We start from the raw sequence: 61,120 nt of genomic DNA, 5'->3' as shown, positions 1-61,120 counted from the left end.
TACAATTAGTAATATATTAAAAAACGATAAACTAAAGTCTAAAAAAAAACTTCAACACAATTACAAAAATGTATTTTGAATAACACAAACATTAAGAATGTAAATCATGAAATATTTTATTGTCGCAGGCCGAGTACCATATTTCTACCTCCTTAGAATGCTAGTTTTCATCACTACTTAAATCATCAACATCCTAAAACAAATAACAATCAACCAAAGAGAAAATTTTGTTTAATGAAAAATAATATTTGTGAAATTTAAATATTAATATTAAGGTTATGTAATATGATAACTTTCTTGTATACCATGTTAATGATATCCACCACTTCTATATAATCATCACAACCTTCATTAATAGCGGGACAAGTATGTGTTCTTTCAAAAGTATCTTTATCATAAATAAATAAAAATTACATTAGAGAATAATGTGAAATATAAAATTAAAATAGAAGAAGGGAAATAATATAACTACTAATAAGTACAAAATTACCTTTGACATCTTCAACCATCTAATTTTGCAAGCACATTAAAGCCTCCACGGTTTGAGAATGAAGCCTAGAACGATGAGCAATAACAATTCTTCCACCCGTGCTAATTGCACTTTCCGAAGCAACCGAAGAGACTGGATTTGCAAGAATGTTAGTGGCAATTTTTTGCAAAGTAGTATACTTTTTATCTCTTTTCCGCCAATTAAGAACATTAAATTCATTATCATCAGACAAAGTAAAACTCTCCAAGTATTGATCAACCTCACTTTTCATTGGCGCCGTTCTAATTTTTTTTGTCTCTTTGATCTTGCAAAATTATCCTCGTCACTATACTTATCAAACTCTCTCTCTAATGGTGACTTTTCATTCACTTGATTGCTTTTACTTTGATACTCAAGGATAAAGTTATCAAGAGTCTTCCTCACCTTTGTCAATTCACCATTAACACCATCTCCACATAATTTCCTAAAATAATGAGTGACACAATCCATTTTGTTTCTTGGATCTAAAATTGCAACGATAAACAAAATACCATTAATATATGACCAATATTTGTCAAACTTTTCTATCATACTCTCTTAGCCATTGTTCTAATAACCTCAATATTGCCACTTTGCAGCCAACTATTCAAAGAAAGTCTAATCTCACACAGTTCGAAAAAATAAATTCTCAGTTGGATGATTTATAACATAAAAATTTTTTGTGGCCTTGTAGAAAATTTTCAACTTTTGACAAACAAGAGTAGCCATACTCCAATCATGATCACCAGGAACACCAAATTTCAAACTTTTATTTAGACGTTTTAACTTATTAAAAACATTTTAAAAGGCAAACTAGATTCAAGCATCAAGTAAGTAGAGTTCCACTTAATTTTGCAATCAAAAGATGATAAGCCTCCTACAATTTTACAATTCTTTTAGGGGAGACATCCAAAATGCAATACACTCTCGAACTTTAACAATTGCAGGATCAATAACTTCTAAATCATCTTTCATAATCAAATTTAAAATATGAGCACTACACCTCATATGCAAAAAAATCTCCACCTAACAACAAATAATTACTTTTCAATTTATCCATCAAGACATTGATCGTTGCATCATTTGTGGTACAATTATCAACAACCACATAAGAAATTTTATTTTCCAAGGAATATTGTGACAAACAATTAATTAGAATCTTGGCAATAACCTTTTTTGTGTGAGAACATGGCACAAAACAAAACTTACGCAAAATCAACACATAAAAATAGAAGCAAGTTCAAAATAGAATCATCACATAAAAATTGTAAGAATCATCATATCTTTTATTAAATATTATAACTAAATTAACCAAACAAATAATTATCACAACGTTCTATTATGTAAAATCCATTGTTGATCAATTAAATGTGATGTCACGGCCATATACCTTTTTTTTCTTATTGGAGGCGGTCCACATATCGGTCGTTATTACTCTACCCTCATTATGTTCCAACAAGACCTTAAGAGAACTCCTTTCAGTGTTGTACAATTTCAGAATATCGCTCCTCAATGCGTTTCTTGAAATCATCTTGAAGTTGTTATTCAAACTCTTGACGAAGCTCCTAAAACCAATATGATCCACAATTGACAAAGGATACTCATGTATTACTGCCATTCTAATCAATCATCTCCTTGAAACTTTTTGATCAAAAATCAATTTTTTTCCTTTTCCTCAAGTGTCAGAGTTGCAGACCCATCCTATTGGGTTTTAACTTTCAATTGTGATTGACCAGTTGCAAGATTCAAATGCCTTTTTGAGCTTTTTTTTTTTACATGTTTAAGCAGGTGTGAAGTTCCACTACTTCCATTGTAAGAGTGTTTTTGTACAACTCTTACGTTTTGCTCTTTGTATACCATTCTCTATGATCAACTTAAAATATTACCAAGCTTCGGATATTAATTTCTTACTTGTTTTAACATCACTACTTGACACCTTTTTTAGGATCATTCCTAACTTCAACAAAGCTTTCAAAATCTCCTCCTTTCCCATTTGATTCTGCACTTGAAATGATTTTTTAATAAGATGACTAGAACCAACATCACTATCTTTTCATTAACATTCGATTGTTCATCCATAACTCTGGAAATTCAGCAAACCAATAATGATATATGGTGTAAAAAATTAGAAAAATTATAATAATAAAAACTTATAACTAACGTGGGATTCTCCATACTACACGGTAAGTTACTTTCATCCTTTTCAGTAAAAACTTCACCTCCATCAAGGGCACAAATACAAGTAATTCCGTAAAAAAAGTTTGAAGGATACCACTTCTTTTTAGTGATTTTACAGCGTTTGCTTCAATGTCAATAATAAAACTAAAGCGGAAGTTGATCGGTGCGGATATCCTTGGAGTTCAGGGACAATATACACAGGCCATGGGGAAGGAAGAAGTAGGTGGCCAAAAATACGAGGACTCCGAGATCGGCTTCTTCACCAACTGCTGGACGACGAGGGTTAGCCCAGTATATCTGGCTTGCACACCAGAGATAATACAAGCTTGCTATGATCATAATAAGTTTCATTGATTGATACGATTGTTGTCCGGTAGACTTCGTCGACTGCACTCTGCGAATGGGATAGCGGTATAATATTAGCTCCTCCGGGACCACACTCAAAGCCGAAATTATGATGATCAAAACAAACATATCAAATTTGAGAAATAAGCACCTGTTGATGTAAATGAAGCCACCAATTAAACAAGTGCACAAGAATCCAACCACCATGACGGCATCCGGGTTAACAGGTGCACGGTTCATCCACCAGCCGGTGCTCAATATCCAAGTATACATGGATGATTTACCGTTTTCCTGTATATTTATATTTGCATAAGCTCTAAAGATAAGCTACGTGTTTGGCACGAATATGCTCAATTTTCTTTTACGTTTTTCCATGTATTTAGAGTATTCTTTGAGTATCATAATCTAAATTCTCGTGTTTGGAAATGTGTTGGACACGGTAATTCAACAAAAACAAAGAATAAAAGCAACATAGAAAATAAGACATTCAATGGCAGTGAAGCCAAATACATGAAACATAAGCCTTTCCAAGCACTAGATTGTTAACTATGCGGAAACTTCCTAGTTGAAAACGATCTTGTTTCTGTTGGTCATAAGAGAAAATCATACCCTACTAACTAGTATTTTCTTCTCGTATTTCATTTTTCCAAATTGCACTTCATATAAGTAACTCAATATCAAAGAGTTGAGAATGTTTTAACAAGGCATGTTCATGTCACTCAGTCTAGTCGTATAAAAAGGCCCTATCACGGTAAACCAGCACTGAATTCAACTCTTTTTTACCATACCGCGTGATATAGGTGCAATGGCAAAGGATAGAAACAAATAAACTACACTATTTCATCTCAAAGACGCTATCGAAAAAACGAATGATATCATGCTCACAAAAAGCATTAGTTGCTAAGTAAATGATCTTTAGAGATCTTGATAATGGACATACCCCCTCTTGTCCATTTTCAGGGATCCGCATTTAACCAAAACTCATGAATAAGCAACAAAAATCTTTTAATTTCTCAAGAGATCTTAATGATATATCAGACATGCTAGCTCATGGCAATCCACACATACATTTTCTTGGCACACGGTACAACGTTGTGCCGTACCGAGACAATTTTTACACCCTTCTATCCAATGAGCCCTTGAATCATAATTAAGCCATCTGTATAGCACTTTGACTAATAAGTCCTTTTCTGTCACAACACGAAACAGAATCGTCCATCCTCAAACATCGAATTCCCTCTGCAATTGCAAACCGTTTTGCTACTACTTACAATAGAATAAATAAACCACATGACACGAAGAAAAGGGATCTCCAAAATTCACCTCAAATAAATGGTCAAGGAAAAAGTGTGATAAAGAACCAGCTGATATCAACAATAAGCATTGCATCCTCGAGAGTGGCACCTAAAAAAATAAAATACACACATAACAATTGTTTGATGCAACTGAATCATAAACAAAAGCAGACAACTAATTTGATTCATCACCATTGTCATCAATCTAACAGACTTGGAATTAGAACTCAATTGGCTTTAATTGTGTATAATCTACATGTTAAAGCTCAAAACAGCTTAACTATGCCCAAAAACAACAGTATTATCCAAATCAATAAACAAGAAAAACAAAGCCTACCAAACCTTTAGCTCATCTAACAGATCAATTACCAAAAACCAAGATCAGAAGAATACCATCTTTCTATTTTCCCACAATAGGAGTGTTTGATAAGAATCCTTATACAAATTAAAACAAACAAAACTCACCCCCAAAACAGAATCAAGAAGATTTCTTCGCACCAAAACACTTGATACCCAAGAGTAGAGAAGGCATAGAGGAAACCCCAGAATCAAGACATAATAAAAAGGGTGATGGACTGCATCAGCTAAAGAAGAGAGAAGTAAAGAGTCGAGGAAGAGAACGGAGCTGAGCCAGTCGGAGAAGGAGCCGACGTCGGGGCCGAAGAAGGCGTTGAGAGTATAGATGAGGGTGTGGTGAGGGGAGAAACGTCCACCGGTGAGGTGGGTAAGAGCTATGCCGGAGCTCATAGCATACATAAGGTGGGGACCTGGGCCAGGCATTCCCTTTGGTGGTGGAGATCGCCCAGCAACTGCGCTACTCGAGGGTGAATTTGATGGTCTTTGACCCTATCGGGTTAACTTTTATTCGCAAGGGAAAAAGAAGAAGCCTTACACGTCAAGTGAAGCAATTTATAATGCAGTAAAAGGTTTGCTTACGAGAGTCGAGTTTTAAGTTATTCAAGTTAATGAATTATAGATTAAGGTAAATATTGGATTGATTATTTTTATTATATATATATTATTAAATAAAATTTGAAAATATTATGTTTTGGTCATTTATATTATCAATTTATTAATTGTTTATCACTTATATTTTTTATTATTACATTTTGATCATTGGATTTTTTTTTGAAAAATGAATTTTCAATTTATGTCAGTTTGTTGATGCCTATGTTAGTCACACGGGATTAATTTTAAATTTGACCCTTATACATTATATAGAATATTACTTTGGCCTTAAACTTTAGATTAAAATATCATTTTGACCACTAATTTTTAAATAAAACATCAATTTGACCCTAATTCAATCAAAATCTCGAATCGTCGGCAACCGCTCACCATTGTTGTCGTCAGTCATTGAGGGTTGACATCCGTCGTTGTAGCCGCCTATTATTGTATCCTAAAATTTACAATTCACACCTTTTGACTTTCTGAACTAGAATCTAATGTTTGTTTCACTAAAAAATATATCATGAAATCAATAAATTTAGCTTATATCTTTTGACTTCCTTTGACATAAATCATAATAAAAATGTTGAAATATTCCTTAAGCTTTCCAAAAAATTGATTTACAACTTATTTTTGAAAAAATGATTATTAAAATTATTTTGGAGTCTTCGTCGAACTTTGAGTTATGTAGATTAAATATCTAAAAAATATAATTTTTAAAGGTCTACAAATAACTATAAATTCATTTTTTAAGGAGTCAAAAGTTTATCATGCATTCTGTTGAAAACCTTCTGAATTGAAGTAATCAATCATACTTTCTTCAATATTTTTGACTCAAATCGACCCCTTAATATTTTTTGAGGTCAAATAAAATTTTGGATATATTTAACAAATTTCGATCAAATTGAATCTTAAATAATGAAATGTTTTATCAGATTGGCCCTAAACTGAATAAGTTGATACAAAAAAATCAAGGGATGTTTTTCACCAGAATTTTCAATTTCAGGGTCAAGTTGGCTAAAAAAGTTTAGGGGTCAAATTGTTTATATTTGTTAAATGTAAGGGTCAATTCGGCCCAACAAAATGGATATGCTTGTCATTAAAACGGAATCAGTTGTCTTTCATGTGTTACCCTTAGAAATGGTGACAGAATGACCGTAATGCCTCAATTTTTCAGCTGTCAGATTCTGATTGATCATCTTTAAATCCAAAAATATCACTTAACGGAACAGATGTACACTCCCTAAAACCCTAACTTTTTGCTCCTATTCTCTCATGTCTTTGTGGATACTAGCTGAGATTGTAATTTTTGGGTTTTAGAGGCAAGAGAACACAGAGAGGAGGTCAAAAGATAGAGCAGAGGCTAATTTTTTAGGGCTAAATTTTTTTAGAAGGTTTCTTTTGGGATTAAGAAAACAGAAGTGGTGGCTGATAAAGGGAAGAAGATGAAAGCTGTAGAGAAAGGAGAGGAAGAGAACTCTGAACAAATCGATGGAGAAGTCGTCGTACCCATTGAGAAGCTTCAAGAGATTCAAGACGAGCTTGAAAAGGTCCATTTCTTTTATTCGCATTTAACTTTCATTTTATATATCCATGAACTCTGATTTTTTTCTTGTTTGGGATTTGTATGAAAAATTCATGAAATTTTGCTATCTAAATTGAATTTTCTCTCTGTTTTTACTAATTGTTTCAAGTGTCTAAATATTGTATTTGATGTAATTTCAATTGTGGATCTATGAAATAAATGTTCACAATACTATTCATGTGTTTTTTTAGTTTATCTACCTGTCTGTTTTATGCCATATTGATGTTGGATGTACCTGAATTATTGTAGGAAGATTGACTCATTTTAATTGTTGCCTTCTGTGTGTTTAATTGTTCATCTTGCTTTATTATATCGTGCTTATGAGTTTATTGATGAAGTTTTAAATGATTACACATTGGTGTTTCTATATTTATTTCTTCTGTTCCTTTTGTGGTATAATGTAGATCAATGAGGAGGCGAGTGAGAAAGTCTTGGAAGTGGAGCAGAAGTACAATGTGGTGCGCAAGCCTGTCTATGATAAGCGGAGTGAAATCATTAAGTCAATTCCTGATTTCTGGTTAACAGCTGTAAGTGATTCTCATTTTACTATTTCCTATAAATTTATGGGACTTTTTCTTACAGAATAAGGTTAAGCTAATACACATTCTTGACATGCAGTTCTTGAGTCATCCTGTTCTTGGTGAACTTTTGACTGTAGAGGACCAGAAGGTTTAATGTCATTGCTTTTCAAAGCAGAAATCAGTTCTACACTTTTATTTTGCAAAGTTGATTTGTTGTTCGGTTTTTCTCCTGGATGTTTGTCTGATTCTTTATCTTCTTTCAATTGTTTTTATTTGTTAGATATTTAAGTATATTAACTCGCTTGAAGTGGAGGATTTCAAAGATCTGAAATCTGGATACTGTATAACATTTGTAAGTTCATTTATGTTCTTCCTTTTTACCTTTTTGGTAGGCAATTAAAATTGTTTGCACTTTCTTTTACTTGCACACGATTGTTAGTACAGAAACAACATTAGTTCATGCTTTAATCGACTTTGATTATAATTTTTCAGAACTTCAACCCCAATCCATATTTTGAAGATACAAAGCTTACGAAGACATTTACATTCCTTGATGAGGGAACCAGAATTACTGCCACGCAGATCAAGTGGAAAGAGGGAATGGTGAGGGCTTCTCTGCATATGATCTCCATCCATATTGTTTTTATCTGTATTACTTGGTCATGATATAAAATTACTTTCCTTGATAATCTCTGCTACCTGTAATGATTAAGTAATTTTGTTACAAAAAATAAATTACTTTCCTTTTAGATCGAAATTACATGGCCGTTAGGTTTTATGATCTTTGTTTAACATTTGTTTAGTTTATTTTTCATCAAAGATTAAGTAGCTTGTTCTATTTCTGTGATAGATACGTTAGGAGAAGTATATTTAATAGGTAATATTTTGAAGTTAAATTATGAGTTTATCAATTGAACCCATAACAGGTGATATTGATAACAAAATGTGATTATTGTTTGCAACTAGTGACATTTATGTGAGGCGTATTTGCTAGAGCTTGCTTTATGAATTTGCTTTTACCTGCTGTTGGACTTTATATTTGTCTCATGGGGTTTTAGTACTCGATAGTTCATAACTGGTTCTGCATATAATGTTATGCTACTTAGTTATTGAATTTAATTTTATGTTTGAAACTACTGGGTTTTTTCTTTATAAACTAGAGTGAAAGGGCTTATCTATAATGTAGTGAATGGGGTAAGAAGCAGGTTTCTTTTGGTATGAAGATTTTGTTGATTATACAAAGTAATGCAGAAGTCACCAATTTACTTTATGTAAATATCTATAGCATGCCACGATGTACCATATTAATTGTGGAGAAGCTGGTTGAATGAGGTTAGTGTGGGAGGATTCTTGAAACATGTATTCTTTGTTTTGGCCTTATTGTACTCTAAGGTGTGTTGTAGACTCATATTTTGAGCAAATCATCTCCTGCTCACCAACCCAGTGGGATAGATTCGCGGGTTTTTCCTCTTGTGCTTCCCAATTAGATTACTTTGGGATTGGTTTAGCTCTAAATCTATTCAGCATTGTGTAGAGAATTTAGCTGTTGTGAAATGAAAGGTCTTTGACCAAGTTTAGATCCTGGTTTCAGGATGAAGATATTTATAGTCTGGAATACCCATCAACGAAGTACTTGAGTTAGCAGTATAAATGAAAATTTTGGAATTAGGTTGAAATTGTGGTGATTTGATAGTATTCTCTTTATTCTAGGGAATATTTCCATATAGGTCCTAGTTACTCATTCTTAATTTTTCTTGATGTATCTGTGCTGGACATTGACACATCCAGATGTGCTTTGGATAACATGATCTTACAAAGATCATCCAAATACATTGAAAAGCTCGAAAAAAAAATGAGCATACCTATATATGATAGTTGCACTTGAGTTCGAGTACTATAGATATACTAATTTTTAATGTAGAGTAACAAAAAAGAAAAAAAATATAACATTAAATATGATTTTAAAGAAAAATAATAATTGAATGACTAAAACATAAATAAAATAATAAGTGAGTGAATAAATAAATAATTTATCTTTTTTAATTAGATATAAATTTATAGTTTTATGCCTTGAGCAAGAGGACTTGGGTGAATGCCCTTTTACCCATACTCAGGGACGAGCCTGATTTTATCTAGAGGTGGGGTGTGGTGGGATGATTCGATTTTTTTTCCATCCTCACTCCGACGTAAAATTTATAAACTTTATTTAATCTTGATTAATCTCAATCGTTAATCATATTCTATTTATCTCAAATTTATTATAAATTTTGATATTAAAATCTATTTTCAACATGATCTATCACAAGTAAATTTCATTTCTATTTTTATTCAATAACATAAGGAATTAATTGGAAAAAAATATATAGAAATATGAACTTTATAATAATTATCTTTAGATATATATATAAAAGTATTTATTTTATTTTTTAATATTTTATTATAAAAGAAGTACTTGCCTTTTCTCTCGACCTAGTTTTATTTCAATATTTTTGTGTCGCCTTCTTCTTTCTCTTTGATCTTTATTTAGTTGACGATGACATCAATTTTAATGTCGGTTGCTGACTGTCGGGAATATTAGTTCTTTTATTTTTTATATTATATCTTTATTTTTTTCTTGAGTTTTTTTTAATTTTAAATAAGCATATATGTCCTTATGACATGATTTTTTTCTTCTCTTGTGGCACGCGATTCCTCTTCTCTTGTGGCATGATCCTCATATTTTTCGGTACGTTTTTGCATACCTTTACGGTCGTTTCGGTTCTCGTATAAAAACCATTACGACATTTATTTTCTGATTGGTTAGTCGGTGGTCATCTATAGTTAGATCCCCTCTCTTGGTAAAAGGTTGTTTGCCGATGTAATCAAAATTATGTAGCGAAGCAGTTTGCCATATTATTTGGTTCGCTCTCCACTCCTTTATCACTTCGTCAAGTGTCTTATTCGACAAGGCAATGAGTTTGTATGAATATTATTGGATTTTGATATTGGTCGTCATTCTCAATGAAATGTTTTAATTTTCTTTGTATATTTTTTAGTTTATTATTTACTTTTGTTCGAGTATTTTAGTGACTATTGTCTTCATATTTATCTCTTTATTCTGGTACATTATAATTTTGATTCATTCCATTAATAGTAAGACCCCGTTGCCATTGTTAAAAAAAGTACTTTACTTAAAAAATGGAAGAAAGATGTAAACAACTTGATTAAGGAGATTTTTAATTGAGTCAAATGAAGTTTATAAGGGAATTTTCTTTTTTTTTTAAATATATTAATAATAGGTACGTTTTCTATACGCTACAAACTAAAAATTATATAATTGTTTTTATTTGAATTTTTAAAGTTTTTAATTATAAATTTTTAATCTTAAAATATTAAAATTGTACACCAAAAGTCAAATTGATGCATAATTTAAGTACCTAAAAATATATTAATATAAATATAATTGTTACTACAATTATTCATAAATATATAAAATATAATTATATTATTTTTTGAGTTAAATTAAATATTTTTTTATTTTAAATCTAAACTCGACTCCAGGTCTAATGTAATTAAAAAAAAACCCAGACTAAAAACTGTCAGATTTGTATCTCGTACCACATTAGTCAAAATTAAAAAGATTTGACTAAAATAAAATCTAATAGTAGACAGATTTAGTACGATGAAAGAATTATTATTATAATAAAATAAATTTATGTAAAATAAGATTTATTTAAGTCTATAACTTTTCCCAATAACAAGAGTAATTAAAAAAAAAAGAAAAGGAAGGCACCCACGTGAATAAGCGGGGAATCGGCGCCAAATGCTCTTATTTCAAAAATGGGTTAAATGTCTGTTTTTGTCCTCCTAGTTTCCAGAACTATCCAATTTTACTTGATAAGTATTTGGGTAGGCAAGGTTATGATATTTTTAGGCTTAATACCAAAATAAGTGCCCAAACTGTAACCATTTTGTCAAATAGGTGTCTAAACTAATTTTCATCTCATCCAGGTGTCTAACATTACAAACATTACCCATTTAGGAGCATGGGCTGGTAATGGTGTTAATTTCCCTTTAAGTGACGTATCATAACTTGGTAATTTTAAAAATTTTATTTAAAATTAAAATTATATATTTAAAAAAATAGAAAACACAAATTTTGAAATAAACTCAAAACTTTGAAAACCTTAATTTCAAACTCTAAACTCACATCGGCCGTCGCCTCTTGCCATCGATGAGCCTCCACCCGACCTCCCCTCCCCCGTCGACCAAAATGCCCATGAAATCGTGACCGATCAAAGTTCGATCGACGACGAATCAACGTTTTAAACCTCTCAAACTCTAGGATTAAAATCACAATCCCACACGATTTTGACAGCCAATCGAAGGAAAGTACGACAACATATGAGTAGGAGGATAGTAGGGATTACGTCGGTGGTGGTAGTCGTGGCCGAAAAGGCGACAGCGATGGCGACAGATTAAGGTTTGGATTTGAGATTTTTGGGCTATTTTATAATATAAGGAAAGTTAAAGTTTTTTTATAAATATCATAATATTTTTAATAATTTCAAAAAAAAAAAAATTTCAAAATCACCATATTATGACACGTGTCACTAAACGGAAGAAATTAACGCCGTTGACGGCATGAGCACCTAAACGAGTAACGTTTATAACGTTGGACACCTGGATGTGACGAAAATTAGTTTAAGCACCTACTTAAAAAAATGTATAATTTGAACCCTTATTTTGGTAGTAAGCATTTTGTTATCCTAAAGTCCTTTCTATTTTAAACCGAATCTCCTTCACAAAATCTATACGAGCCTGCTTCTCCAAGTTTAATTAAAACATTATTTTATAAGATTAGATCAAATCAAACACATTAAATTCGAATATTTTATCTATTCTTAATATTATTAATTAAGTCCTTTCGTTGGTTCATCACAGATGAGGTGTTAAAATTTTAGTTCAAATTTTTTTGACGAAATTTTAGGTCAAATTTAATATGGAACATATTATTCAAAATTAATGAATCAAAATTTAAATATATAAATTTACTTTATCTTAGATTTTATGGATTAAAAAAAGCTCATGATCTAAATTTATATAACATTTAATATTTGAGTTGACGATGACATTAACATATGTACTTGATATAATATTTTAGGGTGAACTACATGTTTAACATTTTAACTTTTACTTTTTATTCTGTTTTGGTCATCTGCTATTTTTTATTTTAAATTCATATCTAACGTTACATTTTAATTTCATTTTGACCATATGTCTTTAAAAAAAATTGAAATATATGCTGATGTGACATTTTTAAAATTCTTTAAATGATAACGTGATATTATCTTATAGTGACACATCAATATCATAATTAATTTTTTAGTTGATAGGTGATCAAAATAAACCAAAACGTAACGTTAGGTATGATTTCGAATTAAAAATAGTAGGATGACCAAAACATAATAAAAGTGATAGCTAGGGTAAAATTTAATTAGGCGCTCTGCTTTAGCATTAATTTAAAATCTTAAGTAAATTACGAATTAAATACTTAAACTATCAGTTTTGATTCATTTTAGCACTTAAACTTTCAATTTTTTCAAAATTATACCTAAAATTTAGTTTTTATTTCCTTTTAGTACCCAAGCTTTAAAAACTTTACTTTTTGTTTCATTTTAGTACCATTTCAAAATTTAATGTTAAGTTTTGAAAAAAATTAAAAGTTTAGATACTAAAACGGACCAGAACTTGTAGTTTAGATTCTAAAAGAGTTAATTTTTTTAAAGGTGGGGTGCTAAAATGAAATGAAAACTAACCGTTAGGTATGGTTTTGAAAATATTAAAAGTTTAGATACTAAAACAGACCAAATCTGATTGTTTAGGTACTAAATGTGTAGTTTACCCTAAACTTTTATAATAATTTGGAGACTTACTGTGTACTTTACCGGGAAAAAGAAAAAGTCAAACGCAAACACGCCCACCTGTTTCTGGACTTGAGTTGGAGCAGATCATTATTGTTGGCAAACTCGCAGTGCCATCCACTCCTCTCGGAGCAACCCTTGCCATGGACCGTACCATCTTTGAATCCAACCCTCTCGTACAAAAAGTCCAACAACTCGTTAATGCAAATCCATCTGGTAATACTCCTTTAAACTCCCAACAATCACTCTCAGATCGCTATTTCCCAGTTTTCACTTTGCTTATAAATTTATAGGTAATAGGTGTTTTCTCTTTTCTAAAGCAATTAAGGGTTTTTCTTATATCTTATATTAGTTCTGCAGTATGGATTTTGCTTATATGTTATACTAGCTTTGCTGTATGGGTTTTGCTTATATGTCGTACTTGTTTTGCTGTATGGGTTTCGCTTATTGTATAGGTAATATTATTTTCTTCATATTCCATGAAATTCAAAGTTTTTGATTTCATTTGGGACAATGACAAGTTGACAACTCAGACACCATGTCATGATTATATTTCCACTTAATCTTTAGCTGGTTGGGAAGAGTCCTGGAAGCAGGGAGTCACCCCTTGGGATTTAGGCAGACCCATGCCTGTTGTTTTACATCTGCATAACACGGGTTCGCTCCCCATGGGCAGGGCTCTCGTCCCTGGATGTGGCACTGTAAGTTTTGATTCTCTGCAATATGCCTTGATTGCTTAGAAAAACAGCTTCATGCACTATGCAAATTGGTAATGGCAATATCTATCATCACGTGGACTTAGGGATAAAAGTACTGCTCGAAACATGCAGGGATATGATGTGGTGGCAATGGCATGTCCTGGACGGTATGTCGTTGGGCCGAACATATCAGAGGAGGCCATAAAGAAAGCAAAGCAGGTTACACTCCTCCCACTTCAACAAGATCCTTGGAATAGTATCAGTAGCTCCGATTTTAGGTGTTTTTGCTTGTTTTAGTCTTTCTGAGGAATTTCTCATTCTAATGTTATGTTTGGTTTTCGATATAGATGTCTTCCTCATCACTGAATGCAGATCATTCTACTTTCTTGAAGGAAGATTTTTTCTCCTGGCGTCCAACAGATTTGTTTGATCTTGTTTTCGATTACACGTAAGTTGTCTCGAAGGGGCAGTTCTCCCATTAGGAAAATTAGTTTTTCATTATAATCTTATGAATTTGCAGGTTTTTTTGTGACATTCAGCCAGATATGAGATCAGCGTGGGCACAGCAAATCCAAAACCTTTTAAAACCAGATGGAGAGCTTATTACATTGATGTTTCCTGTAAGCCTTTTTGTGGTTTTATGATTTCTTCCTTCCAGTTCTTCACCAATTATACTTAGCCATGGTTGCAAAAAAAAAAAAAAAAAACTATTCGACTCAATTTATAGTAACTGAAGTGTGAGTTTTTACTCCACTCTTTATATTGATGCTGAAAGTAAAAATATAATTCCTTAACGCAGATTGATGATCATGCCGGTGGACCTCCTTATAAAGTATCAGTTGAAGAGTAATTTTCTGCCACCTTTTTTTTCCTGCTTTTGTCTAGATTATGTTAAACTTAGGAATATTTTCTAATCCTGTTTACATGCAACTGCTAGTAAAAATTTGATCAAATAGAGAGGATATATATATCTTCTGACATAAGAATGATCCATCTGTCTGATGGAACTTTGTAATCATGCAGCTATGAAAAGGTGTTGCATCCGATGAGCTTTGAGGCAATATCTGTTGTTGACAATGAATTGGCCATCGGAACTAGAAAGGTATGTCATCTACTTAGCTTGTTTTTGCTTTTGAGTTGATAAACTTGTCAGTCTGAAGTTTCAAAAGCTATATTGTACCTCGTATGAAGCTGTAATCGGACTTTCAATAACGTGAACTAAATAAGACAATGTCACAAAAGGAGCAAACCAGTTAGATGATTCAACATTATATATAAGATAACATCTTTAGGGAGGAGAGGATGAGGACTTTTTTTTTTATCAATCCATTATAAAGTATACCCTTAAGGCTACTGCTCATTAGTCTTCTTGCAGACCGGTTGATTTTTTTTTCTTATTGTTTTTTCAAATAGACACAGACGCAAGGAAACACATTCATGTATTTTCACTCTTGTTTGTTGAAAGAAATTTAGTTCCCTTTTTCATGTCTTTTGAAGGACAAAAATAAACTCTATGAGGGTTTTGTATTAGGCTAAACAATATCCTAGATTAGTTGGAGTCCAGAAGGCAAGTGATATTTTTGCTTGGACTTGACTCGAGCCTATTAGGATGTTCAATATCATTTCTCTATTAACTTGGAAAGGGAAATGGTTTATATTAGATTTTCTGATCGACCATCCTGTATCTAGTAAACAAAAGTGAAGAGGAAAAAAATGGAGCAAAAGGAAACGGAACTTTGTTAAGATGTGCTGACTGGCTAGGTACTCTCATTTTCCTAGGTGATGTTGCACCTGTGTCGTGCCCATAAGTTAGTATTGTCATGTTTGGATTGTTAAAAGTAAGAGAATTTTCACTGGCTTTTCTGGACTTTTGTCTTCCATGCTTCCCTTGGATGTACTATGACAGCCATTAATCCAGAGCTAGTGATTTAATTAACTGTATTTGTGAACCATATATAAAAGGATCACTAGATACTAGTTCCTTCAACAGGGAAAAGAGAAGCTTGGGAGATGGAAAAGAGCTGTAGGCAACCCCTCCCTATGAACCGTGATAACGGTTGTCGGCTAATCGAGGAGCCGAGGTGGTTGAGCTCAAGATCAAGGCAGTTAATTTCATTCACAAACTTTATCTGAATTGTGAGACTTATTGATGTTAATACAAAATTTTAATTGTACTTAAGCACATGTCATCTTGTACTTTTTAAGTTTCATCTTCAAGTTGTTTGTGATCATATCCAAGTTTATGATTAGATTTTATAATTCTTATCGAAAGAGTAAATGAAGCCAGGTTTCATAGATTAATCTAAATTGGTAAATCATTTTGATATTAACAAATTCTTTTTTACAGATGACAATATATTATAACCAACTTTAGCGCGAACAATGTTTTTGGCTTGGCTTGCTAAGTGGAATAGTGTAACATGAATATAAAACTTGCTTTACTATATTGATACAAAATGTTAGACTAGCAAGAAGCAAGATATAGAAAAAGAGGATGCAAATGTTAAGATGCGTCTGTTTTTAGATTGATGACAAAAAAAATGAAGATTTGATAGAGATGTTGTGGCTCAAGAGACAAAGCAAGAAACATTCTTGTCCTGTCCTCGTTTAGCTCCTTCATGAATGCCTCACTCTTCGCTGGATCCTCCCTTTACGCTGTCTCCTTACACTTAGCACTCTCTCCTCTCCATTTTTCATTTTTGTTGATCCAAATTAATTAATCACCTTTTTCCCAATACACTTATTTCATTAACTGACGACCTATATTGTTTTTATTTGTAACAATGGATGAACATAGCATCCATGATGACGACAAGGACAGAGGGGTCATGGCCGGCCTCAACTCCGTCTCGCCCCAACGCAAGATCCATTCCTACAGCCAGCAGCTACGTGCCAACTCCGCGCACAAACGTCACCACCAAGTCCGTAAACACAGCTACGGTGACATCCCCAAGCCGATCTACCAGTTGTACAATGACGAGTCTTCGGACGACGAGTTCTTCACCCGCTTCACTTCCAACAACGCTCCCAATGCCCCCACCGGTGAAGAATATATCATCACCAGTCACTCCCAAAGAGAAAGGCTCAACAAGAACATCTCCTCGGAAGGTGCTTCTCCCCTCGATGAATCCCACAATTTTCAGCCCCTACCAGAGTTCATTGGCTCCGGAGGTGGTACCGGCATTTTCAAGGTCCCTATGCCTGCCACCATCCACCCCAGGCGCCCACCTTGCTTGGAGCTCAGGCCCCATCCTCTCAGGGAGACTCATGTAGGCAAGTTCTTGAGGAACATAGCCTGCACCGATACACAACTTTGGGCAGGTCTGGAGAGTGGGGTTCGGTTTTGGAGGTTCGAGGATGCTTATCAACCAGGCCTGGGTTCCAAAGTGAGGAGAGGCGATGAGGATGCTGCGCCTTTTCAAGAGTGTGCCAACACTCCCCCTACCAACTGTTTGCTCGTGGACTGTGGGAATAAGTTGATTTGGAGTGGACACAAGGATGGAAAAATCAGGTCCTGGAAGATGGATCATCCGACTGATGATGCCACTCCTTTCAAGGAAGGATTGCCGTGGCAGGCACATCGCGGTTCTGTTCTTTCCATCATCATGAGCTCCTATGGTAAACTATATCATATTAAGTAACAAATTAAGCTTCCTCCTCTATGTTACAAACATAACTTTTAAGCATAATGCTTTGGTGCAGGTGACTTGTGGTCAGGTGGCGAAGGCGGTGTTATTAAGATTTGGCCATGGGAATCCATTGAAAAATCCCTCTCTTAGACCAGAGGAGAAACACATGGCTGCTTTATTAGTAGAGAGGGCATTCATTGATCTCAGGAGCCAAGTTGCAGTTAATGGTAACTGTAACCTTTCTTCCTCCGATGTCAAGTGCTTGGTTTCCGACTGTGTACGAGCCAAAGTTTGGTGTGTTCAGCCTCTTTCCTTCTCTCTATGGTACGTTTGGCCTATGATTTGTATTTATATCTCCATGTTTTCTACTCTATTGATGAGTTATTTGATCTTCAGGGACGCTCGCACGAAGGAACTTCTCAAAGTGTTTAATATTGACGGTCAGATAGAGAATCGCGTTGACATGCTGCCGCAAGATTACCAAACCTTCTTAGAAGATGAGATGAAGGTGAAATTTGTTTCCAGTACAAAAAAGGAGAAATCTGGGGGCTTTTTGCAACGCTCCCGCAACGCTATAATGGTAGCCGTGGATGCCGTACGTAGGGTAGCAACGAGAGGAGGCGGGGAGTTTGCAGAAGACAATAAGAGGACCGAAGCACTAGTGCTAGCTCCGGATGGGAGCATATGGAGTGGATGTACAAATGGCCTACTCGCGCAGTGGGATGGAAATGGAACGCGGTTGCAAGACATTAGTCACCACCCTTGTGCAGTGCAATGCTTTTGTGTTTTCGGAACATGGATTTATAAAGGCTATGTTAGTGGGATGGTCCAGGTGATGGATCTCGAAGGGAACCTGGTTGCAGGATGGATGGCTCACAATGGTCCCGTCATAAAATTAGCAACTGGCAATGATTACATCTTCAGCTTGGCTACTCACGGCGGTATTCGTGGATGGAGCATCTCGTCTCCAGGGCCAATCGACGGCATATTACGACAAGAACTAGCAGAAAAAGAACATATCTACTCGAGACAAGACAATATAAGGATGCTTATCGGAACTTGGAATGTTGGTCAAGGAAGAGCCTCTCATGAGTCACTTATGTCATGGTTGGGCTCTGTTGTATCAGATGTTGGCATTGTAGTTGTTGGCCTACAAGAAGTGGATATGGGTGCAGGTTTCCTTGCAATGTCTGCAGCTAAAGAAACCGTAAGATCTACAACATCATATAATATGGTAATGTGTCGTCTAAAATGTGATCTCTTCGTTAACCTCTTGTATCTAAGCGCAGGTAGGACTTGAAGGGAGTTCTATTGGTCATTGGTGGCTTGACACAATTGGAAAGGCCTTAGATGAAAACACAACATTTGATCGTATGGGTTCTAGGCAGCTTGCAGGATTACTCATTTCTCTTTGGTAAGTATCCATTACCTCAAAATAGTATTTTTTTTTGTCAAATTTAATTTCAAGAACATAGTTTTATCTGCTATATATAGGGTAAGGAAGAGTATTAGAACGCATGTGGGGGACATTGATGCTGCGGCAGTTCCGTGTGGCTTCGATCAAGCTATCGGCAATAAGGTTTTCGACTTTCATAACTTTGATTGTCATGGTTTACTACATAGGCAATAATGCCTCTGCACCTGCGGGGTATATAGAAGATTTAAGAGTGGGTAATGATGGTGCGGGGAGGTGTAGGTTTGAGGATCAGAGTGTATGATAGGTTGATTTGCTTTGTGAACTGTCACCTAGCTGCACATTTGGAGGCAGTAAACCGGCGAAATGCCGACTTTGATCATATCTTTCGGAATATGGTCTTCACCCGGTCGTCGTCAAATGTGCTCTATTACGCAGCGGGTATGGTGTGATTACTGTTTTTCTGTTGCTCTCTTGCGTTCTCCACATATTTATTTTGGAAGCTTTATTCTTCTGGCTTCCCACTCATGCTCTGTGTTGCAGCTGGAGCCTCCATTTCTGTTCAAACCGGTCAAGTTAATAATGAATAACCTCGCTCTACTCGATTTCGTTCAATATCTTTATTATAAACTTCTTAGTTTACCTTGTCTAATTACTTAGTTGTTTGGAGATCGCAAGTGCCACTGCATTTCCACAGCCTGCAGGTGTTAACACTGAAGAAACAAAGCTTGATTTAGCTGAAGCAGATATGGTTGTCTTTTGCGGTGATTTTAACTACCGCCTCTTTGGTATATCTTATGATGAAGCCAGGGACTTTGTTTCTCAAAGATGCTTCGATTGGCTTCGAGAAAAGGATCATCTCAGGGAGGAGATGAGAGCCGGTACCCGTGCGCAAAAAATGAGCAGAAAGCCCCTTGCAAAACGGCGTCGTTTTGACTAACCTATATATTGGTTTCCCCTCAAGCCAAAATTGCTAACTCCTCCCATTTAATCACTCTGATATTTCTATCTTCAAAAGGAGAGAACAAATTTCTCTCCAATCGCCTCTCTACGTCTCTCACCGGTCCATCGCCCGCCGTCGCTCTCACTGCCGCTTCGGCCGTCGGAAGCGGCAGCCAGAAAATCTCAAAGCCATTAAAATACTCTGCTTTACACCCTAAACCTAGTTCCGAACCCAAAACATCACAAAAGAGCCCTAGCAAGAGTAGATCTACGCTCAAAGTCTCGTGCTTTTACCTCCGACGGCGTGTCTTTTCGGCTCCCCGGAGGTCTCGGTCTCTTGTGCTTTTATTGTGTCCGACTGTGTTTTGTTTGCGTTTATGTCTTCGTATTTTCTGTGTAGTAGCTTTGTAACTGTTGGCTGTGTTCTTGGTGTTGATTTTCGTTTTGGTTTCTAATATGATGGTTGTGTGTTCTCGTTTACTGTTTTTTTTTGTGACGGTTGGCTTTCGATGGTTCTCAGTGGTTTCGGTGTGTTGATGGGTTTTCTGTTGATAATCGTTGTAGATGTTGGTTCACTGTTGATGGATGTTATGGTATATGATCCCCATGTGTTGGTTCCGATGATCTATTTATACAGCCCCGATGGGGTCTGTTTTCGATGATATGGGGGTGTTTCCGTATGTTTCGGGCCTCATGTCGTTATGTTCGTGGTTGGCCGGTCATCCCGGGATGGGTCAGTCCTAGGGATCTCGGCCGGCCGTTCTTGCGCGTTGATGATGTATGGCTGCCACGTGCGCCCCTTGACTCTTCATGCGGCGCGATATTGGACTTGTGTAACCCTAATCTTCATATTCGGGCTGGGTCAGGCCCGAATCCTACTAGACCATTTGGACCCTGAAAAAAAAAAGTTAAATTGAATTAACTTAAATGAATAAAATGAAATAAAAAATAATAAAAACATGATAAAAACTATATAATATATATTTCAAAAATATTTTTTAAAACTATATATTATATTTAAAAAAGTTTTCAAAACTATATATTATATAGTTTTCAAAACTATATATTATATAGTTTTCAAAATGTTTTTAAAAATATTATATAAGTTTCCAAAAAATGTTTTTAAAACTATATATTATATAATTTTTCAAAAATATTTTTAAAACTATATACTATATAATTTTTCAAAAATGTTTTAAAACTATATACTATATAATTTTTCAAAAATGTTTTAAAAAACTATATACTATATAAGTTTTCGAAATGTTTTAAAAACTATATAATATATAAATGTTTTCAAAACTATATATTATATATATTTTTAAATATTTTCAAAAACTATATAATATATAAATTTTCGAAAATCGTTTTATGAAAATTATATATTATAGTTTGTCAAAAACATTTCCACAAACTATAAAATAAGTAAATATATATATATATATATATATATATATATATATATATATAAATAACTCCGGGCAAAAATGAGTGTCTACAGCTGCCCCTCTTTGTCCTTTCTTGTGGAACAAAAAATAGGACAAAGATAAAAAGACACAAATTTTCGTTCGGTAGGGTTGAAGAGTAACTCCCTGTTGAACTGGGTTGCAGATGGCTCCTCCGTCACGAAGTCGAGTCCATCTTAAAATGATATGGATTTGAAGCTGTAGTCCGGAATTTGAATCGGAATATGGTTTCTCGTTGTAGTCCGCATCGGTCTTTTCCTCGATTTAAAGACCTTATTTTGAAAATTCGACTGTAAAATAGTTTCTTGACTCTACCATGTGGTTGATAAGCCCTCGAGCTGAATGGAATTGAACTCTAAAGGTTTTCGTTGGCAGATAGCTTTTCTCGACTTAAGCTACGGTGCCGAAAAATGGTTTCTTGTCACTAAGGTACGGTTAACCTAGGTCTTCTCTCGACTTTGAAAACCTCGATTACAGCCAGACAGTAGTGTGATTGAGGTGTCATCGAGCTGAATGAAATCGAACTCAAAAATTTTATTGATAGATAGCCCTTCTTTCCTTGAGCTATTATGTAAATGATGTGCCTAAGAGCTGAGCGTAGTCGAACTCGAAGGTCTTTGTTGGCAGATAACCCTTATAGCCTTGAGTTATGCTGCAAATGATGTGCCTTGGAGCTGAGCGTAGTCGAACTCGAAGGTCTTTTGGAGACAGATAACCCTTCTAGCCTTGAGTTATGTTGTAAATGATGTGCCCTCGAAGCTGAGTGTAATCAAACTCGAGGGTCTTTGGCAGATAGCCCTTCTCGACTTAAGCTATACTGCAAATGATGTGCCTCAGAGCTGAGCGTAGTCGAACTCAAAGGTCTTTTGGTTGGCAAATAACCCTTCTCGACTTATGTTATGCTGCAAATGATATGCCTTAGAGCTGAGCGTAGTAGAACTCGAAGGTCTTTTGGAGACAGATAACTCTTCTAGCCTTGGGTTATACTGTAAATGATGTACCCTCAAGCTGAGTGTAATCGAACTCGAGGGTCTTTGGCAACTAGCCCTTCTCGACTTAAGCTATACTGCAAATGATGTACCTTGGAGCTGAGCGTAGTCAAACTCAAAGGTCTTTTGTTGGCAAATAGCCCTTCTTGCCTTGAGCTATTTTGCAAATGATGTGCCTTAGAGCTGAGCGTAGTTGAACTCGAAGGTCTTTGTTGGCAGATAACCCTTCTCGACTTAAGCTATACTGTAAATGATGTGCCTTGGAGCTGAGCGTAGTCGAACTCAAAGGTCTTTTGTTGGCAAATAGCCCTTCTTGCCTTGAGCTATGTTACAAATGATGTGCCTTGGAGCTGAGCGTAGTCGAACTCGAAGCTCTTTGTTGGCAGATAACCCTTCTCGCCTTGAGTTATGCTGCAAATGTTATCTTAAAACAAAAAAATGGCCTCCCTTCACAGGTCTAGGCCAATCATAGTTATTCAAGCGGTTCCTTTGAGCGGGTCTGAACCAAGTAATATGATTTTTGGATGACTTCCTTTCACAAGAAAGTCTGCTGATAAATTTCGTCAGCCGGATATCTTCCGTCGTGGAATTGAAATCTGGCTTGAAGACATTAACTGGAAACATGTTGTTCATTGTTGAGTTCACCTGAATCGGATTCGATCTGAATTGGTTCTCGAACCAATCTGAAATTGATTCTGAGATCTGTAGACGTGTCAAGTCGATTGAGGTGTAGCTTCTCACTGCTGAGTTAAGCAACCACCATCATTCTTTAAAGGCGCTTACGAATCGAGTATCCTTCATCCTGAAGTCAAAACTTGACTCTAAAAACTGTAAAAATCATGTATGCTAAAATGATGAATGTGATGCACCTAAAAATGTCTAAGATGCATGCAATATGAATGAATTATGTGTTATCTCTTGGACGGAGTCTCGTGCTTTGTCTGCCAATCTGGTCCTTGGAATCGATCGTGCCCCATTATCTTTTCGAGCTTTGGCTTTACAGACCTTTCAAATCTGAGACTGTTTTGTTTGAAAATGTTTTTCTCCTTTTTCTTATTTTAGGAGGGAAAAGGACAAAAAAATGTAGTAAAATATTGCTCCTTAATTCATGCTCGCAACTAAATCAGATTATAAACACGAGTTCAAAGTATATCAAAGGAATCAATAGCTCTTTTAATGCTTTCAGAGTTACAGCTCTTTGACAAATGTTCAAATGGATGAATTGACTTTAGGTTGGCCTCCTTTCTAAGGTTTTGGTAACCCAAAATGTCATTTTTTTTAAATATCACAACATGCTTTGGCATTTTAGTCTAATGCAGACAAAATGACGCAACTAGCATTATCGATTACTAGACCTTCTATTTCAATTCTCTGAAATCCTCCATTTGTTCAAGTTTTGTAAGCTCCTCTAACAAAGGTAGTGCATAAATATTGGTCTAAAAATGAAACTCTTGAGTGCTCGTGTGAAATTGACTATAACATGTGTTTCTTAACTCCCTTAGTCCATCATTACCGAAAATTTCTCGCTTAGATAAATTTGATTTAATTTGCCGTTATCTGGCTAGCTGAATCCATAAAGGTGGGGCGTTTAACCAATTGCTTTAGAGGGACAATTTAACATTATAATCAGTTTTATCAAGTTCACTGAAGGGTTCATCTCATCACAAAGCCTTCGGCCGAACAATAGCAGTGGAACAAACACCAAATTGCCAAGTGTTCGAGCAATGTCATGGTTTGAACCTAATCTATTCATAAGGCCAGGGCTTTCAAGTTTCCTCTATAACCAATTGCCTTAGTGGAATAGCTCAGCTTTACAGATTTAATTTCTTAAGATTGTCAAGAAGAACCTGTTATAGTCTAGGTGTTGTTAAAAGTCAAAAATTTCATCTTTAGAGTTTAATTTTCAAGCAACTGACCTAAACTAGGTTCACTTACTTGACTATTCCATTTGTAAAGATAATGATCATCATTGAACGTATTAAATGAAAAGCATAGTAATTGTCATATGCAAATGATGTCCCATGTTGTCCGCACCTTATGAAAGGAAAATGTTATATTGGTTAATTGCAATAGCAGGGTACAGTGTTTGAGGGTATATTCCGGATAAGGTCAAAGTCCTTGTTTTAAATCATGTTACTTCGTCAAAGATCTGTAACTTCGAACCATTTACAGAGTTTCTTAATTCAAATGATTTTCAAATAATTGCAAATTTGCAAATGTGATTCATTGCTTAACATCTTTAAAGTAACATAAATTGATTCAAATGTTCTTACAAAAACTTGAGAAAAAGTGGGAGAAAAAAAGTTCAAACAGAATGCCTCAGATGATGAAATGATATTCCTCACTTGGATGCCCCCAAGTTATCGAAGTCGATCCAGTTCTGGTTAAGCATCTTTTGTACGACTCTCTTGAATGCGTAACAGTTCTCAATTGTGTGCCCTGAGACACCACTGTGATATTCACAATATGCATTCTCATCATACCACTTGGGGTATGGGGGCTTCATGGGTTGACCGGATATGGTGACACTACGTGGGTGTCAAGAAGTTGTTAATAGAGCTCCTTGTACGTTATTGGAATATGGTCGAAATGTTCCATTTCCTTCCTGGGTTCTCTGGAATCTTGTTTAGAAGTATCTGACGGTAGGGGTGTGCAAAAAAATCTGATCCGACTGATCCGATCCGTTGATCAGATCCGAAAATTCGGATATCCGATCCGTTTTTCAATTTTCGGATAGTTCGAATCGGGTATCCGAATTTTTTTTCGGATTTTTGGATCGGATACAGATCGATCAAAAATCAGTTTCGGATTATCCGAAAACCTGAAAATAATTTGGGCTTAATAATAATATGTTTCAAACCCAGAGTTGTTTGGGCTATAGCCTATATGCATTCTTTCAAACCCAAACCCAGAGAAATACGGGTATAACTAATATACTACACCTTTAGCGAGAAATTCTTTCCTTTTTCCTTTTTAGTGTGAAAGTAATACCGTATTGTTGCCCTAGTAAAAATTTCATTTTTTTCTTTCCTTTTTCCTTTCTCTTTCTCTAATCAAGTTTCTTCTGCGATTTCTTCCGACTCTTTCAAGTTGCAAATTTTGGCTAGAAATTCTTCACCTCTTCTCTCGGCCACCGCCTCTAAAGGTAAAATTTTAACTTTTTTGTTGTTGTTATTGAACTAACTTTTTATTCATTAGAAATCATTTATTTATTTTTATTCTCTCCATCTATTCGACTCTTCTCTAAATACGGTTTATGAAATTGTTATGAACTTTTGTTTTCCGTTGTTGTATGGATTGTTTCGTCGTTTATTGTTATTCAAATTAATTAGCGATTGATCTCGGATTTTTTAATCTGAACTGTATTGCGATGTAGGTTAAACATTTAGGTTTCCTTGTTAGCTTCTGAGTTCTGATGGTTTTGTGTTGGATTTCCTTGTTATTCAAATCCTGGTCCCTGAAAATTAAGAGAAATATATATATATATATAATTTAAGTGAAATATTCTAAACGAAGACAGAGTAAATGAAGACTAATCATATTTTTCCTGGGCGGGTTAATTCAAATCTTTGTTGTGTCATTTACTCAAACCATTACATGATTGCTTTTTTTGTTTTTTTTGTTTATTTAATATTTAAAGTTCTGAGAAATATATATATAATTTACTTTGCTTATTTCACATTTCTGTTTGGCATGATTAGTAAGGATATATTCACTTTGCTTGTTCGTGCTTGTTAAACCTTGATTCGATTTCTGTTATTATGTTATATGTTTTTTTGGCTTGTAAGTTGATTTTTTCTCCTTTATTTTCAGTAAGTTGCCATAATTTCTGTTTGAAGATGACGAGCTAAAACCCTAACCAGTCTCCATTTCAATCTCATGTAAGGCCTATATTTGTTTTGGGTGAATAATGAAACATACTAATCTAGTAAACTAATTTATAAAAAATGAAATGTAATGTATATATTTTGTAATTTTTTTATTGTTTGTTTACATAATATGTCATCTTTTGATGAGAATGGAGATTTTAATTCCGTATTTGTTGACTCAATGATGGAGTCTGATGAGGAGGGAAGACAAAATTCAGTAGTAAAAAAACTTCTCTCGATAAAAATGCCGGAAAGAGGAAGAGAAAGTCCAAGTGGTGGAGTCATTTTTTAGTTGATGAGGAGGATCCCACTTTTGCTTCATGTAAGTATTGTCAAAAAATTATTGGTTGTAAAACCAAAAATGGCACTACACCTTTAGCAAATCACATTAGTAGGTGCAAAAAATATCCTCCAAACTTGGATAAGAAACAAAAATTGATTGATTTTGAAAGTAAAACGTTGGTAAATGAAGATGGAAGTACTGAAATAGTTAGTGTTCCCAAATGCTGGAAATTTGATCATGATTTGTGTAGGAAGAAGCTTGCTAAAATGCTTATTGTCGATGAATTGCCTTTTGATTTTGTCGAACGTGAATGTTTCATTGAATTTTGCAAGGCTTTAAATCCTCTCTTTAAGCTTCCTTCTCGTACAACTGCCACTAGAGATTGTTATGCTCTTTTTATTGAACAAAGAAATGAGTTGAAAAAGACTTTTAAGAACTTACATTCTAGGGTTTGTCTAACCACAGACACTTGGACATCGGGTCGAAATTTAAGCTATATGTGTTTGACAGCCCATTTTATTGATGATGATTGGAATTTACATAATAGGATAATTAATTTTTGTCCAATTGCTGGTCATTCCAGACAACTTACTGACAGAGCTGTTGAAAAATGCTTGATTGAATGGGGTTTGAAAAACATTATGACTATAACTGTACACAATGCTAGCTCAAATGATTTAGCTATTGAATACTTGAGAAGAAGACTTACCATTTGGGAGTCTAATTTATTGGAGGGTCGATATTTACATATGAGATGTGCGTCTCATATTTTGAATTTGATTGTGAAAGAGGGTTTGAAAGAACTTGATTTTTCTATTATGAAAGTTCAAACTCTTGTGAGATATGTTAGATCTTCTCCCGCTAGACTTCAAAAATTTAAAGCTTGCATAGAAGAGGAGAAAGAGGATAGCAAAAGTCTTGTTACTTTAGATGTTGAAACTAGATGGAATTCAACTTTTCTAATGCTCGAATCTGCTATCAAGTTTAAAAAGGCATTTGCTAGTTTATACATGAAAGACTCCTCTTGTTTCAAGGAACTTAGAAAGGTTAGTGGTGGTCCCATTGAAGATGATTGGAAGAGGGTGAGTAGTTTTTTACCTTTCTTGAGCATTTTTTATGATGCAACATTGAGGTTATCTGGTTCTCATTATATGGCTTGTAACCATTATGCACACGAGATTTACGGGACTAGATTAATGATGATGAGGGTATTAAGAAAATGGCAGCCCAAATGATGTCTAAGTATGATAAGTATTATGGGAACATTGATAATATCAATATTATGATGTTTGTGGCCGTGATTCTTGACCCTAGGCACAAGTTGAATTATGTTACTTGGATTGTGCATGATTCTTATGATGAAACACAAGCCACTCTTTTGTTCCTCAAAATTAAGATGGTTTTGTAATCTTTATTTGACTTATATGCTTCTTCAATGCCTCCTTCAAAGACAAGTGATATGTCTTCCTCCACTTCTACTTCTTTATCTAATTTCACTCAAGGTGGGACTCAAAGTGGAGGTAAGATTGATCTTCAACAACTTATGGCTTCAAAATTTCAAAGGGATATGGGTTGTTTGTTAACTAGTGCCAATAAAAATGAGTTGGAGAAGTATTTAGAAGATGCTTGTGAGTCTCATGTTTCAAAATTTGATATCCTACAATGGTGGAAAGATTAACCAAAAAGATACCCGATTCTTCATAGGATGGCTAAGGATGTACTTGCCATACCTATCTCGACTGTAGCTTCTGAGTCGGCTTTTAGTACGGGTGGTCGTGTTCTTGATTCTTTTCGCACTTCATTAACTCCAAAAATGGTTGAAGCACTTGTTTGCACTCAAGATTGGTTACGCACCTCTCGATCACCTATTATAATAGAAGAAAATTTAATTACATTGGAAGAGTTGGAGGAAGGTAAATTTATTTTTATGTTTGATTGCTTCTTTTTTTTTGTTTAAACATAAATGTATATTTTAATCTTTTTTATTTTATTTCGTGTGATGTAGCCATGAAGGATCTAACTTTGGAGTAACCGAAGATCATAATTGACGAGACAATTACTACTTTGGATGATTTGTAAAATTTGTACTTTGAAATTTTTAAGTACTTAGTGATCCTACTATCTCTTTTATTATGTTATTAAGACTTGATATTCTTGTGTGGTATTTTATTTTGAACATCTTGTGTTGATTTGATTGTGTTGTTGAGATTTGATACTCTTGTGTGATATTTTTAATATGAACATCTTGTGAAGATCGATCCTATTGTTTTTCTGCTTTTACTATGTTTTTTAGAAAAACCCGTTATATGTATTTTAATTTATGTTGATTTTTTATGACATTAATCAAATAAATATTATTATTTTAATATGCAGCATGTATAGATTTATGTATTCTAGCTTGTATTTTAATATCATCCTCTAGTTTCACCATATCTTTGCTAAACTAGGAAATCATAAGAGCTATTAAGTGTTTCTTATTTGATGGTGCTACTTCAAGAGAAAGCTTGAAGGCAGTTTGGAAACTGCCCCGCCTGCCAAACTTAATAATGCAGCATGTGGATCATTCTGCTGGTGATTTGATTGATCTCTTGCAAGGGCTACTACGGTACGATCCAGTCGACAGACTTAAAGCTAGAGAAGCACTAAGACATCCATTTTTTACTACAGATCGTAGGAGGTTCGGCTTTTTGTTTGTTTGTTGGCTTTCTTGGTTTCACGAACGTGTATGTTGTTATCTGGTGGTCATCTTTAAATGGTATCTGCCTGATAATTTCTAGTTTGCTGTCTGTTACTCAAAGAGAGCAATATAAAAGTTGGTGTAAGACTTTATATAAAAAAATTAATGCTTTTATTATGTTATTTTTTTTTGAATTTTTTGCAAAACAAAATCGGATTCGGATTCGGATATTCGAATATCCGATCCAAAATTTCGGATATCCGATTTTTTCGGATCGGATACGGATCCTTACTTTAGGTATCCGAAATTTTCGGATATCCGAAAATTCAGATCGGATAATATCCGATATCCGATAATGCACACCCCTACCTGGTGGTACAACTGCATTTGATTTTGGGCCGGAGATTGTAACACCTTTATTGACTTGTCTGATGTTGTTAATTTCTCCATCCCCCTCTCCCTCATAAGAGGTTTCTTATTGGCTTCCCCATCTTTAATTTTACTATACTTTATGGCCGACTTGACCATTTCTCCAGCCATAACCAAGTCTGAAAAGCTCCCTGATGTGATCGCAACCAGGTGTCCGAAGTATGGAGTCTTCAGGGTCTGTACGAAAAGTTTTCGGGTTTCCTTTTCATCCAACGGTGGATGAACTTGCACAGCCAAGTCCCTACATTTTTGTGCGTATTGCCTGAAACTCTCGTTATGCTTCTTTTCCATGCTTTGTAGCATAACTCGATCTGGCCTTATGTCATTGACATGCTTGTATTGTTCCAGAAATGACTTGGCCAGGTCCTTCCAGGTCTTGATATTTGATCGGCTTAGCTGATTGTACCACCGGATGGCTGAGCCCGATAGACTCTCCTGGAAGCAGTGGATTAGGAGTTGGTCGTTTCCTCCATATCCTGTTATCTTTTGGCTGAACATGGTGATGTGAGTGGATGGGCAACTGTTTCCGTCAAACTTCTCGAATTCTGGGGACTTAAATTTCAGAGGAAGAACCAAGTCCAGGACCAGACTGAGTTCTGCGGCATCGATTTCATGGTAGTCATGGTCTCCTTTGACTACCTTCATTTGGTCCTCCAATTGTTTGATTTTTTCCTCCATTTTCTTCGCTTTGTCCTCTTCGTCCAAATCTGGTACATGGTAATAACCCGAATTGTTCTTAGGGTTAAATACAGAGGACGAGGGCTTCACTTTTGTAGAAGATGAGTCCCCTCGAAGTTCTGGTAAGATTTCAGGTGAGATAACCACTTGCGGGGTAGGTTGTATAGTTACCCCTTCTGGTGAACCTGCCCCAGGCGCACTAGTCTGTTGTAAGCCAACTAACTTGGCAACGATCTGATCAACCAAAGACTCTTGGTTCTTCATGATTGTATTCAGAGTACTCAGACTACTCTGGTTTATCTTGTCTTCAAGTTCTTTATGCAATTTTGCCATGTTCTCCTCGATTTTCTCCATTCTTGCTTCCATCTTCTTCTTTTTTCAGGCAGGTATTATGCGGACGGGGTGTGTCCAACTCTTGAGGTAGAATGTCCATTGTTTATTCCTTTTGATGAGACATGTATATGTTAGTTAATGTGAATGCAAAGAAAATAACATAATGCAAAGAAAATAACAAAATGCAAAATGCATGATGCATGAAATGTTCGAGGCATTAATCCAAAAAATGTGCCTATTATTCTGAATAACCCTTATTAGTGACAAAAGTGGTAGGTCTGAAGAGAAAGAAAACTTTTTGATGGTATAGATCCCGCACAGCTTCTGACAAGTTGATTCTTCTTCCGCCTTTTTTCCCCGGTTGAATATCTTGTCAAACCATTCCGGTTCCTTTGGCTAAACTTGTGTAGGTGACGAGCTGCTTGCCCAAAAAAGGTCTCGAATGACTGCATCTCCGGCTTTCACTCTATGTCAAGCTTGTTCCAAACGAAAGTGCCATCGGAGCCCTTCATCCGAAGTTTATCGACTTGTTTCTAGAATTTATCAATAATGGTATCCAGCTTAGCTAGGGTTTCGCCATCTTTTTCTCGCAGTTTTCTAAAGGACTCTTCGGGTCAGTAATATTTTCCTCGTCTTGCCCCTGCAACCTTTGCCTCTGAGTATTCTTTGACGACAACTGAGCTTCTGAGCTTTTTATCTCTTTGTATTATAGCCCCTTTGTCCATTAATGCAGATTATTCATGTTTAACAAACACATTTTTGGTGGATCAACACATCGTTTTAAATGATGCAAACGATGAAAACAAAATAAAATAGAACAAAAAACTAAAAGGGTTAGTGAGGTAAATCAAAACAATAAAAAAAATGAAAAATCATACCCCACATGATAATCTACCCCACATGCTTTAATTCCTACCCGGACATGATCTATATCCCGCAGGCTAATTTCAAACAAATCCTAACCGCATATTTGTCTAGTTCGCATGCTTTGAAGAGAAAATAAAGCAGGAAACAAAGCAGCCTAGGGGTTTGGAATAAGGTCTTGGGGTGGGCTCTAATTCCCTGTACTCTCCCGGTTTAGGTTCTAAAAAGGTACCCGAGTTCTCCTTGCCGGTGCCCCCTTAGGCTTGCCAGACCCTTAGTCCTACACCCATCACAGGCTTGTGTGGACTAAGTTAAACTCGAGAGGACACATTCCCTTATGCCCATACGAAGAATAAATTCACACGAAGGCATAAGGTATATGAATCCCGAAGGTTAGTTGCTAGGCCCATACGGTGAATAAATTCACACGAAGGCGTCGCTTTCACCTCCACTTAAAAGGGTTCGGAGCTCGGGTAAAGAGCTAGAGATGACAATTTTGAAAAATCTGAAATCATTAAAAATGTCAGTACAACTATTTATTTGAAAAATAATCAAAGGTAAATAATTGGAATTGAATAAATAAATTAAAATTAAAATTTACCGTTTTCGCATAAAAAGGCAACCGGAAATTAATATCGGCCTGACTCACTTACATGTCCCCAGCAGAGTCGCCAAGCTGTCGGAACTGTCTTTCGGTTGGGCCCGGAATTGGGCTTCGACTTGAATTGATTGGGTTAGGAGTCGCCACCAACCACTTTAAAACAAATTTAGGTGGGTCGGACACCATCTTACCTAATTTGCGTTGTACCAGAAACGTGTCGGGTTCGAGAGTCGGTTACGGTCAAGAAAGGATTAGCACCCTTGAACCGCCCTTGCGGTATCAATTAATTTCCCGGTTGTCTTTATTTGTGAAAATTAAAACTGAAATTAAAATTAAAATTATTCGATCCGAATTACTTACCTCTGATTTGGTTGGAGATAAAAAAAGTCGAATATGTTAAAAATAATAATACCGATAAATAAAAATTAAATACATCAAAATAATAATAATAGTGAATAAATAAATAAAATACCAAAATAATAAAAAAGGAAAGAGAGAAAAAAATATAAAAATGAAAAAATATAAAATAAAAAGATAATAATATAATAATACTAAAACGAAAAAAATAGAGATAATAAAAATGAAAATATGATAAAACAAACCAAGATAAAATTGGAAAAAAATAAAAAATTAAATATTGAAAAATGAAAAAAATGTTATGGAAAAAAAATAATAAAAAAGGAATATATATATATATATACGCATATATATATAAATGAATAATTAATTAAATAAATACATAAATAAATGGGATTAATATGTAAAATTAATAAATTCGGAATCCAAATCAAAAGTGTTGAAAGTTTTAATTCCAGTGACCAAAACATAAATCGTACAACTTACAAGACCGATGGAATAGTTTACCCGTGCGCAAAAAATGCGCAGAAAGCCCCTTGCAAAACGGCGTCTTTTTGACTAACCTATATATTGGTTTCCCCTCAAGCCAAAATTGCTAACTCCTCCCATTTAATCACTCTGATCTTTCTCTCTTCAAAAGGAGAGAACAAATTTCTCTCCAACCGCCTCTCTACGTCTCTCACCGGTTCATCGCCTGCAGCCGCTCTCACTACCGCTTCGGCCGCCGGAAGCGGTAGCCAGAAAATCCCAAAGCCATTAAAATACTCTGCTTTACACCCTAAACCTAGTTCCGAACCCAAAACATCAAAAAAGAGTTACAGCAAGAGTAGATCTACGCTCAAAGTCTCGAGCTTTTACCTCCGACGGCGTGTCTTTTCGGCTCCCCGGAGGCTTCTCGATCTCTTTGTGCTTTTATTGTGTCCGACTGTGTTTTGTTTGCATTTATGTCTTCGTATTTTCTGTGTAGTAGCTTTGTAACTGTTGGTTGTGTTCTTGGTGTTGAAGTTCGTTTTGGTTTCTCTCGATGATGGTTGTGTGTTCTCGTTTACTATTTTTTTGTGACGGTTGGCTTTCGATGGTTATCGGTGTGTTGATGGGTTTTCTGTTGATAATCGTTGTAGATGTTGGTTCACTGTTGATGGATGTTATGGTAGATGATCCCCGTGTGTTGGTTCTGATGATCTATTTATACAGCCCCGATGGGGTCTATTTTCGATGATATGGGGGTGTTCCCGTATGTTTCAGGCCTCACGTCATTCTGTTCGTGGTTGGACGGTCATCCCGGGATGGGTCAGTCCCAGGGATCTCGACCGGCCGTTCTTGCGCGTTGATAATGTATGGTTGCCACGTGCGCCCCTTGACTCTTCATGCGGCACGATGCTGGACTTGTGTAACCCTAATCTTCATGTTCGGGCTGGTCAGGCCCCAATCCTGCTAGACCATTTGGACCCTAAAAAAAGTTAAATTGAATTAACTTAAATGAATAAAATGAAATAAAAAATAATAATAACATGATAAAAACTATATAATATATATTTCAAAAATATTTTTTAAAACTATATATTATATTTAAAAAAGTTTTCAAAACTATATATTATATAGTTTTCAAAATGATTTTAAAAATATTATATAAGTTTCCAAAAAACGTTTTTAAAACTATATATTATATAATTTTTCAAAAATGTTTTTAAAACTATATACTATATAATTTTTCAAAAATGTTTTAAAACTATATACTATATAATTTTTCAAAAATGTTTTAAAAAACTATATACCATATAAGTTTTCGAAATGTTTTAAAAACTATATAATATATACATGTTTTCAAAACTATATATTATATATTTTTTTAACTATTTTCAGAAACTATATAATATATAAATTTTCGAAAATCGTTTTATGAAAATTATATATTATAGTTTGTCAAAAACATTTCCACAAACTATAAAATAAATAAATAAATAAATAAATAAATATATATATATATAAATAACTCAGGGCGAAAATGAGTGTCTACAACTTTAATGAGTGTCTACAACTTTATTATACATTTTAAGGTTATGACTCCAGAGAAAAGAAGCGTATTCCAGCATGGTGTGATCGAGTGATATATCGTGATAACAGAGCGGGACCGACGGGAGAGTGCAATTTAGAGTGTCCTATAGTTTCCTCCACTTTACTGTAAGTTCATTCCCAAAGTGTTATGTTGTGCAGCTACTTTTGGCTATATGTTATCATTTCTGATGCGCAAATGTCTAATGATTAGGTACGAGGCTTGCATGGACGTTACCGAGAGCGACCACAAACCTGTACGTTGCAAATTCCATTGTACAATTGCGCATGTAGATAGATCAGTAAGGACACACGAATTCGGAGAAGTGATGCTGTCGAATAAGAAGATTAAGGCTATTGCCAACGAATTACATTTTGTTCTGGAAACGGTTGTTAGCACCAACAGCATCATCCTTCAGAGCCAGGACACATCGGTCATCCGAATCACCAACAAATGCGATAAGGATAAAGCTGTATATAAAGTCATTTGCGACGGTCAGTCCACTGCGAAGGACGAGGAGGACATAGCCGAATACCATCCAAGAGGCGCCTTCGGCTTCCCGCACTGGCTTGAGGTTATTTGCAACTAATCCCAAGCCTACATTCTCAAGTAGAGTGTACTCCGTTATCTTGCATACTGTTGACGAAAACGGGTAAAGAAAACAATAGAACACGAGAATTTTACGAGGTTCGGCAATGTGCTTACGTCCTCGGTGCCTAGGCGGCGCTAGAAGTTTTTATTCAATGATATTTTAGGTCTAGGTTACATCTCTATTTATAATAGAAAACCCTGGTACATAATTACAAAATTAACCCTGTACTGGTATATTTATGAGCCATACCTAACAAATCTCCACCTTGGCGAATATCCTGCCTCTTGAAAATTCAATGTGGGTTGGGTTACCTTGATTCTTTAACAACTCGAAACATTCAACAAGTCCAAGCAATGCTTGAACTTGTCTGTCGTAACTGGCTTAGTGAACATATCAGCGGCATTTTCATCAGTATGTACCTTCTGAAACAAAACCTCTCCAGATGCAACCAACTCTCTGATCTTGTGGAACCTTACATCAATATGTTTAGTTCTAGCACGATACACCTGATTCTTAGCCAAGTGAATAACACTTTGATTATCACAAAGCAACTGAACTCCACCTTGTTGAACACCCAACTCCTTCACTAAACCAGTAAACCATAAAGCTTCTTTTGCAGCTTCAGCCGCTGCCATGTACTCAGCTTCAGTTGTAGATAGAGCCACAATAGATTGAACAGTAGACTTCCAACAAATAGGCCCTCCACCAAGAGTAAAGACATACCCTGTCGTAGATCTTCTATTATCCAAGTCACCTGCATAGTCTGAATCCACATATCCTACAACCAAAGGATTATCCCGCTGACTCCCAAAAACAATTCAATGTCCCACAGTACCCTTTAAGTACCGAAAGATCCACTTGACTGCTTCCCAATGTTGCTTACCAGGTTTAGACATGTACTTACAAACTTGACTAACAACATGAGCTAAATCAGGACGAGTACATACCATCGCATACATCAAGCAGCCAACAGCATTAGAATACGGAACCTTTGCCATATCTTCAGCTTCCTTATCTGTCTTGGGGCACTGTTATGATGAGAGCTTAAAGTGATTCGCCAATGGAGTGCTAACTGGTTTTGCGCTGCTCATCGCAAACCTTTCTAGCATTTTCTCAACATAACCCCGTTGAGATAGCCGCAGTTTCCTTGAGTCTCTGTCCCTGTAAATTTCCATTCCAAGAATTTTCTTTGCAGCACCTAAATCTTTCATATCAAATTCCTGACTCAATAAAGTTTTCAAACCGATAACATCATCCATGTTCTTCGCAGCAATCAACATATCATCAACATACAATAATAGAAAAATAAAAGAACCATCATCAAGGCTCTTAACATAGACACAACAATCATACTCACATCGGTTGTAGCCAATCTTGATCATATAGGAGTTAAACCGTTTATACCACTGTCTCGGAGACTGTTTCAACCCGTACAAAGATTTCTTTAATCTGCAAACTAAATGCTCGTTTCCAGGTTGAGTGAAACCTTCAGGTTGCCGCATGTAGATCTGCTCCTCTAAATCACCATGCAAAAAAGCAGTTTTAACATCCATCTGCTCTAAATGCAAATCCCAACTAGCCACCAATGCAAGTACTGCTCGGATTGAAGTGTGCCTGACCACAGGAGAAAAGATTTCATCATAATCAACTCCTTTCTGCTGTGAAAAACCCTTCGCTACCAAACGAGCCTTGAACTTCTCCCCCTCTTTTTTTGTTACTACTGGTTTCTTCTTATACACCCATTTGCAACCAATCGGCTTCTTACCCTCAGGAAGGGGAACTAACTCCCATGTGCGATTGTGATTCAAAGACTCCATCTCCTCAACCATGGCTGCCATCCACTTGTCGTTTTCCTGACTAGTAACGGCATCATGAAAAGTAACCGGATCATCACTGCTAACAATAAGTGCAAAAGATACCAAGTCTTCAAAACCCAATCTGTTCGGAGGCTTTATATTCGTCCGTCTCACCCTGTCTCTGGCGAGACTATAATCCTGCAAATCATCCGTAGTGGAACCACCAGAAGTCGGTTGAGAAGTTTCTGGTTTCTCAACTGGAAACTGCTCGAAATCCACCACTGTCGTGTCTTGCTTCTACTGCAACATGGATTGTTCATCAAAAACGACATCTCTACTAATCACAACTTTCTTCGCAACTGGATCCCAGAACTTGAATCCTTTGACACCTTTCTTGTAACCCAGAAAAATGCACTCCTTCGATTTTGCATCAAGTTTGGATCTCTCATCAGCAGGTACATGCACATAAGCAGGACAACCAAAAATCCGTAAGTTATCAAAACTAACATCATGATCAGTCCATACCTCTTCTGCAACTTTCCCAGCCAGCGATGCCCTTGGCGATCTGTTGATAAGGTAACACGCCATGTTAACAGCCTCAGCCCAGAAGTGTTTGGGAAGCCCCGCATTCAACCGCAAACATCTGGCTCTTTCATTCAACGACCTGTTCATTCGTTCCGCAACACCATTCTGTTGTGGTGTCTTGCGCACTGTAAAATGCCTCTGAATCCCATGCTCCTTACAGAATTGTAGGAACTGTGAATCTGTGTACTCCGTACCATTGTCAGACCGCAAACACTTGATTTTTCGTCCTGTTTGGTTTTCTACCTCAGCTTTCCACAGCTTGAACTTCTCAAAAACTTCAGATTTCTGTTTCAAAAAATACACCCAAACTTTCCGTGAAAAATCATCAATAAAAGTAACATAGTACCTAGATCCACCCAAAGACGATGTCGTGGAAGGCCCCCATACATCAGAATGCACATAATCAAGAATCCCTTGAGTTGTGTGCTTCGCAGTCTTGAAACGGACTTTAGTCTGTTTACCAAGAACACAATACTTGCAAAAGTCGAGCTTACAGCTTTTGACACCATGCAACAAGTTTCTCTTGTGTAATTCTGCCATACCACGTTCACTAAGATGAGCAAGGCGCATATGCCACAATTTTGTCGTATCATCACAGGACTCAACAGAGTGAACTCCACCTGCAACGGTACTCCCTAACAATCTGTAGATATTCCCTGCAGTCATCTTGCCTTTCATCACAGTCAATGCTCCTTTAACAATCCGAATGGTTTCCCTATCCTCGTCAGCCTTAGGGATAAAACCATTCTTGTGCAAAGTGCCCAAGGAAATCAAATTCTTCTTCAAGTCTGGGATATGTCGAACACCACTCAACGTCCGAACGGAGCCATCGTGCATCTTAATTCTGACATCACCAATACCAACAATATTGCAACATCGATCATCACCCAAATAAACCGAACCATAATTAATCGGCCTGTATGTCGAAAACCATTCCCTATTTGGCGTGATGTGATAAGAACATCCAGAATCAAGAATCCAAGCATCCGTCAATTGTGTCGTTGAAATAGAAAGCATATCACCCTCACTGCAATCAGAATTATCATCCTCGACCACGTTCACAGACTTGGATGAGCCATCACGCTTCTCATCAGTCTGCTTTTTCAACTTTGGACAGTCTCGCTTCATATGTCCCGCCTCCTTGCACTTGTAACAGTGAATCGTCTTCTTATCCCTGGATTTGGATCTGGAATTCCGCTTCCCGGACCCTGCCTTCTCTGGCTTCCGTCCACGATCTCGATTACCCTTGACATATAAGCTATCGGCTTGAGAGCTTTCCCCTGCATTCTGCTTCCGCTGGTTGTGAGCCAACAAGGCTGCAGTAATCTCCTCAACATTGATAGTCTCTTTCCCATATGTAAGAGTAGTCACCATGTGTTCGTAAGAGGGAGGCAACGAACACAACAGAATCATCGCTCTGTCTTCATCCTCAATTTTCACATCAAGCCGAGCCAGATCAGAAACGATTTGATTGAAGACATTCACGTGTTGCGCCAAATCGTGATCGTCCTGCATCTTCAGCCCATACAGCCGCTGCTTCAGATACAGTTTTGTCGTTAAGGATTTGGACATAAGCTGACTTTCCAACTTCCTCCAAATTTCGTCTGGAGACGATAGATGCATGACGTGATACATGACCTCGTCCGCCAAGCATAATCGTATGGTTCCTGCCGCTCGCTGCTGCAATTCTTCCCAATCTTCCTCATCCATCGACGCCGGCTTTGTAGATCGCAAAGCCTTCAAGATCCCTTGCTGCGCCAATAGATCCTTCACCCTCGTTTGCCATAATCCGAAGTTACCCTGACCATCGAATTTCGCGACTTCGAATTTTGCTCCTGACATCTGATACCAATTGTTGACGAAAACGGGTAAAGAAAACAATAGAACACGAGAATTTTACGAGGTTCGGCAATGTGCTTACGTCCTCGGTGCCTAGGCGGCGCTAGAAGTTTTTATTCAATGATATTTTAGGTTACCTAACACATACTAGACTTGTGCTGCTGTTTTTGACATAGGTTACACCAGCTGCTGGCATAGTCAAACCGGAATCGTTTGTGTGGATGTTGCGGTCCATCACGAAGAATTCCATACCCTTGAAGATCTCGTCGACGGCATACCACAGAACTGGTGGTGCGAGGACACTCGGGACAAGGAAGTGGTGTTGTCAGTGGTTATATACGGGAGTTGTTTTACGGGGAAAAAGAGCCATCAGATCCGCGTGCGTCACCGCTTCTCGGCGAAGACGGTCCGAATAGACTCGAAATCGAGCAGCAACAGGAAAAGCCAAGGAGGAGGAGGTAGTCTTAGAAAGTACAACAACATCTCGGATGCGAATGAGGATTCCAGGCACTGACATTAAGCCTTGATGGCAACTTTAGAAAGATTTATAGGGAAGTTGTACTAATTTCATTCCATTATCTTCACAACTTCAAGTCGATGTAAATACTAAAGGAGCATGGTGAAGATACTAATTTTTTACCCATATTATTTTATTTATTATTATAATTATATAATTATTATTATTATAATTATTATAAATATTATTATTATTATTATTATTATTATTATTATTATTAAATACATATATAATAATAATAAAAAATATACAAGCCCAATCAACCGGCCCAATTACAAATGGCCCATCAAACCCTAACAGATTAGGGTTTCCATCTTCCCAGCCGCCTCAGCTTGCTGCCGTTGGATCTGGCAAGATCCAACGGTCCAGATGGCTCCAGATACAAACCCTAGGGTATGATACCCTAGGGCCACGCGGCCGCCGCTGCTGCTCTCGCCGCTGCTGCTATCGCCGCCTCCACCGCTGCCACGTCCCAACCGAAGGCTCCAGAAGCTCCAACGCCAGCCGTCCACGCCATGGCTAAGGGGTGAGTCACCACTGGTAGTCCGGTGACTCACCGAAACCCACTCTTCGGACCGGTCCGATGACCATACCGGTGGTGGCTATAAAAGCCACCACCCGAACCTGCAAGAAAAAAGAAGGACGGAGACAGAGAAAAGAGAGACAGAAAATACACAGAGAGAAGAGAAATACAAAAAAACAAAACACTACCAACGATCTCAACAACAACGCAGCAAAGAAACAAAAAGAAAGAAAAAGGAAGAAGAGAAACTCACCGAGGAAGCCCGACCACCGGATCTCACCAAAACCTTCGAAAATACCGAAGGTATTTCTTTGGATTTGCTCCGATTGGGAGCTATTTAGGAGAAAATAACGCCGGAACCGTCCTTAGGACGGTCCGATCTACCCAATAGTATAAAAATAAAATTTTCCGGCCACCGGATGCGGTGGCCGGCGGTGACGGTCACGGCGGCAGACGGTTGCCGTCAGGTGACCGGCTTCCCTCCGATGAGGGAAGCTAGAGAGAGGCCAGAGCTCTCTCTGCTTGAGAGAGAAAGAAAAAAAATGAAATAAAGGCTGGCCCTTCGGGCCAGCCGTTTTGGACCTTTTATAGGCCTTCTCGAACGACGTCGTTTCGGGAAGGACTATGCGCGTAATTAAAAAATAGTTAAATCCTTTCCGCCGTCCTCCGAACTTGTAAACTTTACATTTTAGTCATTAAATCGAATTTATAATACTTTTAATTTGATCTCGAAATTTTAATTTTATTTATTTTAGTCTTTTATATTAAAATAATATATTTAGGATAAATAACAGAATTAATCCCTTAATTTCAATAATTAATTTTTTTAATCCCTAGTTTATATTTTTAATTTATTTTATTATAATATCTGAATTTTAGATAATTTTATTTTAGTCACTAAATAAATAAAATAAAGAAATAGCATGTTTAATCCCTAATATTTTGATTAATTATGAATTAGGTTTTTAATTTTATTTTTACTATAATTTAGTCATTTAATTTAAATGTTTTCATTTATTTTACTGATTTTAAATATATCGTTCTAGTTGTATTTTTATTGTTTTAATTTTATTTGTTTATATTTTTAAATATTTTTATGTATTCATAAATATATATATAATAAATAGTAATTAAAATTTTTAATATTTATTTTTAATATCGAAGAAAAGGACAGTCTTAATACAACTAGATGTCCTATTCTGGTATTTTAAAATTAAACAATATTATTTAAATTAGTATTTATCAATATCAAAGAAAAGAGCTGTCTTAAGGCACCTAGAAGTTCTTTTCTGATATTTTTAAATAAATAAATATTTTTTTTATATATAATTTTGAAATAATAGGATTATAAATTAAATATATTTTTGAATTTTTTAAAATTTTAATAATAAAGACAATTTATAATTAAAAAGTACCAATTTTGGGCGTTGTAGCGGTGCTAATCCTTCCCTAAACGTAACCGACCACGAATCCCTTTTTATTATTAAAAAGAACGAATTTTTGGTTAAAACGCAGATCAGTTCAATTTTTTTTATTGATGTTTTCTTAAAACTCTTTTAAAGAAAATAATTTTTAGGTATTCGACCTACCTAACCCAAAAGGCCGATGGCGACTCCCAAATTATTTTTCAAAATCATTTATTCACATAAATTTTCCCGCCAAATAAATATTTCGTGCCCGGACGAAAACCGGTTACGACAGCTTGGCGACTCCGCTGGGGACTGGTCAAACTTTTAAAAAATCAATTATAAATTGTCTCTATTAATTAAAAATTAAAAATTCATATATTTAATTTTTAATTATTTCTTTTCAAAATTTTTATATTTACTTATTATTTTCATAATATTTATATGTTTTATTTTATTTGCAAGTATTTTATTTCATTATTTATTTTTCTGTCAAAGGTTTGAACATTTCTCCTCACACACAACACTTGCATTGCATAACATAAAGCTCTATAATTGAGTTGTCCCTTTTAAGTGGGAGTGAAAGCGACGTCTTCGTGAGAATTTATTCTCTGTGTCAGACCTAGCAAGTAACTTTCGGGGTTCATATGCTCTATGTCTTCGTGAGAATTTATTCTCCGTGTCAGGCATAGAGAAATATATCCCCTCGAATTGAACTCGATCCATTTTAGTCTGTGATGGACTAGGGTTGAGGGTTAGCAACCCAAGGGGGCACTAACAAGGACAATTCGGGTACCTTTATTCCTAGATCTGAAACCCTGCATATAAAACCCTAGAAACTCTTCCAATACGAAGTCATGCCGAAATTTTGTCCAAAATAGGTGTACACACAGAAGAAATGAATTCTAACTTTCCTGTTAATTTATTTATTTTCTTTACTGATTAAATGTAAATTTAAATTATTTAAATTATTTAAAAGCATGTTTAAATAAAAATATTTAGGTAAATGTTATTATTAAATTTCTTTATTATGTAAACTAATTCATTTCTTTTTGTGTGTGCTTTATTTTTTCTGTTTGCATAGCATCATACAGGATAAAAGGCATTGATCCTTGTGTTAATTGTCTCATTGGAAAGCCTTCATCCATGGATAAAAAGTATTCAAATCAAGTAATTCTAAACTCAGAAGTAAGACAGTGGGTGAGGACTTACAAAGACAAGAAGGAGACAGTCTGCAGGATGATTATGTATCTGACTTGGCCAGTTATGCTTCAGTTTCGCTAAAAAGAAATGATATGCAGGATTTGCGAAGTATTTGGGAAAGTTGGGATTCAAACAAAAAATTGCAGTTTTATCAGACTTACGGAGACATCCCATATTTGCTCTATGTTGAAGTTGATGATGAATTACTCAGAGCCCTAATTCAATTCTGGAATCCAGGGTACAATTGCTTCACTCTCAATAAAGAGGATTTGGTCCCTACTATTGAAGAGTACACAACTTTGTTACATATCGAAGGGGCTTTGGAGAATCGAATCTATTCAAAGTCAATTAAAACTCAACCCTTTCGAGTTAAATTAGCAAAGATCGCCGGGGTACGAGAAGAATGGGTAGCATCCCGTACAAAACAAAAAGGCGAAAGCGAAGGCATTGCTTGGACCAACATTAAAGAACTTATTCAGAGTCATCCAGATATTAAAGTACGATTCGATTTATTTGCTCTGGGTATGTATGGTATGGTCATCTTCCCAAAAGTATTGGGATATGTTGAAGCTGCAGTGGTAGATTTGTTTGAACAGCTACCGAAAAAGATTAATCCTGTTTCTGCAATCTTAGCAGAGACCTTCAGATCGTTAAATGCTTGTAGAAGGCTAGGAGGTGGACGATTCTCAGGGTGTACCCAGTTGTTATATGTTTGGATCCGTAGTCATTTCTGGAGGACAGAAAAGGTTTCATACTGACGTTTTAATACGGATTACTCACCATTAAAAGAATTTCTGGAGCAGGAATGGCCGATAGAAATTAAGAAAGATATGTGGATTAATGCCTTCCGAAATCTGCAAAGCAATGATATTGTTTGGCGAGCCCCGTGGCAAATCCAAAGGGAATTCTTTTACAAATGTGGAGATTACAACTGGATAATGCTGCTCGGATTATGGGGAGGAATTGGATATGCACCACTTCTGGTCATAAGACAGTATGAAGGTCGTCAATTTGTACCTGTCACTGCTGGATTACAGTCATCTGAGTTCGCATTCCATAGCAAAAATTATAAAAGAAGTATCATGGAAGCCGTTATAGCTTGGAAAACAACTTTTTGTATCCGAGCTAAAGCAGCAAAAGAAATGCTAACTCCTGATTATGAAGAATGGAGATCTGCCAGGAAAAATGAAAATATTCCTCTACCAAATCAAAAAGAGGATATCTCTATGGAAGATCGCATTAAGGTGGTTCCATCAGAGATTGAAATCTTGAGAGCTGAGTTTGAAGCAGAAAGAGAAGGCTGGTCGAAAGAATTAGAGCAAATGAGACAAGATAAAGCTATGTTGGGGGTTGACATTGACTTTCATTCATCACAATGTGCAATGTTGAGAAAAGATAAAGAAAAAGTTGATAATGAATTCAGAGCATTACAGAAAAATTACCAGGAGTTATATAAATCCCGGAAAGCATCAAGACCAAGCCAATCAACGGTACAGATGACTAGAGAGTTGAACATCGAGAAAAGACGAGTTGAAGATCTGAAAGGAAAGAATAGCCGTCTACTCAAAATCCTTGAGAAAGGAAAGAAAAAAATGGAAGATTTTGAGGTCGACAGAAGAGAGCAAATTATAAAACACAAGGCTGAACACCGGGAAATCATGAATGAAATGCGAAGAGAAAGGGATCGAACCAAAGATGTAGAAGAGATGAAGAATGATATCTTTGATAAATTTGAAGGTGAGAAAAATATCATGTTCAAGGGATTTGAATCAGAAATGAACCAGTTGATTGTCGAACTTGAAGTCAGAGGCCAAAAGATGGAAGAATCCAATATTGAAAAAGAAAAATGGGAGCTGGAAAGAAAAAATTTCAACACCAGACTTGAGGTAGAGCAGGAAGTGGCTAGCAATTGGATGCAAAGATGCAGAAACAAGGAGGTTCAAATCCAGAAGCTTAATCAAAGAACGCAAGAAGCACGAACAAAACTTGAAGAAGATCTGGATCAGTCTAGAAATAAAAACTCAGAGTTTAACACTTACATTTTGCAACTTGAAGAATCATTGTTTCAAGAAAAGGTTCGTCTAGGACCTAATGACCTCAAAGAAAGTAATGAGGAAAGTGCTTCACTGCGAAGACGCATTAGAGATCTTGAAAAAATTCTGCACAATTGTCAAGTCAGAATCACTGAGTTAGAGCAAACTCTTGAAGGAACGAATGAACAATGGCAAAAGTCAACTGATTTCTATGTTGAAAGAAGTGAAGAAAGAAGTAATATGGTGTTCGAGGCCATGGTACAAATGAGCGAAGTTGCTAGATATGTTGGGGAATTAGCTGTTGAAGCTAAAATAATTGAGCATCACGTTGATCCAGTTTCTAAGTGCGGAAAGAAGGTGTCATGGTTAATGAAAGAAGTTATAGAGCTTAATAGGAAAGCTACGCCTTATCTGTAGTTATGAACTATTATAAAGAAACTTTTGTATACCGATGAAAGTTGTTCTATGACAGTTAACTTTTTGGGATCAATGTTTTTTGCATACATACATTTTGCATACATTCATCATTCATTTCATAATTTTCTTTATTTATTATTTTATTTATTAAGATAAAATTCATTAATTAAAATTTGGAAAAAATAATATCAAAAGATTTTTCAATCGCAGTTATTCTGGCCAAAAGAGAAATACAACATCACTACGGTACTAGACAAGCTACTAAGAGAATTATGGAAGATAAAATACAACGTATTGAGGAACATCATAATAAAGAGCAAGCAGAAATAAGAATGAAGCTGGAGAAAATTGAAGCCAATATTGTAAATTCACAAGACAGTATGATGCAGAAAATAGAGGATATGTTTAAAAGGCATGCTATCAGTGGAAAAATGCATGAAAATCCTGTATCTTTCGACCAAGAACCCATATATCCTCTAGGTTTTCCACCAGAACCAATTTATCACTCTGGTACTACACCTATACAAATCAATGCTCGTACATCTGCATTACAAGAAGCCAAACCACATGAAAATCAACAAGTGGATCCTGCATCTTCAAGCAAAAATCCGCTTATATCAGATGTGAAAATAGGGGATCTTAATACTGATCATTTGATCCCAGATTTGAATGAGCTGAATGAGAAACAAAAAGTAAATGAAGAACTGACCAGACAGATCAAGAGCTTAGAAGAACGAATGAAATCCGTGGAAATAACTGAATCATTCTATGGGTTTGATGCTAGTGAATTGAGTTTGGTTCCAGACCTAATCCTCCCCATCAAGTTCAAAGCTCCTGAATTTGATAAATATGACGGTACTACATGCCCTTCATCCCACATTACTATGTTTTGTCGCAGAATGGCAGGATATGTGAAAGATGAGAAATTGTTAATTAACTGCTTTCAGGATAGTTTGACAGGACCTGCTTTAAAATGGTATACTCAATTGACCAAAGCCAACATTAGATCCTGGAAAGATTTGGCTAAAGCATTCTTAGAGCAGTATCGCCACGTAACAGACATGGTTCCTGATAGATGGACTCTCCAAAATTTGGAGAAAAAGAATAATGAAAGATTCAGACAGTATGCCCAGAGATGGCGTGACACGGCGGCCCAAGTTCAACCACCTTTGTCAAAAAAAGAAGCCACAGTAATATTTGTTCATACATTGAAGGCTCCTTATTTAAATCATCTAATGGGGAATGCAACCAGAAATTTTTCAGATTTGGTCATTTCTGGAGAACTCATTGAAAATGTCTTGAAAAGTGGCAAAATTGAATCAAATGAAGGGTCTAGTTCCAAAAGACCTACGTACCGGAAAAAGGAGAATGAAGTCAACAATGCAAATTCTTACAGCAAATATTCATCGAAAAGTGTTACAATAACCCAGCCAAGGGTTAAGAAAGAGGAAACAAACACTAATCGAGCAGAGTCCAGAGGATCTCGAAAGGAAAATGAAAGGTTGTATTTTACACCTTTACCAGTACCATATGCTGAGATCTATGATTCACTGTTAAAAGCAGATGTCATACGGCCTTATCCTTTGGTTCCCATACAACCACCATTCCCTCCTTGGTATGATACAAAAGCACACTGTGTTTACCATGAAGGAATCACGGGTCATTCTATTGAAAACTGTTTGGCATTCAAAAGGGTGGTTCAAAATTTGATCAACACTGGGAAGTTGGAATTCAATACACCATCTGCATCAAATCATCCATTGCCAAATCATGGAGATAAAAACGTGAATGCAATTCAAGAAGAGAACAGAAAGAAAGCAAAAATTGACATTTCTGAAATTAAATCTCCGTTTGTTTGGGTGTTCCAACAACTCTCTTTAGCCGGTATAATTCCACAACAATTCAGGCCAAAGCAGAATGAAGGCAAGAATTATTGTGAATATCATCAGGAAAAAGGGCATAAAATTCAACTATGCCCAGAGTTTAAGGATTTGGTGCAAAAATTGATGAACAACAAAGAAATAGAATTCTTTGAAGAAGAACCAGGAAAAAAGAAGATGATATTTGCTCATCAGAGGATTCTAAACCTAGTCAAAGAATAAATGATCCTGTGATCATTAATGTGAAATCATCTACGGTGATTCCTGCACCAATAAAGCCGAAAGTAGTTATCACCACTCCTCTACCATTCCCATACAAAGATACCCGCAGGGTACCTTGGAATTATACTACCAATGTTTCAATGGTAGGAGGATCTGTTTCTCTAGAAAAAACAGAAGAGAAAAAACAGAGTTTGGGTACGACATCGAAGTCTGAAGTAGTGAGCGAAGTCGGTTTCTTTACAAGAAGTGGGAGATGTTACTCTCCCGAAACATCCAATGCTTCAGAACAAGTGAAAGCAAAAGGAAAAGCCATGGCAATACCTCAGAAGGTATTTGATGATGAATCCCCTCCAGCATTCAATGAGCCTGTGACAGAAAAACAAGCTCAAGAATTTTTGAAATTCCTGAAACATAGTGAGTATAGTGTGGTTGAACAACTACACAAACAACAAGCGAGAATTTCTATTCTTGATCTATTGATGAATTCAGAAGCACATAGAAATGCTTTGATGAAAATTCTTAATCAAACATTTATCCCTGAAGATATATCCCTCAATAAACTTGACAGAATTGTGGGACATATAGCCGCTGACAATTACATAACGTTCACGGATGATGAAATACCAGAAGGCGGAATGGGGTCAGTAAAAGCTTTGAACATCACGACACATTGTCATGGTCATGTGTTGCCAGGAGTATTGATTGACAATGGGTCCGCTCTCAACTTAATGCCTCTAGTCACACATCAAAGAATGCCTCTGGATCAATCACACATGAAAAGTTATCAGAATGTAGTACGAGCATTTGATGGTACTCAAAAAGAAGTGCTTGGGAAAATGGAAATACCGTTGTTAATTGGTCCAGTCGTGTATAATATTGACTTTGTGGTGATGGACATCCACCCTACATATAATTGTTTATTAGGGAGGCCATGGATTCATTCAGCAGGAGCCGTTCCTTCTTCATTACATCAGAAATTGAAATTTGTTGTTGATGGACAACTAATATGCGTAGGTGTTGAAGAAGAAATCATTGCATCTGTAACAAGCGATGTTCCATATATCGACACCAATGATGATGCACTTGAATGCTCTTTCCGAGCTCTTGAATTTGTAAATGCAACCTTTATTGCAGAAGGAAGCAAAATTCCATATCCCAGATTGTCTGAATGCACCAAGATGACGGTACAACAAACTTTAGGCATCGGAGCTAAAGCTGGGAAAGGGTTAGGAAAGAATCTTCAAGGGATTTCAGTTCCTGTCAGAATAAAGATGAAGAAAGATCGTTTTGGGCTGGGGTTTAAGCCCAATTTTCAGCAAAAGAACAAAGAGATGAAAAGAAGATGTGAAGACAGAAAGGCAAAATTGAAAGGAGGAGAAATCCTTTGGAAACACATGTCATTCCCACAGTTGAAGACCACATTCAGATCAGGGGGAACAATTAATGTAGAACAACAGCTTGTTGAAGCCTTTAAAGAAGAAAAGTTGACGAAAGATCAAGACATAGTTGAAGAAGCTATGAATGGATTATTTATCAACATGATCATGAATGACAACAAGACTGGCAAATACTTGGATAGGATTCACCCATGTTTTCTTGGAGAAACACTCACCAATTGGACCACTGAAGATCTTCCTATAGTTTTTAATATTAACGCAGAGTAATATTCAGAACTAATCTTTATGTTTAGCTCAAAAATATGAAAACTTTTTGTTATCTTGTAAAAGAAATTATGTTAAATATAAGGAATTTTCTTTAAAATTTTCAGATGGCAATCATTCTTTACATTTTATTACATTTTTACATTTCATAAATTTACTATATTCTTTCGGAAAAATGTCCGATTTAAATTTGCAGGTGTCACAGTGTTAATAGCATGTTTATTCCTAAATTTAATCCAGTGATAAATTTAGAGCAGCCTATATATCTGGAAGAAATCAATGGATGTGAGGATGAACTGGAATGTGATGTTCCTACTGAACTATTAAGATTGGTAGAAAAAGAAGACAAACAAATTCTACCCCACAAAGAAGAGATTGAGACTGTGAATTTGGGAACAGATGAAGAAATGAAAGAGGTGAAAATTGGTACTACTCTGACAATCCAGATAAAACAAGAATTGATAAATCTCCTTCAAGAGTTCAAAGATATCTTTGCCTGGTCTTATCAAGATATGCCTGGTTTAAGCACAGATATAGTGATACACAAGCTTCCAATCAATCCAGAATATAAACCGGTCCAACAAAAGCTCAGACGAATGAGACCAAAAATGTTGTTGCAAATCAAAGAAGAAGTGATGAAACAGATCAATGCAGGTTTCCTACAGGCATCTAAATACCCAGAATGGGTAGCCAACATTGTTCCCGTACCAAAGAAAAATGGAAAAGTTCGAATGTGTGTGGATTACAGAGATCTCAACAAAGCTAGTCCGAAAGATAGCTTTCCATTACCCCACATAGACACATTGGTAGACAATACTGCAGGACACGCATGGTTTTCATTTATGGATGGCTTTTCAGGATATAATCAGATAAAAATGAATCCTGAAGACATGGAAAAAACAACATTTATAACCATGTGGGGCACATTCTATTATAAAGTGATGCCATTTGGATTGAAAAATGCAGGGGCAACGTATCAAAGAGCCATGGTAACTTTGTTTCATGACATGATGCACAAAGAGATTGAAGTATATGTAGATGACATGATTGCCAAATCCCGAACTGAAGAAGAACATATTCAAAATCTGAGAAATCTTTTCCAGAGATTGAGGAAATATCAATTAAAGCTCAACCCCGCAAAATGCACTTTTGGGGTAACTTCTGGGAAACTTTTGGGATTTGTGGTCAGCAAAAAAGGAATTGAGATTGATCTAGATAAAGTAAAAGCAATTCAAGATCTTCCACCACCCAATACAAAAAAAGAAGTTCGAGGCTTTTTGGGAAGATTAAATTATATATCTCGGTTCATTTCTCAATTAACTGACAAATGTGATCCAGTGTTCAAATTACTTCGAAAGAACAATCCTGAAGTCTGGAATGAAGAATGTCAAGAAACTTTGGATATTATTAAGAAATATTTATCCAATGCCCCAATTTTAGTATCACCAATGCCTGATAGACCATTAATTCTCTACTTGACGGTCTTCGAAAATTCGATGGGATGTGTACTAGGACAGCATGATGAATCTGGAAGAAAAGAAAAAGCTATTTATTATCTGAGCAAGAAATTTACTGATTGTGAAATTCGATATCCACCAATACAAAAATTATGTTGTGCCTTGGTATGGGCTACTCGAAGACTCAGACAATATATGTTATACCATACTACTTGGTTGATATCCAAACTTGATCCTTTGAAATTCTTAATGGAATCACCAGCTTTGACAGGCAGAATGGCTAGATGGCAGATGTTATTATCTGAGTTTGATATTGTATATGTCAACCAAAAAGCAATAAAAGGAAGTATAATAGCTGATTTTCTGGCCAGTCGTGTATCAAATGATTATCAGCCTTTGAACTTCAATTTTCCCGATGAAGATTTGTTGTGCATATCCATGAATGAAGAAGTCAAAACAAATGATGCATTTGCAACTTGGAAGCTTTACTTTGACGGAGCATCCAATGCTTTGGGACGAGGAATCGGAGCAGTGTTAATTTCTCCCGAAAATGTTTATTATCCCTTTACAAGTAGACTGGAGTTCTTTTGCACCAATAATATGGCAGAATATAAAGCTTGTGTCATGGGATTGAAAGCAGCTATAGAAAGAAAAATCAAATGTCTCAAGATATATGGAGATTCATCGTTAGTGGTGTATCAATTGCGAGGAGAATGGGAAACAAAAGATCCCAAATTATTGGAATATCGAAATTTTACCCTCGAATTAGTGAAAGAATTTGAGAGAGTTACCTTCAATTATCTCCCTCGAGAAGAAAATCAAATGGCAGATGCTTTGGCTACATTAGCTGCTATGTTTCAGGCAACTAAGAAAGTTGATATGATGCCAATCAAAATGCAAGTATATGAAATTCCTGCACATTGTTATAGTGTGGAAGAAGAGGTAGATGGTAAACCATGGTATCATGATATTCTGCGATATATCAAAAATCAAAGTTATCCACCAAATGCATCGGAAATTGATAAAAGAACCTTGAGAAGAATGGCTGCTGGATATTTTCTTGATGGAGAGATTATGTATAGAAGAAGCAATGATCAAATGCTATTGAGATGTTTAAATACCAGCGAAGCTCGAAACGTCATTGAAGAAGTACACAGTGGAATATGTGGAACACATGCAAATGGTCTTTCCATGGCCAGAAAAATAATGAGATATGGATACTATTGGGCTACCATGTACACAGATTGCATTGATTATGCAAAGAAATGTCATAAATGCCAGATATATGCAGACAAGATTCATGTACCCCCATCTCCTTTACATGTAATGACAGCACCCTGGCCATTTTCTATGTGGGGAATAGATGTCATTGGTGCAATCACACCAAAAGCATCGAATGGACATTGTTTCATTCTTGTGGCAATTGATTATTTTACCAAATGGGTTGAAGCTGCTTCATATACCAATATTAAAAGGTTCACAGTCTGCAAATTCATAAAGAAAGAGATAGTTTGCCGGTATGGCCTACCAGAAAGGATCATTACAGATAATGCTCTGAACCTGAACAACAAAATGATGACCGAACTTTGTGCACAGTTTAAGATCAAACATGCAAACTCAGTGGCATATCGTCCAAAGATGAATGGGGCAGTTGAAGCAGCAAATAAGAACATCAAGAGAATCATTACAAAGACCACTGAAACTTACAAAGATTGGCACGAAAAGTTACCTTTTGCTCTATATGCATACCGAACTACTGTTCGAACATCTACTGGGTCAACGCCTTTTTCTTTAGTCTACGGAATGGAAGCAGTCTTACCAATTGAAGTTGAGATTCCATCGCTTCGAATATTGAGAGAAATAAAATTGGATGAATCTGAATGGATCCAAGCTAGATTTGATCAATTGAACCTTATTGAGGAGAAAAGATTGAAAGCTATTTGCCATGGACAGATGTATCAGAAACGGATGATGAAGTCTCATGACAAAAAAGTACATCCAAGAGAATTCCAAGAGGGTGATCTAGTACTAAAAAAGATCTTGCCTATACATAAAGATTTCCGTGGGAAATGGATGCCTAATTGGGAAGGGCCATACGTTGTGAAAAAGGCCTTTTCCGGAGGAGCATTGATCTTGGCAGAAATGGATGGAAAAATTCTGAGAAATCCAATAAATTCAGATTCTGTCAAGAAATATTATGCTTGAAGAAAAAAAGAAAAGAAAAAAAAAAAAAAAAAAAGAAAAGAAAAAAAAGAGACAAAAGAAAAAAGGAGGGTCAAGGTGAAAACCCGCAAAGGGCATCTTGTAACCAAAGGAAGGATTTGAGTTGAAAACTTGAAAAGGCGGCTCAAATGTAGGTTGATATTAGGCATCTGGCAATTGAACCCTCTTAAGATTTTGATAGTTTGGGAGAAACTTCACATATACAAGCATTTTGACAACGTTTGAGATCTTCCAGACAAAAGCTTACATCATTTCTCTAAATTGTGTCAACTTGATTAATTTAGAAATACTTATGCTTATAATTTGTTGAGACATTTGAATTTTTATCATTCTTATGTTTGTCATAACTTTGAATACAATTCTATCTATTTCAAGTTCATTTTATTTGAGATTCAATTTATTTTCGAAAATTCAATTTATTCTTTTATATGAATTAACATAATTTTGAAATAATTTAAAGATTTCTGAATATCACTTTATGTTAATACTTTTAAATACATGGAATATAAAGTAAGCAAATCATCACCATCTTAAAGCCATGAACATCAAGATTGTTACACGGGATGCTACCGACAACAAGGTCGAATCCGCCAAATCTACTCATCAATTGCTCCAACCGATCACCATTCAGTTCTTGCACATCTGTTTGCAAAGATATACTAAGACAGTAGAAGGCGATCTTTGCAGCACTGATTCCAGCAAAAAGAAACAAGACATTGATATCACTGAGAAATATGTCTCTATACAGATCCTTGTGCATGGTTTTTAAGGAAACCTAGAAGCATTTCCACCCCATCAGGTTCAAGTGGAGCAACTTTATCCCTTCCAACCCATACTAGATTCCATTTTCAGCACTCATCAAGAACATACTTCTGGATACTCGAAGGTGGCTCATTGTCATAAGCTTCAAGAGCCTTACAGATCCTTTCTGTCAATTTGGCACTTCCTGTACATGTTTATAAACAATTCAACTTTGTTCTTGGATCCCATGAAAGCCATCATGTCTTTGTCAATGGAAAAGCATCAGCACATGGAGGAAGCAGAATAAGAGAAAATCTGTTCTTAATTGGCAGAATTATGAATATAGCCCTTTTCAGTGTAGTAGCATGGAAATGCTTCGAATCTACAAATTCTGGCTCTACATCAAATAAGCATTGTGATATCCTAATCCAAACATTAACTGGAAGATGAATGGGCTCATAGCATCTTCTGGAAGTGTTCTTTGAGTTATCTGATTTGGTTGGACAGAACCAATCATTGAATTTAAAAGATGAATGTGCTCATAGCATCTTCTGGAAGTGTTCTTTGAGTTATCTGATCTGGTTTGACAGAACCAATCATTGAATTTAAAAGATGAATGTGCTCATAGCATCTTCTGGAAGTGTTCTTTGAGTTATCTGATCTGGTTTGGCAGAACCAATCATTGAATTTGAAAGATGAATTTGCCAATAGCATCTTCTGGAAGTGTTCTTTGAGTTATCTGATCTGGTTTGGCAGAACCAATCATTGAATTTGAAAGATGAATTTGCCAATAGCATCTTCTGGAAGTGTTCTTTGAGTTATCTGATCTGGTTTGGCAGAACCAATCATTGAATTTGAAAGATGAATTTGCCAATAGCATCTTCTGGAAGTGTTCTTTGAGTTATTTGATCTGGTTTGGCAGAACCAATCATTGAATTTGGAAGATGAATGGGCTCATAACATCTTCTGGAAGTGTTCTTTGAGTTATCTGATCTGGTTTGGCAGAACCAATCATTGAATTTGAAAGATGAATTTGCCAATAGCATCTTCTGGAAGTGTTCTTTGAGTTATTTGATCTGGTTTGGTAAGAACTACAGAACCAATCATTGGAATTAAAAGATGAACTGCATGATCGTCTTCATTAAGAAGTTTCTTTTCAAGCTTCTCTTGCTTATTCCTTTCAAAAAATCATAGCCCAAGTTTCGCCTTTTCTTGTAATTGGGATCATTGCATAATGGCTTCCCATCTTTTATCGGAAGAAGTGCGTCAGCATCTTTAGTCATTTGAACAACACATATAAAATCTATCAATTTTGCAATTGATGAATCTGGACCACGTCGCTACATGGACATTAAAGTTTCAGCCCCTGAGAATCCCATTTTTGTCAAGTATAACAGTTTATTCTCCTCATCAGAATCAGAATTCAAGATTTCTCGGTATTAGAAGAACTATCGATATCTGTGAAATCATCTTGAAAGGACACTTCATAATCAGATGAATTGTTATCAGAATCAACATGTTGTCTGAATGCAAGCTTTTCAAGAGCCTATACTATTGAGTTTTATTCTCAAGAGGTTTTGTGACATTATATCTACATCTACATTTGTCAAAGATGATAGATTCTTTGTTTTGAAGAAGAAAGATCTATTGGGTTTTTACAATTGAAGAAATACTCAATTCACCAATCTGAAATCAAACAACTTAACATTCATGCATCATATTTAGGCATTTGCAAAAATAGATGCATTTTCATTCATTTTTATTCTTGTTGAAATTTTAACAGGAATTTCAAAGATTTTAGCAAAGATTCAAATCCATCATTTGATGGATCAGCTTTTCCAAAGAAAGTTCATAATGAGAAGAACTCATCTGAAGAATGAAGAAAAAGTTCATAATGAGAAGAGCTTGTTCAACCTTTTGCTCAAATCCATCATTTGATGGATCAGATTTTCCAGAAAAGTTCATAATGAGAAGAACTCATCTGAAGAAGGAAGAAGAAGTTCATAATGAGAAGAATTTGTTCAACCTTTTGCTTGAATTCATCACTTGATGGATTATTTTTGCCAGAGAAGGTTCATAATGAGAAGAACTCATTTGAAGAAGGAAGAAGAAATTCATAATGAGAAGAATTTGTTCAACCTTTTGCTCAAATCCATCATTTGATGGATCAGATTTTCCAGAAAAGTTCATAATGAGAAGAACTCATCTGAAGAAGGAAGAAGAAGTTCATAATGAGAAGAATTTGTTCAACCTTTTGCTCAAATCCATCACTTGATGAATTAGCCTTGCCAGAGAAGGTTCATAATGAGAAGAACTCATCTGAAGAAGGAAGAAGAAGTTCATAATGAGAAGAACTTGTTCAACCTTTTACATGAATTCATCAATTGATAGATCAGCATTTCCAGAAAAGTTCATAATAAGAAGAACTCATCTGAAGAAGGAAGAAGAATTTGTTCAACTTTTTGCATAATTCTATCACAGAAGGAGATAGATTAGCATCAGCCTTTCTAGAGAAAGTTCATAATGAGAAGAACTCATCAAGAGCTTATTCAACCTTTTGAATGGCTCTATCACAGAAAGAAAGAGGTCAACATCATCCCCAGCGGAAAGTTCATAATGAGAAGAACTCAGAAGAATTTATTCAATATCTCCTTTATGATCAAGTGAAGCCAAATAGATAAAAAAATTTATTATCTTTTCATCTTTGCCCTATTCTTGTTAACACAAGAATGAGCAAAGAGGGGCAGCTGAAGATACTAATTTTTTACCCATATTATTTTATTTATTATTATAATTATAATTATTATTATTATAATTATTATAAATATTATTATTATTATTATTATTATTATTAAATACATATATAATAATAATAAAAAATATACAAGCCCAATCAACCGGCCCAATTACAAATGGCCCATCAAACCCTAACAGATTAGGGTTTCCATATTCCCAGCCGCCTCAGCTTGCTGCCGTTGGATCTGGCAAGATCCAACGGTCCAGATGGCTCCAGATACAAACCCTAGGGTATGATACCCTAGGGCCACGCGGCCGCCGCCGCTGCTCTCGCCGCCTCCACCGCTGCCACGTCCCAACCGAAGGCTCCAGAAGCTCCAACGCCAGTCGTCCACGCCATGGCTAAGGGGTGAGTCACCACTGGTAGTCCGGTGACTCACCGAAAACCACTCTTCGGACCGGTCCGATGACCATACCGGTGGTGGCTATAAAAGCCACCACCCGAACCTGCAAGAAAAAAAGAAGGACGGAGACAGAGAAAAGAGAGACAGAAAATACACAGAGAGAAGAGAAATACAAAAAAACAAAACACTACCAACGATCTCAACAACAACGCAGCAAAGAAACAGAAAAGAAAGAAAAAGGAAGAAGAGAAACTCACCGAGGAAGCCCGATCACCGGATCTCACCAAAACCTTCGAAAATACCGTAGGTATTTCTTTGGATTTGCTCCGATTGGGAGCTATTTAGGAGAAAATAACGCCGGAACCGTCCATAGGACGGTCCGATCTACCCAATAGTATAAAAATAAAATTTTTCGGCCACCGGATGCGGTGGCCGGCGGTGACGGTCACGGCGGCAGACGGTTGCCGTCAGGTGACCGGCTTCCCTCCGATGAGGGAAGCTAGAGAGAGGCCAGAGCTCTCTCTGCTTGAGAGAGAAAGAAAAAAAATGAAATGAAGGCTGGCCCATCGGGCCAGCCGTTTTGGACCTTTTATAGGCCTTCCCGAACGACGTCGTTTCGGGAAGGACTATGCGCGTAATTAAAAAATAGTTAAATCCTTTCCGCCGTCCTCCGAACTTGTAAACTTTACATTTTAGTCATTAAATCGAATTTATAATACTTTTAATTTGATCTCGAAATTTTAATTTTATTTATTTTAGTCTTTTATATTAAAATAATATATTTAGGATAAATAACAGAATTAATCCCTTAATTTCAATAATTAATTTTTTTTAATCCCTAGTTTATATTTTTAATTTATTTTATTATAATATCTGAATTTTAGATAATTTTATTTTAGTCACTAAATAAATAAAATAAAGAAATAGCATGTTTAATCCCTAATATTTTGATTAATTATGAATTAGGTTTTTAATTTTATTTTTACTATAATTTAGTCATTTAATTTAAATGTTTTCATTTATTTTACTGATTTTAAATATATCGTTCTAGTTGTATTTTTATTGTTTTAATTTTATTTGTTTATATTTTTAAATATTTTTATGTATTCATAAATATATATATAATAAATAGTAATTAAAATTTTTAATATTTATTTTTAATATCGAAGAAAAGGACAGTCTTAATACAACTAGATGTCCTATTCTGGTATTTTAAAATTAAACAATATTATTTAAATTAATATTTATCAATATCAAAGAAAAGAGCTGTCTTAAGGCACCTAGAAGTTCTTTTCTGATATTTTTAAATAAATAAATATTTTTTTTATATATAATTTTGAAATAATAGGATTATAAATTAAATATATTTTTGAATTTTTTAAAATTTTAATAATAAAGACAATTTATAATTAAAAAGTACCAATTTTGGGCGTTGTAGGGGTGCTAATCCTTCCCTAAACGTAACCGACCACGAATCCCTTTTTATTATTAAAAAGAACGAATTTTTGGTTAAAACGCAGATCAGTTCAATTTTTTTTATTGATGTTTTCTTAAAACTCTTTTAAAGAAAATAATTTTTAGGTATTCGACCTACCTAACCCAAAAGGCCGATGGCGACTCCCAAATTATTTTTCAAAATCATTTATTCACATAAATTTTCCCGCCAAATAAATATTTCGTGCCCGGACGAAAACCGGTTATGACACATGGGAATTTGACATTGTTAGAGTTTGAATCAAATTCAAAGTGACACAAATTAATTAATATATAAATATTGAGAAAATAGGAAACTTAGTTTGATTAAATTTAGAAAACTTTATTAAAGTTGATTTCTACTTTATTTAGTTTTTGTTTGTAATGAAATATTTATCCCTATAAATAAATACTGAGGGTCAGGGTTATATATCAATTTATTTTCTTTCACCAAAATACTCTTGTATTTTCTTCCATTATATTAGTAAAAATTTTCTCCTCTGCCAGTGGTTTTTCCCTTTTGGGTTTTCCCCGTAAATATTGGTGTTATTTGTTTTTCATTTTCAATAATATTTATTTGTTTGTCGATAATCATCGTTCCGATATTATAGCAAATTGGTATCTGTCGACACCGTTTTTCGCCAGGGCGGGGGGAAACTTAGTACGACTTGGGGTTTTTCTTTAAAAAGGTTTTGAAATGTTTTGGAGTCGTCATTGACATTTTGAGTTAGGTAGATCGAATACCTAAAATTTTTCTTTTAAAAGAGTTTTAAAGAAAACATCATTTTAAAAGATAAACTATTCTACGTGTAACTAGAAATTCATTCTTTTTTGTAATAAAAAAGGGATTCGGGATCGATTACGTGTAGGGAATGATAAGCACCCCCACAACGCCCAAAATTTATACCCCATATATTATGAATTGTCTCTAATAGTGGAAATCTAAAAATTCGAATATAGATTTAAATTACGATCTCATTATTTCAAATTCAATCATACAATTTTTATTTAACGAAAAAATTCTAAGGAAAAATATAAAATATTTCAATATTTCCAATCGAAGAGAAAATAATCCCTAGAGTACTTTAGGACGAATATTTCTCTTTCCAGCTGAAATGAAAAGAATATAATAATTTCTCCCAAAAACTCCATATGAAAATAATTAGATTCAATCAAAATGAATATAACTAAAGTAGGCATATTCAAATTTTTTAGGTTTTCTAAATAAGGTATTTATTTATTTCAAATTATCAGAATATGACATCTAGTTACTTTAAGACGGTCTTTTCTTAATATTTTTAAAATAAATAAATTATGCCTTTAATAAAATTATGAAATCAGTCGAGTTATGCTTATGAGTCTTTCGTATATATTCATGTGATAAAAATGAAATGAACATAAAATAAAGTGCAATAATCAAAGGACTAACTTTAAAGAAATTAAAATTAAAGACAAAAATTAAAAATAATCACTGAATATAAAAGGACTAAATTAAAATGTAAAGTTGAAATTAAAACATAAATTAAAAGGGCAAAAGTGAAATAAATAAATAAAAATAGCACCAAATTGTATTAAAAATAAATAACAAAAAACATGAATGACCAAAATATAATCAACAAAAACCAACATGCAAAATTAAAATATAACAAAATGCAAATATGACTGGAATGTAAACAAATAAATCTACATGTCCAAAATTAAAATAAAATAAAGTGCAAGTGTGACCAAAACATAAACAAAATGGCATTAATATGTAAAATTCGAAATAAAAAAACAAGAGAACTAGTGACCAAAACAAAAGAAATAAAAAGTAAAATGCCAAAATTAAAACAAATAAAGCAGAGATATAACATGTTAGTGACTAAATTGAAACAAATGCAAAAATAGGATCTTATAATCAAATGATAAAATAAATGATGAAGTGGTGGCTAAATTAAGATAAATACAAACAAAGTGTCATAAATAGCATAAAATAAAATACAGAAATTACCAAAATAAAATAAAACATAATATGGAGCTTACATCAAAACAAACAATAAAAATTGAATCTAGTGACCTAAACATAAAACACGAGAAACATACAGGGGCTAAAATGAAAATAACCCCAAGAATATGTAACATGCATAGAAATTGGGAAAACTATAAAAACAGTCCCTTCTGGTGACTCTTTTACAAAACACGCTTAACTTAGGGGGACCTAAGTGCAATTTCTCCTTAAGTTTTTTATAAATACCATATTTTCTTTTCTTTTTTATTTTTTTTCATTTTTTATTTTAAATTTGATTTTAGAGAGGAGAGGTCTCTCTAGAAAAATTGGTGAGCAATCGGTGGTACCTTCGTCGATCGTCGTAGCGCCGCCGCATCGCTGCCGTTGTCGGTGGCCGATGGCCACCAAATTACACCAAGAGGTTTATCTTGGCCTCCCTGTCTCGAATTCGGGGTCTGTTTTACGAGATGAGGCTCCGTTAGTCGTGAAATAGCCGAAGACCGTTCGACTTTATTCTCTTTGATCTGCCGCCGTCCACCGTCTGATCGTCATGAATCTTTTTTTTCAACGGTCAGATCCTCAAACTGAAGCCTCGAGCATCATGAACATTTCTGGCCGAATGGGTAAAAACCATTCTCTCTATCGTATTTTTTTGTTATTTTTCGTTGTTAAACCTTTTGATTTCGAAGAAGAAAAGAAGAGAAAAAAAACCATAGACTGAAATTATATATATATATATATATATATATATATATTGTTTTTATTGTTGTTCGAATCAAGAGAGGAAGATCCTCCATTTACATTGTTTTGTTCAAAAATCCCGAGATCCCCCTACATTTTTTGACTGAAAAAATAGCAAC

At 35.5% G+C, this 61,120-nt stretch overlaps 4 protein-coding genes across 4 annotated transcripts; 3 read left to right on the top strand and 1 right to left on the bottom strand.

Moving 5' to 3' along the window:
* Positions 1 to 2,688: 2,688 nt before the first annotated feature.
* Positions 2,689 to 5,185, bottom strand: LOC120206629. The gene is made up of 4 exons (XM_039206218.1): positions 4,792 to 5,185; positions 4,355 to 4,435; positions 3,183 to 3,322; positions 2,689 to 3,080 (listed from the first exon to the last, which is right to left on the bottom strand). The coding sequence occupies exons 1-4, from the start codon at positions 5,104 to 5,106 to the stop codon at positions 2,831 to 2,833; spliced, it is 786 nt and encodes a 261-aa protein (XP_039062149.1). The 5' UTR covers positions 5,107 to 5,185; the 3' UTR covers positions 2,689 to 2,830.
* A 1,319-nt stretch (positions 5,186 to 6,504) lies between these two features.
* On the top strand, positions 6,505 to 8,061 carry LOC120206631 (NAP1-related protein 2-like). Its single transcript, XM_039206220.1, has 5 exons — positions 6,505 to 6,824; positions 7,264 to 7,386; positions 7,478 to 7,528; positions 7,661 to 7,732; positions 7,873 to 8,061. Exons 1-5 carry the CDS (start codon positions 6,720 to 6,722, stop codon positions 8,044 to 8,046), a joined length of 525 nt encoding a protein of 174 aa, XP_039062151.1. The 5' UTR covers positions 6,505 to 6,719; the 3' UTR covers positions 8,047 to 8,061.
* Positions 8,062 to 14,119: 6,058 nt separating this feature from the next.
* LOC120206634 (probable thiol methyltransferase 2) lies at positions 14,120 to 16,097 on the top strand. The gene is made up of 6 exons (XM_039206223.1): positions 14,120 to 14,200; positions 14,329 to 14,429; positions 14,502 to 14,601; positions 14,781 to 14,827; positions 15,005 to 15,083; positions 15,972 to 16,097. The coding sequence occupies exons 1-6, from the start codon at positions 14,132 to 14,134 to the stop codon at positions 16,023 to 16,025; spliced, it is 450 nt and encodes a 149-aa protein (XP_039062154.1). The 5' UTR covers positions 14,120 to 14,131; the 3' UTR covers positions 16,026 to 16,097.
* A 2,494-nt stretch (positions 16,098 to 18,591) lies between these two features.
* On the top strand, positions 18,592 to 19,334 carry LOC120206633 (type I inositol polyphosphate 5-phosphatase 13-like). The gene is made up of 3 exons (XM_039206222.1): positions 18,592 to 18,817; positions 18,900 to 19,024; positions 19,105 to 19,334. The coding sequence occupies exons 1-3, from the start codon at positions 18,656 to 18,658 to the stop codon at positions 19,238 to 19,240; spliced, it is 423 nt and encodes a 140-aa protein (XP_039062153.1). The 5' UTR covers positions 18,592 to 18,655; the 3' UTR covers positions 19,241 to 19,334.
* The last annotated feature ends 41,786 nt before the right edge of the window (positions 19,335 to 61,120 follow it).

The sequence above is a fragment of the Hibiscus syriacus genome, unplaced genomic scaffold, assembly GCF_006381635.1.
Source record: "Hibiscus syriacus cultivar Baekdansim isolate YM2019G1 unplaced genomic scaffold, ASM638163v2 tig00013960_pilon, whole genome shotgun sequence".
Taxonomy (NCBI): Eukaryota; Viridiplantae; Streptophyta; class Magnoliopsida; order Malvales; family Malvaceae; genus Hibiscus; species Hibiscus syriacus.
The sequence above is the reverse complement of the archived record's forward strand: the minus strand, read 5'-3'. Positions and strand labels throughout refer to the sequence as shown.

Coding starts and splice junctions, on each gene's coding strand:
- LOC120206629 (XM_039206218.1), bottom strand. CDS start 5,106: ATGCCTGGCCCAGGTCCCCACCTTATGTATGCTATGAGCTCCGGCATA. Junction 4,436..4,791: donor TTCTTGATTCTGTTTTGGGG/GTGAGTTTTGTT, acceptor TTATTTTTTTAG/GTGCCACTCTCGAGGATGCA. Junction 3,323..4,354: donor TCCTTGACCATTTATTTGAG/GTGAATTTTGGA, acceptor ATAAATATACAG/GAAAACGGTAAATCATCCAT.
- LOC120206631 (XM_039206220.1), top strand. CDS start 6,720: ATGAAAGCTGTAGAGAAAGGAGAGGAAGAGAACTCTGAACAAATCGAT. Junction 7,387..7,477: donor CTGATTTCTGGTTAACAGCT/GTAAGTGATTCT, acceptor CTTGACATGCAG/TTCTTGAGTCATCCTGTTCT. Junction 7,733..7,872: donor CTGGATACTGTATAACATTT/GTAAGTTCATTT, acceptor ATAATTTTTCAG/AACTTCAACCCCAATCCATA.
- LOC120206634 (XM_039206223.1), top strand. CDS start 14,132: ATGGCATGTCCTGGACGGTATGTCGTTGGGCCGAACATATCAGAGGAG. Junction 14,201..14,328: donor CCATAAAGAAAGCAAAGCAG/GTTACACTCCTC, acceptor TTTTCGATATAG/ATGTCTTCCTCATCACTGAA. Junction 14,430..14,501: donor GATCTTGTTTTCGATTACAC/GTAAGTTGTCTC, acceptor ATGAATTTGCAG/GTTTTTTTGTGACATTCAGC.
- LOC120206633 (XM_039206222.1), top strand. CDS start 18,656: ATGCTTATCGGAACTTGGAATGTTGGTCAAGGAAGAGCCTCTCATGAG. Junction 18,818..18,899: donor TGTCTGCAGCTAAAGAAACC/GTAAGATCTACA, acceptor ATCTAAGCGCAG/GTAGGACTTGAAGGGAGTTC. Junction 19,025..19,104: donor GGATTACTCATTTCTCTTTG/GTAAGTATCCAT, acceptor TGCTATATATAG/GGTAAGGAAGAGTATTAGAA.